Source organism: Lactuca sativa, chromosome 4, assembly GCF_002870075.4.
Source record: "Lactuca sativa cultivar Salinas chromosome 4, Lsat_Salinas_v11, whole genome shotgun sequence".
In the NCBI taxonomy this organism is placed as follows: Eukaryota; Viridiplantae; Streptophyta; class Magnoliopsida; order Asterales; family Asteraceae; genus Lactuca; species Lactuca sativa.
In genome coordinates this window covers 94,249,946-94,322,034 of record NC_056626.2, presented here as the reverse complement: position 1 = coordinate 94,322,034, position 72,089 = coordinate 94,249,946, and the positions used below count along the sequence as shown (strand labels likewise).

Genomic DNA, 72,089 nt, shown 5'->3' with positions numbered 1-72,089 from the left:
TATGGATACGTATGCTATATGTGGTAAGCTAAGTGTTTTGTGGATATGTATGCTGTATGTGGTAAGTTAAGTATTATATGTGCTATGTATGATATGTTATGGGCCGGAAGGCGATTATGTTATGGGCCGGAAGGCGTTGTACTGAGGACCAGAAGGTCAGGGCCTGGAAAGGCGTATGTGTGTAAGTGTATATTGGGGAACTCACTAAGCATTTATGCTTACAGTTGTGGTGTATGTATGTATTTCAGGTACTAGCGAGGACCGTGGGAAGGCGCCGGCATGATCGATACACACTGAAGATTGTTTTAGGATCTTGGGATTTGAATAAATGTATTGACTGAATAATTATACTTTTTATGCCTTGATTTTAATGGAAAATATTATGTTTTAAAAATCAAAAATTTGTTTGAAAAATTTGAGTTGTTACATCTTGACTGGAGGATATGAGGAATGAAGGAAAAATGAAGAATATATATATATATATATATATATATATATATATATATATATATATATATATACACACACACACAAACACACACACACACACACACATATATATATATATATATATATGTGCGAGGGTTTACGGTCGAGGAGTTTGCGGTTCGAAGTCGGCGATGCGTTTACGGCCGAAGCCTCGTTTACGGCCTACGAGGAGTTTACGGTCCAAAGGGTTTACATTCGTAAACTCTTTGCGGTCCGAAGTGTTTGCGGTCCAAGGCAAGGAATAGTATGCGAAGTTTCTCAGTTTTTCAAACATTTTCCTTCAAATTTCAACTATGGATATTATAAGGATTTTAGCAATTAAAGGTATTTCATAAGCTTAATTTAAAAACCCAAACAATAAAAAGGACTTTAGTTGACATGTGTTTGACTTTGGTTGACCAGTGTTGACTTTACAAACAGAAAATAACGGGATGTTACATAGAAGATAGCAAAAACGAGTCTGACCTTGATTGATTTGAATAATTGTACAAGATAGAAATTTCGGGTTGTCACATTCACAATGACGAAGGAAATTAGGTAGAGATGGATAAAGCGTATATTTATTTATACGATGGGAAATTGGTGGAAGAGAACGATTGGTTAATGAGTGGTTTGGACAACGTTTGTCTTTTGTTTAATAGGGGAGACTAACACATACTAAATCTGCAAATTGTAGAACTTTTGTGGGAAAAGTCTTAAAAGCAAATAATATACTATTCCTAACATTCTTGTGCTTTAGTGTGTGTGTGTGTGTGTATATATATATATATATATATATATATATATATATATATATATATATATATATATATATATATATATATATATATATAGGGTTGAGAACGCGAGAACAGTTGTAGACCAATCATTTTTAGAGGGCATAAATGGAATTTTACCATCTAATTAAATTATGATTTCCTAAATTTTAGTGATTATGATGACAATTACCCAAAATATATCATTTTTAGATCCTATTCTTTTAATGAACCAATAATTAATAAAATCATGATTTAATTTTTATCTAAAAAAACGTTTTTTTTTTTCATTTCATTTTTCATTTTTATGTTTCGTTTTTAGCAAATCAAATATCAAGAGAATGAATAATTTATCGGTTTACCTCATTTATTTTAAATATATATATATATATATATATATATATATATATATATATATATATATATATTCATAAATAATGATTTATACATTTCATTTTAAAATGATTAAAATTGTAAATTATAAATGAATTAACTCAGATGTATTTATGAATACACTTGTAAAATCATAAATGAATAAAACCCAAAAAAAAGATTATAAAATCAGCTAAAATGATACTCATATATAAATAAAACACATTTCTATTCATGTAAGAATATAATTATAATAGTAAATGAATAAGTTACAATATATATTTTTTTGATACGGAACCTAGTACTACAATTACAATCATAACTGAATAAAACATCTTTGGGCTCTTTCCGAAATCTATTGGTGTCGATATTTCATTTGGTAAATCTCCCACCTCCCACTATATGCATGTTTATTCATTGGATCTGCAAAAATGTTAAAGAAACAATTATGTATAATTAAATAGTCATTCACACATGAATATACTGGTATTCACAAATGAATACAGTCTATTCATAAATAAATACAAAATAAAAATAGTGTAAAAATTATCATTTCTTATTCTTCGTTCCCTGCCAAGAATAACCACCAGGATGGGGTTGTGTTTCTGGTGAAATCAAAAGGGGCAACCGCCTCTTGGCTTTTTTCCCCTCACCTGCATTGCCATGGCTGCTTTCCTTGCTCCTCTCGAACTAGCCTCATGGAGTATTCATTTATGATTAACTACAAATGAGACATCTGACATTGTATTCATATAAGATTACAACTAAAACATAAAGGGTCTGTGACTTGTAACAACTTACTGAGTGTAAAAGAAAAGTACATCGGGTCCAACAGTTATCAGATTAGCAAGAAGAACTGCTCATGACACCAATTGCAACTAAATATGTAAACAAGCTGCCAAAAAAGAAACAATCAGAATAACAGTATATGATTTACTTGGTACTTAATTACCATATCAACAACAGTTTGGCTAGATAAGAACTCAAATACGTCGTCACTTGCAAGAACAAAGAATTGATGATTATGAGTGAGTTGAGTTACAAAACCTTGATGGTCAGGTTTAACGGAGATCAGAGCTCTTAAATCGCCGACATTAGCCACGTAAAGCTTATCATTTATACCAAGGACAATAATCGCAGTTGTGCCACTCATGGAATCGTCAATGTTTGGATTGTCTTGGAGTTCGTTGTTAGTTGTGGAGAAAGCGGAGTTGTAAGCTTTTACGGGATTTTCCAACATAACAAAGCGGATTGTAAGAAGAATTTGAACAATTGAAACTAAAAACCTTAACAACGAAATTAAGGAGATGGAAAATAGGTATATGTTGAAGTCGATAGTACCTGATTCGATGATGTGAGTGTGCGACAAAAGGGGGAAGAAGGAATTGTGCTACGATCATAATGAAGCTAGATACGTAAGGAAGCTACAACTTGTGTGTGTGTGTATATGCGATAACAGGGGAAACACCAACTGGAATCAGCGATTGGATGCAAAGATCGGAAGCCTCAGTGAAGGGAAGTATCGATCGTGACTTAAGAAGGTATGGAGGAAAACGATTTTTGGCAGAATCGAAGATGGAAAGGGTGGGGGTGTGCGGCTGATATTTCAAAATAATTAGATTAGGGTTTTCTAGTTAAGTAGAGAGAGAGAGAGAGAGAGAGAGAGAGAGAGAGAAATTATAGGAATTTTTATTTAAATAAATTATATGGATTTCCTATTGTACCCTTCTTGCCATTTCAAAGTTACATATTTAGCATATCAGTTTTATAAATGTTCATAAATGGTCCAGTTAATAATAGCCATAGATCTAATTATTTACAAGGTTGTGATCTATTCTCGCGTTCTCAACCTTTTTGGTGTTCTCATTTGATCATACTCCTATATATATATATATATATATATATATATATATATATATATATATATATATATATATATATATATATATATATATATATATATAAGGATAAATTCAATATTGAACCATTATTAATTAAGAAACCAAGGAACCAGTCCAAAACGTTGAAATTTAAAGGGATCAACGACAAAAGGATTGGTTGTAGACTAATACAATGGACGTACATGCATCGGATTAGAACAAAACTCACTTTGTTTATTTTAGTTAAATATTTTATGCCATGTTTTATCGTAAAAAAACTGAATATACCGTTGATCATGATTTTTCGTCTTCTTTCCATAGAGATCCGTATTGATATATAAAAAATGATTTTTTTTCAAAAAAAGTCACTTCATTTTCTTGGTTTTTTGAAAAGTTAATGTGTTTTCCTATTGAAAAAAATAATAAATATATCAAAATTCATATTTTTTTTATGTACTCTTTAAACATAGATTCAATAATGATGTTTTAAAAAGAAATCAAATTTTACGTTTAGATTCACATTGCGAATCTGCTCAGATTTTTCTTAGATTCACATTGTAAATCTGCTCAGGTTCACATTGTGAAGCTGCTTTTATTCAATGTGTGAATAATAGTAAGTTAGATTCACATTGCGAATTCTGAAAACTAAATTATATACACTTTAGATTCACAATATAAATAAATTCATTTATTGATTTTAAAGGCTAATATACAAGTAATCAAAACATTAAAATATTATAAAACTACATGGACATATATTTCATTTTATATGTAAATTTCACTTAATTTACGAATGATCGAAGAGTTAAAATAGTAAGTCAGATTCACATTGTAAATGTTAAAATTAAAATATTTATAGTTTAGATTCATAGTATAAATCTAAACTTGGCGATTTTTTTTAATCAATGTTGAAGTTTATAAATAGAGGACAAAAAATTAAGATTTTTGTTATAATTAGTTTTTTTGGATAAAAATAAACTTAAATATTGAAAAAAAAAATAACAAAACGAAGTGAGCTTTTTTTCAATAAAAATGTTTGTTTTTTTATATATGAACATGAATATCTATAGAAAGAAAATGAAAAATCATGAACAATAATATATTTTTCGATAAAAAACGCGGCACGAAAAAATGAAAGGAAAAAAAGATGTGGGTTTTTTTTATAAGAGGTGGGTTTCATTATATAATTTGGTGTACGTGCGTCCAATGTACAAGTGTACATCCACTTCTTTAGTTGTTGATCTTTATGGTTTTCGATGCTCATTACTGGTTTCTTGGTTCCTTGTTAATAATGATTATATATTGAACATCACCATATATATATATATATATATATATATATATATATATATATATATATATATATATATATATATATATATATATATATATATATATATATATATATCATCCTATGCTAATAAAAGAGTACTTCTTTTGCCAAGTGTCATAATACTAGACCTCCTAATTAATATGATGTCACTTGTTATTCTATTAATTCTCTATTTTAAATTGATTAAACCTCCTAATTAATGTAATTATATTTGTTTAATATATATGGAAAATTAACTCCACATATTTATTTGAATCAATGATTATAATTTTACATAATTAATAAAAATATCTTTTAATTAATAACTTATTTAAAATTTTATATAAAATAAATGATTAATAATTTTGGATTTTTTACAAGTTTAATAATTTTGTAACCGTGGTTCCCACGGGTTATAAACTAGTATATATATATATATATATATATATATATATATATATATATATATATATATATATATATATATTGAAAAGAGAGAGAGAGAGAGAGAGAGAGAGAGAGAGAGAGAGAGAGAGAGAAAGTTCAAGAGAGAATCATTATTAATCAAGGAATCAAAGAATCAATTCAAAGCGTCGAAATTTAAAACGATCAACGGCAAAATAGAAAGAGTTGTAGACTTTTATAATGGATGCACATGCACCGGATTATAACAAAAAATACTTCCTTTTTTTAGCTTAATTTTTTTTGTCATGTTTTTTATCAAAAAAAACCGAATATATCATTGTTTGTGATTTTTCGTCTTCTTTCCATAGAGATCCATATTGATATATGAAAAATGAACTTTTTTTTTCAAAAAACACACTTCATTATCTTTGTTTGTTGAAAAGTTAAGATCTATTTTTTTGTAGAAAAAAATTAATAAATATGTAAAAATTCATAGTTTTTGATATTTTTTAAACATAGATTCATATTGATGTTAAAAAAAATCAAAAATTTAGTACAAATTCATATTGTGAACCTGTTCAGATTCACATTGCGAACCTGCTCAGATCCACAGTGTGAATAATAGTAATTCAAATTCATAATGTGAATAAATCTATTTGTTGATTTTACAAAGTAACTTATGAGTAATGAAAACGTTAAAATATTATAAAACTACGTAGAATATATTTCGATTCATATGTAAATTTCACTAAGTTGATTTGCGAATAATCAAAGAGTTCGAATAGTCAGTCAAATTTACATTGTGAGTGTTACATATTGAAATATTTACAGTTTAGATTGACAGTGTAAATCTGAACCGATCGAGTTCTTTCACATTGTGAATGTTACAAATTAAAATATTTACAGTTTAAATTCACAGTGTGAATTTGAAATGATCAAAATTTTGTTAATCGGTGTTGATGTTTATTAATAGAGTACAAAAAATTTATATTTTTGGTATAATTAGTTTTTCTTGGACAAAAATTAACTTAAATATTCAAAAAAATAAAAAAATGAGTTGAGTTTTTTTCGAAAAAAAATTCATTTTTTGTATATCAACATGGATTTCTATGAAAAGATGACGAAAATCGTGAACAACGACATATTCAATTTTTTTAGATAAAAAATATGGTTAAAAAAATTTTAAATGAAAAAAAGAGGTCAGTTTTTTGGTAAAGAGGTGAATTTTTTGGTATGATCTGGTGTATGAGCGTCCAATGTACAAGTATACATCTATTTTCTTGACCGTTGATCATTATAATTTCTGACGCTCACGATTGGTTCCTTATTAATTATGGTTTGTCTATTGAATCTCACCATATATATATATATATATATATATATATATATATATATATATATATATATATATATATATATATATATATATATATATATATATATATAGGGTTAGGTTCATGTGAAACGGCCTAATTTTGTGAAACCGTGAGACGCATTTTTTTTATTTTTTTTATTTTTTTTTTATTTCTTTAGTTAATTCAAGTTCCGAAAATAATATTTAAAAAAAGAATTTTTTGATTTTTCCATTTATTTTGCATTTTAAAATTATTTTTAGAATTTGTACAGTGTAATATTCTATTTAGAATATTACACGTATTTTTCAAAAAAAATAGATTTTTTTTTTATTTTTTTATTTTTTAGTTAATTCAAGTTCCGAAAATAATATCTAAAAAAAGAATTTTTAGATTTTTCCATTTATTTTGAATTTTAAAATTATTTTTTAGAATATGTTAGTGCAATATTCTATTTAGAATATTTCACGTATTTTAAAAAAAAATGGGATTTTTTTATTTTTTTTATTTTTTTTAGTTAATTCAATTTACGAAAATAATATTTAAAAAAAGAATTTTTGGATTTTTCCATTTATTTTGCATTTTAAAATTATTTTTAGATTTGGTCTCACGGTCTCATAAAATTAGAATGGTCTCAAATGAACCTGAACATATATATATATATATATATATATATATATATATATATATATATATATATATATATATATATATATATATATATATATATATATATATATATATATATATATATATATATATAGAGAGAGAGAGAGAGAGAAAAAAAAAAGAATTAAAACCCAACTTGTTGCCCAACTCTGTTGCATATGTTAATATATGATATTATCACTACAAGATAATAATTATGTTTTGGTAAATTTTGATTTGTTGTACAAATATACTAAAATAACCTTTGTGGTTATTATATATCTCCATGAGTGATGATCGTCGACCTTATTGTGGTAGCGATTTTTGGTAGGCACTTGATGTGTTTTTTCCTTTGCCATTGACGTTTAAAGAAATGTGCCTTGATTTTATAGCAAAAGATCCAAGTAGGGATGAATGGATGAATGTTATGTTTGTGTTATTGTAGTCATCGATGATTTATAACCAAACATTAATGATGAATCTTTAATGTCAACATCATGCTCGCTTCAATGAAGGATGATTACTTTATTTCAACTGATCTTAATTATAACTATAATATAGTAAATAAATGGGTAGAGCCCATGCTGTCAAGTTCGTCATTATCGTAAAAATATTTTTTTTAACTAATTAGTTTTATTGTTTCTAGAATAAAAATAAGCTGTTATATATAAGAAAACTATATGTAATACCCATGTATTACATATAGTTATTTAAAAGAAAAAATAAATATAAAATTTATTTGAGGACTTTGAATTTATGTAAAAAATAAAAAAAAATGAATTATTAAAATTAAGTGTTTTTTTTTTCTCTTTTATATTTAAATAAATAATTTAGATGAATTAATAAAGAAAACTAATAAGGTTTTAAGTTAGAAATTTAGAAATTAGAAGGAAAATCAATTAATGAAACTGATATGTATTTATTATTATATTTATTGTAATTATTATATTTAAATAATATATGTAATTTTAAAAAATAGAAAAAACCACAAAATATCATGTGAAAAAAATTTAATTTAAAATAACCACAAAATAACATGTGATCAAAACAATAAGAATGTGAAATGTGGCAAAAGATTTTTCATTTATTAGAGTAGATATAGAAAACAGAATGTTCGATAAGATCACAACATCACAATTCACAAGTATCAGTCAAAGCCCTTTGCCTTTTACTACGGTCTACATCTGCAAGAAATATGGTGATGTCACATCTTATAGCTAGAGATGGAAATGGGATTGGAGAATACCAGAGTTAAATCTCAATCTCCATCTTTGAATCGTCATTTCAATCATTATCGGCACCGAGACATGTAAATAAATCTTCAATTGCACCTCCAGAAAGGACCGTGGATCTTAGTTGTGAATCAGAGATATCTTTTACTATTTTAATATGAAAATTTTTACGTAAAAAAATATATAAATTTCAATATTACTAACATAAGTTTAAAAATTCTATAAAATATAAAAATAGTCATAGATTGCATAAAACATATAAATAATTTTTTATGGGAGTGATATTTTATATAACAATAGATAAACCAAAGAGGAAAAAAAATTTATACATGAGGTTAATATATATAAACGAAAAAAGAAAAATATAATTTTAACTAAGTAATTATTAATGAGTTAGGTTACTTGGATAAATTTTATATCTTATAAACTATAGTATAAATATATGCTTCGCATTATTTTTATATATCAACATCCATTCAGACCGAGTCTATGGTCGGACACTAGGGATATCCCATCCCCTCTTTTTTAGTTGGGGATTCACCATCCCCATCCGTATCAACAGTTAACCTAGGGATTCTTCGAGCAAACCGGGTACTGGTTTTGGGTTCCATATTGGTTATCCCTACTAATAGCTAGCAGCCTAGTGGTTTAAATGTAAAATTAACTTAAAAGATATTGAAAGTTCCAACCTGCTATGCATAATCCTCAGAGAACTTGCGATAACAACATATTTACTTTGTGCAAGGAGTGAGCATTAAGATCTTTCGACTAGGCCAGACCAGAAATCGGACATGGGTGGAGACCAGACCTACCTGGACCGATTTATCAGATTAGGAACACTTTTTGGTTCTTTGATTCATGTGAAAAAAAAGTTCGAGTAGAAAATCAAGTCACCCCATTCAAGTCCGGGTACAAAACCGGATAGACCAGAACTTTTAAAAGAAGTATTATTTACTATAAAGCAATATTAGCTTTTCAACTTTTTGTATTTTGTATTTTATGAAGATTTTGAAACATATATCTCTCATTCATTTAAAATCGGATTGGAATGCAGTTTTTCCAACGTGTAGTTTAGAGTTTTTACATGATTTTAAACTTTAATTTTGTCGTTTTTGGTTTTAGATTCAATGATTTATAGTTCACTGAAGTCAGAATATCAAAGATAGAATTGTTCAGTTCTTTAGCTATTTGTTTTTGTATTTTGTATTCTATGAAAGTTGTAAAACATACATATCTCATTCGTTTGAATTCGTTTTCGCATGAGGTATAAGTAATAATAAATTATATTTTTATCTAAAACGAACAATTAAACAAAAATTATGTTTTTAATAAAAAATGAATAGGCAAACCCAAAAACATATTCGTTTTAAGCCTCGTAATAGGGGGTGAACATTTAGACCCCCATACTAGACTAAACCTGGAACCAAACATTGGTCAGGGTGGGACCTGGACCGGTTTATTAGATTAGGATCGGTTCTCGATTCTTTGTGTCATGTGGAAATGGCCAGGGTATAAAACCGGTTTGGAGTGCGTATTTTCAGCATGTAGCTTAGAAGTTTACATGATTTCATACTATGATTTTGTCGTTTTGGTTTTATATTCAATAACTTACAACTTACAGTCCCCCAAATTTTGGATATGAAAGCTGGTATTTTTCAGTTTTTCAACCCTTTTTCTATTTTCTGTTCTCTGAAAAATCTAAAATATGTTTATCTTATTCGTTTGAAGTCGCTTTGACATGCTGGTTTCTCCATTATGTAACTTAGAGTTTGTACATGATTTTAAACTATAATTTATCATTTTTTGTTTTTTATACAAAGAGTAAAATCCCCAGAAGTCGGTATATCTCATTTGTTTGAAATTGTTTTGGCATACAATTTATTTCAGCATGTAGTTTAGAGTTTTTACATAATTTCAGACTATAATCTGTCGTTTTTTTGTTTAATATTCAATGAAATACTGTCTGCTAAAGTCGGGATATCAAAGACAGTTTTTTTTTTGCTTTTCAGCTGTTAGTTTTTGTATTTTGTATTTTGTATTTTGTATTTTGTATTTTAAGAAAATTTTAAAACATGCATACATGTATTTAAACTTTTTAATTTCAACCCAAAACCATAAAGTGTTTACAAAATAGTTTTCAAAACATTTCCGACATCAGAGTTTCCCAAAATTCATAGATCTTAAACAAATGATATGTACGGTCACGCCTTTACCTTCCCGCGGTCATCCGAAGTACCTAAAACATAGCCCAAAACTGTAAGCCAACATTTAGTGAGTTTCCCCAAAATACCAACACAGAACCAGATAACATATACAATAACAACATCGAATGGGTCCACAACTAAAAGACTGGATTACCCCTGAGCCCACAACATAAGTTTGGCTTGGCCTCGGGCCCACAACGTATGTCTGGCTTGCTCCCTGACCAGATCAGTCATCAGAATGAAATACTGTCAAGCCCTCAATATGAGTCTGGCATATTGCCCGATCCTCAGCTCGTATCCGGAATGCTCATGAGCCCTTAGTGTGAGTCTCGAATGCCCTATACGGATCAATACAACCTCAACCCAACACAATATGTTGACATAAACCAAATAATAACATATACAGATAATCATGCAAACAGAATCATGGGTAGTTTTACAGACCTACTAGACTAACATATCAACAACTAACGTAATTATGCATATCTATTCCATACTCAACATATCAGTGAATATCAAACCAATGGGTCGGCCTTGGTTCTTTCGACACGCAAGTACAATGAGGAAAACTCACCTCACAAACTGGACAAAAGCTAATCAGGTCTGGGCTCTGAATCCCAACTCTCTAACCAACACCTATTCCCACCAAATGACCAATTTCCATCAAAATCCCAAAATACCCAAAATATCCTCAAAGTCAAACTTGGTCAAACTTTGTCAAAGTCAACCCTCATTACATCGTGGCTAGGCATTGGTCACGTTGTGACAGCGAACCCGATCCGATTCCCAATCGACCTGACCCGAACTGGTCAACTTAGTCAAAGAAATCACGTGAGCTGGTATCACAACGTGAGCACCGTTCTCACGTTGTGAGCTTCAAGGGTTCAGCAGAAATGGGACCGCTCTAATTCTCACCTTGTGGGATCTAACACCTCACGTCGTGAGCGCCGTCTGTGGCTAAGGTCACCATTTTAAGTTATTATTCCATTAAGTCTACAAGTCCACTTTGTCCATAAGCTAAAGGGGACCCCTAAGGTCTATAAAAATGTTTCCTTTGTGACCAGGCATACACCAAACATGACCACCCATTTTCTAGGTCAAAAGGGATAAAATGAGCTTCAAACTTGCATGCACGTCTCAAATCTATACCAACTTCCATATCCAAACACTATAATGCTCTTGGGACTCTTAGAACCGATAAAGTTGGCAAATTGATGGATCTAGTCCACTCACTCATGCAATAACATCAATAAAATGGACAAAAATCAAGATCTAGCCATGATAAGCATTAAAGCTGGAGCCTTTCATACTTATAAGGTTGCAAAAGCAGGAAAAGATAATGATGATGATGTTGATTCTTTGACCATACCAACACTAGAGCACTTCCTTCTTCTTCTTTTCTTCTTCCTACAAGCTAGAAATGCACCCAAATGAAAAATGATATTGAAGAGGAAGGAGATTAGGGTTTCTGGAAGGTGAGAAACCCTAGCCCTCTCATTCCCTTAAATACCGAAAACTTAGGGTTTTTGTTCACCAACCGCCATCACGTCGTGAGCATAATACTGCTCACGTAGTGAACCTTTAAATGATGCATATGTTTAGATCATTGTTCATGACGTGAGAAGGGATTCCTCACATTGTGGAAGGGTAGAAAGGGAAATTTTTAACTTTACAATATAAAAGATAATATGCACCTGATCCGGGTGTTACAATTCTCCCCCACTTGAATCAGACATCATCCTTGAAGTCAACTGTTGTGAACAACTCCGGGTAATGCTCTCACATCTCAGTCTCTAGTTGTCAGTTCCACTCAGAGTATCTCCGATGTTGCCACTACACCTTTACCAAAGGTATCTCCTTGTTGCGAAGGACCTTCGTCTTCCATTCTAGAATAGCTACCAGCCTCACAACATAGTTCAGGCGCTCATCGACCTAAATATCATTCAACGGAACCACTACCTCGCTGTCCTTCACACACTTCTGCAACTAAGAGACATGGAAAGTGTTGTGAATCTGACTAAGCTCACTTGGCAAATCCAATATGTATGCCACCTTGCCAACCCTGACAATCACCCGAAAAGGTCAAATGAACTAGTGACCCAATTTACCCATTTTCCTGAAGCGTATCACACCCTTCCAGGGTGAGACCTCAGAAGCACCATATCGCGGACCTGAAACTCCAACTCCAATCGAAGTCGGTCGGCATAGCTCTTCTACTGACTCTGAGCGGTCTGCAGTCTCTGCTTGATTTGTTGGATAAGCTTCATGGTCAGAAGGACTACTTCGGTCCTTCCCATAAGCATGTGACCAATCTTTCCCCAACAAACCGAGGTGCGACACCTCCGACCATACAAGAGCTCAAAAGGCGGAGCACCAATGCTGGAGTGATAACTGTTGCTGTAGGAGAAGTCTGCAAGAGGTAGGTAGGAATCCTAACTCCCAACAAAATCAATAACATAGGACCGCAACAAATCCTCAAGGGTCTGTATAGTTCACTCACTCTGGTCATCGTTCTGAAGTGGATATGCAGTGTTGAAATGCAATCTCATGCCCAGTTCCTCGTGGAACTTCTTCCAGAAACGGGAGGTGAACCGAACATCTCGGTTAGAAACAGTGGAAATCAAAACCTCATGGCGAGCGATAATCTATCGGGTATAAAAAACGGCCAACTTTTCGGCCGAAGAGCTCTCCCAGATAGCCAAAAAGTGGGCACTCTTGGTTAATCGATCCACGATGACCCATATATAATCAAAACCCTTTGTCTTCTTCAACAACTTTGTGATAAAATCCATGTAGATCTGCTCCCATTTCCACATGGAGCCTCCAGAGGCTACAACTTTCCATGCGGCCTCTAATGCTCAACCTTGACCATCCTACATGTAAAGTATCTCTCGACATACCAGTCAATCTCCCTCTTCATGTCGGACACCAATAGCTCAATCTCAAATCCCGATACATCTTGGTGACCCCGGGGTGAATAGAAAAACAAGACTTATAAGCCTCCTCCAACACAATATGCCTGACCCCACTAGAAACTGGAACCCAAACCCGTCCACTCCGGGTCAACAACCCTCGACTATACGTGATAAATGTGTTTATCTCACCCCTAATCCTTTCCTCCTTCCAGTTCTCTTTCTGAACTCCCTCAACTTGAGCCTTTGTGATCAATCCTAAAAGCGAAGAATGATTAGATATCCTCATACACATCTCCCCGACTGAAGGCCCAACTGAATTGCGACTCAAAGGATCTGCTACCACATTCGCTTTACCCGGATGGTAAAGGATCTCGCAACCACATTTAACCACCTACGCTATCTCATGTTTAGGTTTCGTTGATCCATAAGATGTCTCAAACTATTAGGATCTGTGTAAACCATACAACAGAATCCATAAAGATAATGTTTCCAAATCTTGAGGGAAAAACCATTGCCCCTAACTCTAGGTCATAAGTGGGATAACACTTCTCATGCGACACCAGCTGTCGTGAAGCATAAGTAATAACTCGTCCTCTCTGCATGAGAACCGTCCCCAAACCGGTGATGGATGCATCAAAGAATACCACAAAATCCTCGACTCCCTACGGGAGGGCCAATACTGGGGCCTCCGTAACCTCTTCCGAAGAGTCTCAAACGTTGACTGCTGCTTAAGGCCCCATTGGAAATCCACTCCCTTTATCGTCAGACGAGTGAGGGGTACCACAATCTTGGAGAAGTCCCGAATAAATCTCTGATAGTACCTTGCCAAACCCAAGAAACTCCTGATCTCTAGGGATATTTCAGAATCTCCCAATGCATCACAACCTTAGTCTTGGCCGGATTGATGAAAATCCCATCTTGATTAATGAGCTGCCCCAGGAACTGGACCTCTACTTACCAAAACTCATAGTTCGAGAACTTTGCATAAAGCTGCTCCTGCCTCAAAACCCCAGAAGCTCTCGAAGGTCCTGCTCATGTTGCCCTCTAGTCTTGGAATACACCAAGATATCATCAATGAATACGATAACAAATCGGTCGAGCGTCGGCCTGAATACGCGATTCATGAGATCCATAATTACAGCAGGCACATTGGTGAGCCCAAAGGGCATCACCATGAACTCTAAATTCCCTTAACGAGTCTGGAATGCGGTCATCTCCACATCCTCCTCTCTTTCTCTCTCACCTAATGATACCCAGACCTCATATCAATCTTGGAGAACCAAGATGCACCCTACAACTAATGAAAAGAGGTGATCAATCCATCAAAGGGGATAACGATTCTTCACCGTTAACTTGTTCAATTTTCAGTAATCAATGCACATCTGGTGTGGACCATCCTTATTCTTGACGAACAATATTGGCGCTCCTCATGAAGAACTGCTCGGTCTGATGAACTGCTTGCCTAGAAAGTCTTGAAGCTGAGATGACAACTCATGTATCTCGGGTGGGGCCAAGCGGTACAACGCCTTGGAAATGGGGGTCGCACCTGGCACAAGATCTATCTGGAACTCAACCTGCCTCTTAGGAGGCATACCGAGTAACTCCTCCGGGAATGCATCAGCAAACTCCCTGACAACTGGAACCTCTGAAACTGAAATTTGATCCCCAACCCGAGTAGCAACCACATAAGCCATGTAACCTGTACACCTGTTCTGAATATACAGACGAGCCCTGGCTACCGAACAAAACCTTGAACCATGCCTGGTGCCCTCCCCATAGATAACCAGTTATCCCCTACTAAGGGTTCGAACTACCACTCGCTGTCCCTCACAATCAATCATGACACCAAATCTGCTCAACTAGTCCATATCCACTATCACACATACATCCCCATAGGGATAGGGATCAAATCAATCGAATAAGGAACCCTGAAGATCTCCAATATACATCCCTGATACAATTCGGATGCAGAACCCCCCGTGTTCGTTGGCGATGGAAACTCGCAAAAGACACTATAACTCCCCAATAGGGTGAAATATCGAGATACAAAGGACCGACTCGCACTTGAGTCAAATAACACAAGAGTAGACAAAGAGTTCACTAAGAACATACTTATTGGGAGCATATACATGAGCATAACATAAAACATAATCAACAAAGTAATAGATAGAAACATATCGGTCACGACATCTCGTGTTGACCTGGCATCCTCTGCCGTGAGATGGAAAGCGCGACCTCGAGCCCTCAGGGTCTCTGCCCTGCCCTGACTCCTATCCGTGATCCTTAGAGTAGCCGGCGTTGGTGCATGTGCTGGCCTAGCAGAAAGCGAGGGACAGTTGGCCTTCACATGGCCAACCTGGTCGCATTGGTATCAAATCCTGGAACTGAGTGCTGGTGCCTGTTGGTGGCAATCCCTCGCCATATGGCCCTGTCGGCCAAAATTATGGCACCCAGAAGAAGATCGAAGAGCACCCTCGTGAACCTTGCCACACTTCCCACAAGTGCGACCCTTCCGACCCCCAGGTCTGACGTCAGTGACCTTGAACGACTTCGGCGCAGGCTGCGACTGCGCCGTGGCCGGTCTCTGCTCCCTCGACTGTAGCTCCATCTCATTCTCAGGCCGACTGGAGGCCTCCTGCAACTCCAACCATGAAGCATAATGTTGAGTGGATACAAACTCCCTGATGTCCGTCTTAAGCATGCTCATGTAACGGGTCATCTGAGCTTGCTTAGAAGCAACAAACTCAGGACAAAACATTGCCCTCTACGAGAACATCTTGGTGATCTCTATCACCGACTACGTCCCCTATCTCAAGTCCAAGTACTCCTGAGCCAACCTCTCACGTTCCACCAACGAGATATGTCTAGAACGAAACATCTCCGAGAACTGCTCCCAAGTCACTGTAGTCCTCTGCTTAGGAGAATACGAGCTGGTAACAAGTCTCCACCAATCCTTTGCTCTGGACCTCAGAAGGTTCAGAGCGCACCTGACCTTCTTGTCAGCTGGAAAGAGCAAGTGAAAAATCACCCCTCAATGTCAGACATCCACCTCATGGCTCTCCTAAGATCCTGAACTCCATTGAAATTCGGGGGCTTCATATTGTCGAAGTCCCGATGCTGGAAGACCGTCCCAATACCAACCCCAACAGTGACAACAGCTGCGGTGGTTGTAGCAGCAACAGCCTTAGAGAGGGAAGTGTATCGCTTATCAAAGTACTCCACGATGTCGGTCTTAACATACCCAAACATCTATGACAACTATACCCGAAAGTGCGCAACAACCTCCTCCTGTTCTTGGACACAACCGACCCATTTTGGCCACATGTCCTTGATCCCGATCCGGATCCTGCCTCGAAACTTCGTGTCATCACCATACTGAAAATAAAACAGGGTCAGATAACATGCAAATCATACCAAAGGAACCAACTCCCCAACAAAGCCCTAAGGGTTGTGACTTCCCTGTTACGCGTACAGGTCCTATGCTTCCAGTAGTACAGGCTCATACTACCTTCCACACCTACACGTATTTGTCTCAAGGATCATCACAACAATCCTAACAATGCACACTAGAAAATGCATGTACTCAATCCTCACTCCCTAGAGGAAGTCTAAACATCATGAAACTAGCCGGCTGACCCCACATAACTGATCATACATAACATTGTACCATATGGACAGTCGAATATCTAATCCTACCCTAAGCCCTTCATCAAACAAGAATAGGAAAATAGGCCAAACCAAACATTCTCATGATATAGAATCTTAGTTATGTATAACTATGATGCATACATTAAGAAACTATAGTCATGATGTCAATTTCATATAAGGAAGAACCCTAGGCTATTAGGCATCATATAATCAGACAATTCTATAATGGAATTCCTTAAGATCCCTAGCCTATCACTAGCATCATGTTCTAACATATTACAGTATCAAACAACAGTGTGGTAATTTAGGGTCTACCTACTGGCTCCTGTTGATCCTACACATTGCATCCTCTTTGATTATTTTGAAAACAATTAGAAAATTGTTATTTTAAAAAAAATTCCTTAGTTTGAGACTGGATTCACATGAGTATTTTGATGAATTTTGAGCATAACAAACAATCCCTATGCATGCATGCAACCCTAATCTACTTGGATCTATGTTTTCTCTAATTGAACATACAAGTATTGAACATCAAAAGGAAAACCCTAGGAGGTATCTACTATTTTCAAAAATCATAATAAAATATAGTAAACATACCTTTAATTATTATGTAGTAATAACAATTTAAATCCTTAGAGTTGTTGAACCTTCGAGAGCAAGCACCACAAATGACGTGTCTCTAATGGTTCACACCCAAACTAAGCAAGAGGATGAGAGAGGAGAGAGGAGGAAAAGACCTAAGAATTTTCACTATCCTTCTTAGGGTTAGAGTGTATGGACGAAATCACAAAGTGGTATAGCCCTTTATATAGTTGTTGGTAGCTTAGGGCCAAAGCCAGGGTTTTAAGGAGGAAATCCTAATTCCTTAGCTTAAGGCCTAAGCTGATGGGTTTTGAGCACTATAACATACCTATGGTGCACATACAACCCTAATGCCTTGGATCTATATTTTCTCAAGTTATACATGCAATAAAATTATCCAAAGAATGAAACCTACAACTTGCATACAACTTTGATATTTGAAACATAAAAACTAGTTAGATGAATACCTCTTTGTTGTAGCTTGTCGAACTTGACCTTTCAAGAGCTTAGCACCTCAAATTTGATACCTCAAATTAGTCACAAACACCAAAATAAAATGGAGGAATATGAGAGAGAGGCTAGAAAGCACCCAAAAAATGGATAGGGTTTCTTCTTTGAAGTCTTAGGGCCTTTTTGGTGATGCTAGGGGCTACATTTATAGTGCAGAATTCCTAAGGTTTCACTTCTAAGCCCTAATTCACTTCCTTGGGCCTTTAATGAAATAATCCATATGATAAGCCATTTGGATTAATTCTTCATGGATTCCCACATAAAATTAGGACATCCTAATCAACATGGATCATTAGCCCAAACTATATGTATTACTGATTTATTTAATCAAACCCCATTAATTTAATCAGTCTCTTTTGATCACTAAATTCATTCCAAAATAATTCTTGACCAATACCAATTAAATAATATGATTTCTCAATTAATATATTATTCTTATAATATATTAATAAGTCACAAATAGCCCCTTTCTCAAATATCTATCCTATCAAATTGTTTCGGTGAAGGCAACCCAAAAGGACCATGCTACTATCGGGTCAAGTACATACCAATTATAGTTATGGGCTTAGACATTTAATCGAACAGTCTTCCACTTGGATAAGTCTAATAAATATTATTAAAAGTATGGCTTCAGAATCCGATTAGCAATCGTAGCTCTCAAAAGCCGTTGTTGAACTCTGATCTTATCAGTAATGCATCCTTTAGATAAGGGATCATACAGTCCTCCATTCTATAAGATATCATATAGACATGAGACATGGATTATAATCATTATCTCTTTCCATGTGTTGTTTCCCGATTTCCGATTTATAATGACCAACAATAGACTACAATTAAGCACGTCAACTTAGTCCAGGCTTGGCCAAGCGCTTAGAGTATCATCACTAAATCATCGAGGGGCCCATAAATATCGCTTCTATCCCTTTTAGGGTAAAAGGAACGAATAAAATTTCTCTCATATGCTTGCTAAATTTACTCATCAAATCACACACAACAATACGTTTTATAACACTAAGTTACTGGTGTGTTTACTTATCATCAATGTGCAAGTAACTTGTAAAATACAACTCATATGTCTCCATTTCAAGAATATAAGATATTCTTGTCTTACAATCACTCGTGATAAAATCCATGAAGTGATTCAAATGAGCGTGGGTTTAACCAAATACTCAAATATTATTTCAGGAGCACTCATCAACACTGCAACAAACTTTTGTATGTCTAAACACTTAGACAGTCTACAATCGGATTCATGGCAGTCTTGCCTCATTACTTACTTCCAAAGTATGATCGACTGTAGATGTTTGAATAATATTATTATTCAGGAAGTAAAACATGCAAAGTGAAACACAAGAATAAAACAATCTAATATGGTTTCAAAACTTTTGAATATAAATAAAACACTTATTATTTCATCACCATATTGATTAGAACATATTCATTGTATAATGTTTCGAACAATCAACTTAATACTTGAATTAAACAATAGTTATCCCATTCTCCAAGTATGCATACTATGCTCATCTATGGTCATTTCCTTATTAAATGGATCAATTAAACACATTTCCAATGATGCCCATTTCAAAATTTCCTAATCCTTATCACAAGTGTAAGAATATCAGATTCTTGCCACTACTAGAATTTGTTCGAGTCTAAACTTACATGCAATGATCCTTTTGTAATGTATAGGAACAAAAGTCACAGAGACATGGCCAAGGATATTACAAAGTATTCCATTTGAGAATGTTACAAGACAATTCCTTGGAATTATAGTCTCATATTTAAAGAGCATTCCTTGAACATCCTTCCCGCATTGAAGTTTCTAACTCAAACAAAGATTCTTAATATCCAACTCCCATTATGGAAATGTTTCCATAATTGCCATATGACTATCTTTTCTAAAAAGAATCCTATCTATTCATAATTATATCAATATGGTCCATCCATTACTATACTTCCAACTGCCCACAAGCAACCAATCATCAACGAACCTTAGATCGTCCTTGACAGTTGTTTAACTTACTTTAGTCATATCTGTTCTAGTCCCTTTTCCCTCTTAATGCCTTAGGCATTTGGAAAAGTAGAACACGTGAATATGATAGCATATGCAATCGATCCTATACCCGAAGCATATGGATACGATTCATAATGTCTTACATAAAGACATGATACTTGACCAGTCTCTTGCTAGAATTTCCTATGTCGAAACATTTCAACATGAAATTCATATATGCTTATGACTAAGTTCTATTAAAATTTCAATGTAAGCTTTTAGATTCGAAATGAAGAATTAATTCCCTCTCCCTTAAACCTTACTATAGAGAAACAAATTTTCAAACTTTGCAACTTTGCAAATTAAAACTTTGTTTCCTATATATATATATATATATATATATATATATATATATATATATATATATATATATATATATATATATATATATATATATATATATAGCATTGCTAACTTGCAACACTCAGCGTAGTAATTATGCTCCCACTAGCATAATGATTACATACTTACAAGCATAAAACTTATGCTCCCACTAGCTTTGACATGTACCTAGAAATCAGCTGGACTTCTAGAAATCAATACTTATTGACTTTCTTACCAAAGTTCTGATTTCTGATACGAGATGCTTCGATAAGCCTTTATCTATGCTTCTCAAGTTCATACACCATTCATTAGACAGCTCACGTGTGCGTCTAAACCTTTCCAGAACTTATAGCAATAAGTCCCAAATGTTCAAACCTTTTTCCATTTCTCACAATTCGAACTATGAAGAGGGATGTCGTAATCATAATCAAATTTGAGAATGCAATTAACACTACTGCTATCTCCTCAAAATCTTCTTAGTGAAAGTGTTTCCTCACAATCATTTTCATGAAGTGGAGAGAGACCTTATGTCACTTAGCTTTTATGGTGTATGTGTTCTTATTCAAACTCATATGGAATAAACTTGTTCAATCTTGATTTTCTACCACTTGGCAGCACAAGGACCTACCATGTCTTCCAAGTTGTTGAGCAGTTCACCATTACAGATCAATGAACTTTCCTTGATCAAGGTGCTTTGCCTTATGCAAACAATTGAGAACTCATAGAACTCATATGCATAGTTAACTTTAAATGGAATGAGCACATAAACAAGAATATGTCAACACGATATATTACGAACCTCATGTCGTGCGCTAGTGATTTACAATAGGTTTACTCTTGATTAGTTTTTGAAACTTTTCAAGATCTTTAAGACTCCCACTAACCTCTTGACATTTAAGATTCTCTTTTCAAGAAATATTTCTTGATAAAAAAATATTCAAGAGTTAGTGCAGAATCTTATCAAGAACTTCATATAATTGGTCTCACTTGGTCTTTGTCTTATCCAAAACATCACAACTACCAATTACAAATGTGCATGAGCCAGAAAAATTTTCTACTCCACATTTCATGATCTGTTATAAACCTACTTAGGATATGTCACTCAAGACATAATCTTGGAGTATAAATCTAAGACTTGATTTTGGAACGAAGTATGACTCACCTTCTTGATTTAACCATTTCAACAATTCACGAGTCCTCCTTTTAGCCATAAAAATGCACTAAGATGTCCTTATATGATCAATTGTGACAAGGTACCATGATCATAAAACACGATACTCAAGTACTCACCTTTCTTTCAGAGTGAATAAACTTTTAGCTTTCTGCCTAATTGATTCTTTTTATTTGTTCTGCTATCCTTTGAAACTTTTCAAGGTATTAGAATTATGCTTAACCTTGTAAGCATAACCATATTTACTGAAATTTCAATAAATCATGACAAATAGACTTTATCGTCCTTTGTGGTGGATCTGACCAGTGCACATCAATGTGTACTAGATCCTTTATTCCTTCACTCGACTCACATACATATGTGAACAAGAAATTAGTCCCAATTTTATCAAGTACCAATACCTTCATACATCATATAATTCAAATCACATGATTCGAAGTTTCTGTCCAATTGACACTTGGGCGATGAGAATCTTTCCTTACTTAGAAAATTACGACAGTACCACAATCGATATGACTAAGAATCAAACCATTTTCAACATTGCTATTAATAGAAACATACAAACAACAATTTTCACAATATATAATGCTAATTTTTCACCTTTCAGTGCATAAGATCCATTGTAGTGATTGGTTAGCAATAAAGAGTCAATAAATACATGAAGATCCTTCATTTTAAGATCCTTGGCCAATTGTGGTCCCTTATGAGTGCTTCGTATTCTGCTTCGTTTTTGGTAGCGTTGAATTCACAACTAACTGCATGGGGTACGATGTCCCCCTGTGGTGAGTTTAGTATGATCCCAAGGCCTGTTCCTTTTTTATTTGAAGCTCCATCTGTGAACAACGCCCATCTTCCTAGGTGTTCATCTTCTAGGAGTTGCTTAACTTCCATGTCTACTTCGTTTTGTAGATCATCACTAAAGTCAGCCACAAAGTTCGCTAATGCTTGTGATTTTATGGCGGATCTTGGTTTGTATCTGATGTCAAATGTGCTTAATTTCACCGACCATTTTTCCATCCTTCTTGACATTTCTAGTTTTCTTATGACATTCTTTATATGATAGTTAGTTTTTACATGTATAGTGTGTGTTTCAAAGTAATGTCTTAATTTGGTAGAAGCAGTTACTAAGGTAAGAATTAATTTTTCGAGATGAGAGTACCTGGTTTCAGGATCCAGGAGACTTTTACTTACGTAGTAGATAGCATGTTGCTCCCTGTTAAGATCCTTAACCAGAATGGCACTTACTGCATTTGAGGATACTAAGAGGTGGAGGATAAGTGGTTCTCCATCTATAGGTTTCATTAGTAATGGAGCAGAGTTTAGATATTTTTTGAGTTCCTGAACGCTTTCTCGTGTTCCTCCTTCCACTCAAATTTCTTGTTCTTTTTCAAGATATCGTAAGAGGGCTTGCACCTTTCTGAGGATCTTGAAATGAACTTGTTGAGTGCTGCTACTCTTCTGGTTAGCCTCTGGATGTCCTTTGTTGAAGATGGGGATCTTAGTTCCATGATTGCTTTTATTTGTTCTAGACTTGCTTCTATCCCTCTTTTGGTCACCATGTATCCAAGGAACTTGCCTGACTTCATTCCAAAGTGACATTTGAGTGGATTCAACTTCATATTATACTCACCCAGGATGTCAAACGCTTCCTTGAGGTCTCTAAGGTGATCTACGGATTTTATCAACTTCACTACCATGTCGTCATTATAAACTTCCATGGTGTCCCCCATTTTGACTTTGAACATCTGATTCACCAATATTTGATATGTCGCACCTACATTTTTAAGACCAAAAGGCATTACGGTGTAACAATATATACCCGTTGGTGTTATAAACGCAGTATCTTCTTGGTCTGATGGTTCCATGTGGATTTGTTGGAATCGTGCTGAAGCATCCATGAAGGCAGGAGCTCATCCCCAGCCGTCACATCTATCATAGAGTCAATATGTGGTAGGGGAAAACATCCTTAAGACAAGCCTTGTTGATATTCGTGTAATCTACACATACTCTCCATTTTCCGTTTTTCTTTTGTACGACAACCACGTTAGCTAGCCATCTTGGGAACTTCACTTCCTTCATCATTCATATTTTGAGGAGCTTCTCAACTTCCTCTTGGATGATTTGATTCCTTTCGGGTGCAAATTTCCTTCTTTTTTGGTGTATTGGTCTGAAAGAAGGGTCAATATCAAGTTTATGAGTAATAATACTCTTGTTTATACATGTCATATCTTCATGTTTCCATGTGAATGTCTTGCTTCTGGTTCTTATGAAATTCAGTATATCCTGCTTGATTTGCTCAGGCATTGAGGATCCTATGAGGACTTTTGCTTCAGGATCCCCGATTCCCAGGGGCACCTCCTTTAGGTCTTGTTCCTTTGTCTCTAGAACATGTCGTGCCCCTTGCCTTAATTGCTATGCTTGTTGGGGTTTGGTTGTAGATTTCATAGAGATTTTGTAGCATTCTTTCGATTCTTGTTGGTCTCCCATGATCTTCATTGTGCCCCATGGAGTGGGGATCTTCACACACTGATGGTATGTTGATGGAACCACTTTCATCTCGTGGATCCATGGTCTACCTAGTATCACATTATAAGAAGACGGGGTGTCATTAACAAAGAAATTTTTTATGGAGTTTACTCCTTCTATGTATATTGGTAGCTTTATTTCTCCAACTGTGAGTTTTGTTTCCCCGCTAAATCCTATGAGGAGTGAGGATCTTCTGACTATCTCTGATTCTGGGATGTTCATTCTTTTCAGCGCGCCTAGGAGTATGATATTGACTGAGGATCCTCCCTCAACGAGGATCCTTCTAACGAAATGGTTGGCCATGTACAATGTTATCACGAGTCCATCATGATGAGGATCCTCAATTCCTTCCCTGTCAGTTTCATCAAATGTAATTTCTTTTTCACTACTATAAGCATGGTATTCTTTCGTGGTCGATCCTCCTTTTCTGTTTTGGAGACTTTGGCATGTCTTTTAGCCTGAGAATAAGAGGTACCACAAATGTTAGATCCGCCTGAGATAACATTAATTATCTTAGTGTCAGAGGGTAGAGATCCTGGTTTCTCCAAGATCCTATGACCATCGTGGCTGTTTTCCTTGGATTTTCTCTCTTTCTCCCGAGGATCTCTTTAAGGTGTCCTTTGCTAAGGAGGTAGCTTATTTCTTTTCGTAGAGCTATACAGGCCTCCGTGATGTGGCCAAGGTCTTCATTGTAAGCACACCATTTGGACTTGTCTTTCCAAGCGGTGGACTTCTTATCTCTCTTTGTCCATCTTGTTTTGTCTCTAAGATCCTGCATAGCATGAATTACACCTGAAACATCCACAGAAAGACAATATTCAATGATTTTAGGAAGCTCTTCCTCTTCTCCTCCATCTTCAAGGGCATTAACCCTGTGATGATCCAATTTGGAATAGGGCTTCAATTTGTAGGATCTTTGAGTTGAAGATTCAACCTTCCTGTTGGGGTTCTCATACTGATTCAAAGTGTTGCTTCTCTTCTGGATCTCTTTATCCTCTTCGAGCCTATTGAACCTCAATGCCCGGCACCTGACTTCATCCAATCCTTTGCATGAGGTCATCACAAGGTCTTCGTAGAAGGGTGAATCCTTTCTTAATCCCATTTTGAAAACTTCCACAATGGTGGCCATGTCAATGTTGGGGATGCTTAGAGCTTCCCTACCAAACCTTTTAACAAAGTCCCTAAGTTTTTCCTTAGGACCCTGAACCACTCGGTAGAGATCACTAGTGATCTTCTCAAAGGTTCTGCTGCAAGAAAATTGGTTATTAAAGATATTGACTAAGTGTGCAAATGAAGTAATAGAGTGTGGGGGACCGTTTTGTAGCCATTTGAGGGTCGATCCTGTAAGAGTCGAACTAAAGCCTTTGCACAGGCAAGCTTCCTTCAAATGCCCTGGCATGGGAATGATCTCCATCCTTTCTCTTTATTGGGCTATATGCTCTTCGGGATCTGTAGTCCCATCGTATAGCTTCATGCTGGGAGTTTGGAAGTGCTTAGGAACTTCAGTATCGGCTATCGTAGGAGTAAATCTTGAGATCATGTGGCTTGTAGGGGATGCTTCTGGTATTGGTTGGACCACTCCGGGTACACTGGAGATCATTTTTTTTAATTGTTGAAGTTCCCTAGCCATGTTCGAGTTTATTCCTGCATTAACATTGGTGTAGTTAGTATTAATAGTATTGTTGTTCAACAAGCTACTAGAGTCAAGGTTTCTAGGAGTGTTGAAAGTCTCATTGAGATCATTGATCATGGATGCTCGGTTGTCCATAGTTGCCCCCCAGGGTGACGCCACAGTGGTAGGAATTGTGTCACTCTGGCGATTTTCTGAGGATCCTGCATTATTGAAGTCCAGGATCCTTGGTTGCACAACTATGGGCGTAGTTTCCTGGGATTTCTAAAATTTCTCCTTCATCCTCTCCACTTCTTTGAGTAGTGTTATATTCTCCTCCTGCTGTTGGGTCACCTATTGCGTTATTCAATGTTTTTTCATTCTCCTATGTGGATAATTCTTTTAAGAGACAAAGGCTTATAAGTAATGTTCCAACATATATATTGTTTTGGTCAAAAATTACACAAGTACTAATCAACCAAATTGAATGAGAGGCTGTGATATTCAGATTGTGTAAAAGCAAGTGGTAAAAGAAAGTGACACAATTGTTTACAAGGAAATCCCTTGATCCTTACTAGGATCTCTGGAATAAAACTTTGGGAGGTGATAATGAACACCTGCCTTGATGATTTTATTAATATAAAAATGAAGATTACATTGAATTCTTAGTAAGAATAAGTAGAGAATTTCGTAGATTAAACTTAAGCTAAAGAACAGTGTGTCGTGTGCATATTACAAGTCTCAATTTATAGTCTACTTTGGCAAACAAGATGTCCGATATTCCCTGGATCCTCTATGACAAGCTTCACAAATGTTATTTGACCAAGCGTTATGGGTCTTTAACATAGTTGAGATGATTCTTCGTTGAGAACTAGTCTTCCCTTAACTTCTTCTGCACACGTGTTAGTTATAGACAAAATATGACTATTATAAATATTGATAAAAATCATAATGGTAATTAACTGGGATCCTGATATTGCTGAGGATTCTGGATAGTTGACGATCCTGGATATAGTAAGGACCCTAGTCCCAACACACACACACACACACACACACACACACACACATATATATATATATATATATATATATATATATATATATATATATATATATATATATATATATGTATGTATATGCGAATGTTCAAATGAGAGAAAATATAAAATAGAGAACGCAAGAACAAACGTACGCCAATCATTTCTTTTAAATATAAAGAATAAAAATAAATAACTTAATTAAACTAAAAAGGGCAAATTAGTAATTACGATTATTAACTAAATCATACAAATAAAATTTGACTTCCTAAAATAACATTTATAACTATTTAGGTTATCATCAAAACCATCAATCATCAATAATCACTTATCTTCAACATCATCATATACAATCGATCATTACATAAAAAATCTCTTAGTCCAACATCACCAGATCTAGAATAGTTTCGATACATTCTGTTTCAATTATTCATACCTTCATCATCATCGATCGATTCTACCTCAACATAATCATATCTCCATCATCGATCATCGATCATCAAAAAAATATTGTGTTTATATCAATCCTTCAACTTTGATCATCCTATTTGAACCTTTTGATTTCAAGAAAATATCGAAATTAAGGTTAGAAAAACATCAAATCTACTTTTTCTTAATCTCAGTCTACTAGTTTATCATCAATTTTGATTTTATTTGGTTTGATTTGTATATTTTGTGTTTATTTCTTTAAGTTTTTCCAATGTTATTGAACTTTAAGTTTATACACTACAACTTTTTGATGAAATGCTCCAGATAGTTTTCATAATTTTTTTTTATCTCAAATATAGTGGTTTCTAACCAATTTTGATATAATTTTGTTTGATTTGTACTTTTTTTGCTCAATTATTCATGTTTTTAATAATTATTGAGCTTAAATTTTATGCACATCAATTGTTTGATGAAGTGCTCCATAGAGTGATGTCAATATAGTTTTATATATTATTCACATGTGACTAGTACATAACATTTCATATTTATTTTCTCATTTTAATAAAGATATATTGATTCACATGTGAATGTATTAACTTTTTATATTGTATATTACATTAGAATATTATATCATATTTTTATGGTATATTCACGTATAGAGGTATATTCACATGTGAATACTTTATAAAACTTATATTTATAAATATAACATGAAATATTCACATATGAATAAACCATTTAATATTATTCACATATAAATATACATATAATATTCGTATGTGAACATAACAGTAATATCCACATGTGGATATACAAGTAACATATATTGATAAAAGTTATATTTACTTTTTAATCTTAATAAGTAAATATTGATTCGTATACGAATGTATATTTTATTTATATGACATAATCATATATGAATATTACATGATATCTTTTGTCACCACGGTATAATCACATATGAATATTATATAATATATTCGTTTTATGTTGTATATTCACGTGTACAATTGTATTCACATGTAATATTTATCATGTAACATTCACATATAAATAAACATGTGAATGTTACATGGTTTATTCATATGTGAATATTACATGTACTTTTTCGAATATGAACAAATAATTATTATTATGAACTAACAATATATGTGTATTAACATTTTCATCAATGATTGGTTCATGTCACAAGGGCGATGGTTGGCTGGTCCAAAAGTGAAGTCATTATTAGGTGAATACAATATAATTATCTTCACATGTGAATGTTGTATAAATTTATATACTTGTCAACGTTTATCATGTTATATTCACATGTGAATGGCTTTCATAAACCAATTTATGTAGTCTATCCAGTATAATGTTGAATTTACATGTAACATACTATATTTACACAATATAAAAATAATTGACAAACCAATGTGTCTTCTTCTCATGTTTAATATGTAAATACATATAAAACTTATTAATAATCATAATTTAATCATATATGAATGTAATTTTTAATCATATATGAATTGATTCACATGTGAAGGCATATTCACATGTAAATATCATATAATATATTCATATGTGGTAATTATATTATGTATTCACATGTGAATATTATATGTTATATTCACATGTGATAATATACCTTATATGTTATCCACGTGTAAATATTATAGGTTGATAATTAAAAGTTTTTTTACATTAACATGTATATATTGATATATATATATATTCACATGTAATTATATGTTTATAATATACCAAATTTGAGGTATTCACATGTTAATCTCATATAAAAATTAAGTTTACACTTTGATTCATAAATGCAAATTTAATGTATTTTACTATAATACTCACATGTTATTGATATGTTCTTCACACTTCAATTCAAATGTAGTTGTGAAATAAAATATATATTTAAACTTATATTCACAACGACAAATTTCATATACTTACAATTATATTTACTTGTGATTATCAACTTTTTTACAATTATATTCACATGTTATTCATATATGAATACCAAATTGTATTCATATATGAATATTATACTTCGTTTCTTAATTGTTGAAAAATATAATGCATTTTTATAAAGATACTAAAAGAATCAGATAAACATGTAAAATGAATCGTCACAAGTGAATGAAAATTAAACTTTAGGATAAATACATATTATTCACAAATAAATAGGTTGTAAAAAATCTATATATCCTTTTATGTCTCTCACAAAATCTAGACAATATTTGAAATCAAATAATGTTTCATCAACTAATTTGGTAATATCAACATCTCTTTCATCAAAGTGATCTCTACTAAGATGGTAATTTGAATATATTGCGTCGTTTCTCCATCACCTTAAAGTATATTGTTAAGGCATTTACTTGAAATCTTTTCTCATAAATATTCTAAAAGCATGTATGTATAATATACAAATATGATTAAACTGTTCACAACTGTATTTGATGTATTTTTCAAGAAGATTATTTTAACTTGTTACAATACAAAATCACAAATAAATAAGTAGTAGTAATGCTTAATTACATGTGAATATCTCTAACACATATCAACATTTACCTATAATCATATTGAACATTCATATTAACATATAAACATTAAAAGGTTTGTGTACAATCACAGGTGATTATAACACTTGAATATATACATGTGAATATGTATATATTGATAGGTAAAGATTCATATGTTTGTGTATAATCAGATGTGAAAATATACATTCACATTGAATATGCATTGACATGTTGTTATAATCACATATTATATATATAAACATACCAATATTCACATATGTATATTTAACATCGTAGCATATATATTCACATGAAATAATTATTTTATGTTTCATTTACATTTGAATAAAAAATCAATGACATATAGATAAATATTTATATTTATATTCATATATGATTTGAATAGTATGTGAATATACATAATACATACATATATGAATATTGAAATTTTTTATATATTCATATACGATTATGACAACATATGAACATATATAAACACATACACATATCAATATGAATTCATCACCTGAACATGTATATTCACATGAAAATAGTCATCGAATTTCATATATTAGATAACAAAAGTTATGGTTTATTCAAAGTAAATTAATATATATTTACTTATGTGAATATAATAAAATATTGATTTCTTACTATTCATATATGAATAAAAAATATTAAAATATTATTTACTAGAAATACTATAATTTCGGTTATGATGATTTGAAATTTCATCATCTTCATCATAATCTTAAAATGTAGAAGCAAAAAAATAGTATCATCTTGAATATGTAAATCAATTCACATTATCCCTTACAAACGGAATTATCAAACAATAAAACCTACGATTAACAATTAAAAAACAAAGAAAATACACAACATTGTTATTTACATCTGAATAACATTCAAACAAATTATACTTTATAATATTCACATTTGAATATACCTTCTCACATGAATCAATATACGCTTACTAAGAGAATAAAGAAAATATACAATGGTATATGTTATTCACGTATGAATAATACATAAAACTTGTAATCCTAACTCTTGGAGTATTTAAGTGCATAAAAGTTAACCTACATAAACATAATAAGCAAAAAAACAAACAAAACTAAACCAAAACACAAATATAATAAGCAAAAAAACAACAAACCCAAACCAAAAGGTAATTCTTGAGAAAAAAACTCTATGAAATATTTCATAAAACAGTTGAAGTGCAAAAAAGTTGCCTTATATAAATATGAAAAATCTTCACATGATATACCAAATCAAAAGCAAAAGATTGACAATTATTAGACAATCGTGATAAAAACTTTGGATCAAAAGAATTTCAATGATAAAAACATGAATTTAATTAAAAATCAAAAAATTGAAGATTAAATCGATAAATTTACAATACCTGATGAGTTTTCACTGAGTTTTTGATGTTCTTGATTATGCACAACTATATAAAGTTGTGATCGAAATTCATTGCTTAAAATCGAATCAAACAATCTCGATTTATTTAATCAAAAGAATCAACTATTTATAAAAGATATTCCATCAAAATCTCAACAAAGTAGCTCTAGTTCAATAATTATTTCTTCCTTAACGAATCGATGAACAAAAGTTGAACCACAATCAGGTGTTCGAAGAGATTGAGTATAATTTGAAAGAGTTTGAAAAAAAAATCTTTAATATCGATTACAACCAGGCCGACAATCTTTCTTATCTGGATGATTGGATTCAGATGAGTGTTTGCAAAAAAAAAATTTGTTCCAATTTTACAAAAATACCCTTAAGTACTAAAACAATGACGTGTTTTTTTTTTCTTATTAGAATTAGTGGCTGAGATTTGTTCTTGTGTTCTCAATTTGATAATTGTTCTTATTTGAACTTAAGTGTGTATATATATATATATATATATATATATATATATATATATATATATATATATATATATATATATATATATATATTATAAAACATATTAGCATGTTGAACTTTTCTTAAAATTTAAGAGGTACTGTTTGATAATTTAATGTACAAATTTTTTATGCACAAATCACTTATCTTTTTATGAACAAAAGTAATTATGGTAAAGAATAATCAACGAAAATATTTAAGGAATGAAACATCAATTAAATTTTGTTTCTGTTTAATATGGATATAATATTATATTAAAAAGTCAACCATCAAAATCCTAGAAGTGGACTAAAAAATTAAAAAAAGCTCATATATGTTATCGTTTCACATTCTTGTCACCTGATTCACCACACTTTACGATTCCACGTTCTTTTAACATATTTCAGCTTCGGTTTAATCTTTTAGTTTATTTTTTTTCTTTATTCATCGTTGAAGTCGAAACTTCATAGGAAGGATTTCTTGTAGATTTCGAAGGGTGTCTTTTGTTTTAGCGGCAACATTATCACATAATGGTGGGTCTCTATATCCTTGATTTTCTATTAATTGTTTCTATCATGACTGGACATTCTTTTTATTCATTTTTTCCATATATCTATGTATATTTCAAGGTTTTAACATAAAAAATTGTGCGTTTGTATTCTTGAATTTCTATATATTCGTGTATATATTAAATTTGTATATGGTGGGCATATTCTTTTCTCTTGAGTAAATTTTATAGAAAAGTTGAAGTGAATTTTTAAAAAATTGCATCTGGATTAAAACCATGGATATTATCTATTATCTTCTCTAAAGTATTATTGGAGAGCTATTAAGTGTCGTTCATCCATCCAACTTTTTGATGGGTTGGTCAGTTCAAGCTCCTCAAGAACAAGGATCTTTTTTTCTTGCTTTTATCTCTTTTTCTTCATTTGAAAATAATTATTCTTGGTTGTTACATTTAAGTCTATGTATTTTTTTGAAAGCTTTTTTTTGAGGTTGCTCAATATCAATAATATGTGTCCCATGAAACTTATTCCAATTTATATATTTTTATTAATAAGAAAAATTACTTTTCGTTATCACTGTAATTCCACAAAACTTGGTTCGGTTCAGGTTCTCACGGTTCTTTTTTAGGTATATGATGAATGAAGAAAATGACATGTTTTGAGTTTTGATTTCTTTGTTTTGGTATTTTTGGTCGAGACTACAAGAATTGCTTGTGATTTTACCACATATCAAGAGGTAATAAACTATAGTCTGTTTCCAACCCTAATTTTTAATCTTCTTTGTTGGTTTTATTTACGACTCGCATGTTGTATTAATTTCAAATAATTTAACCATTTGTGTACGAAAACATCTATGTCAAACTTAGCTTTAAAATTTCACAACCTAATTTTTAAAATCTATATTTGATTGAATGTTAATTTGAAAGTCTCATATAGATTGTGTATGGTGCAAAATTAAGTTGTTTAGCTACTAAATCCATTCATATTTCCAAATATGGTTAATTATTAGCTTACATTGATCATCTTTGTCATACAACATTACATAAAGCATTTTCTATATCCTAGGCAAAAACCTAAAATAGATAAATATGTTTTTTTTTATTTTTTTATTTTAATTTTTATCTGTGTTGGTATTGTTGTTGAAAGCGTAAATACAATATAAAAAACTACATATTTCATAATAAAATTCATAAGATAGAAAATAAAGAATCTATGTATAAGAAAAATTGCGCCCCGATTTAAAATGGTTCAGACTTGATGGAAATCAATTTCCAAACCATCTCGAGTAGCTTCTTCTTCTAGATAACAAATTTACTTATGACCAGTTTGTTAAGCAGTACACAATGTTTTAAAAACCGGGTTTTTAGTTGAACCGGTATGGTGACCGGTTCCCAGTTCAACCAGTTTAACCGGTTCGACCGTCGGGTGAACCAGTTTCTATATTTTTCATGTTTTTATTTTCTATTTTCCTACACATACATACATATAGAAATTATGAATTTGATGTTTACAAGTTCAAACATTAAAAATACACATAAAAATAACTTGTGGGTTGATCCAAATATATTAAAATAACACATAACCATAAGTTTTAGTGTTTTACATCAATCCATATACGTCAAAAAGAAAATAACGTATAATATCGAAACGAAATATAGTTTTTGATGAATACAAACACATCAAAAAAATTTATAACTTAAATATATGTTTTTATTTAGAGAAAAATAAATAGATTTGAAAAAATTCACCAAAGTTATTATGTAAACTAGACGAATTCACGCGCGTTGCGCAACGAAGATCAAAAATATATTGTTAAAATATTGAAAAAGATATGTTTAAAATGATTATGTTATTAACATTAACTTTGAGATAACATTTTTACACTAATATATATATATATATATATATATATATATATATATATATATATATATATATATATATATATATATAATCTCTATTATTTTGAACAATAATATTCGTTGACATCAACCCACATTCCCCATTAATAGAATTAAATATAATTATCTATTTAGTATTATTTTTAACAATTATTATTATTGATTAATTATATTTTTATTTATGTGATCATTTTCTAATTTCAATAATTATGTTCATTTAAAATACAATTTATTTATAGTTAAATATAATTTATAATTTGATGTTATTATCATTTAAAATTGTTATTTATTAATTTTAAACCACTTATTATTAATAATAAGTTAAAGAAGAGTTTTAAGAAACACTTAATATTATTATTAAAATGTGAAACATACACTAAATAATAAAGTGATAAGATAGACAATTCGTATTTCAAAAGAAACTTACATGGATAATATGACATATCCATGTAATTTGATTTTATTCTTTATAATTACTGCTTATTAATTTTAAACCACTCGTTATTATTAATAAGTGAAAGAAACTTTTAAAAAACACTTATTATTATAATTAAAATGTTAAACATATACTAAAATATAAAGTGATAAGATAGACAATTTGCATTTAAAAAAAAGACTTACATGGATAATATGGATAATATGACATATCCATGATTTTTAATTAATTATTTTTTTGAAGCAACATGAACATACAAACATGTATACAATAGTTAATTAAATATTATATATATCACCTTCCATAACATATGATCGATAACATGAATCTAATCTAATTTACATTAAAATTTCAACCACAACATACAATGATATTCTTAAAAGAATACATAAATCAAGAAAATACAAAAAAGAATTAGTATATAACAAACTACAAATTAAAAACTTGAACATAATAACATGGCTCGAAAAATTGTTCAAAGCCTTTAAACCAACACAAATAACTTTAAACTTGTTTTCTTTGTAAATTTTATATGTGATTTGTATTTGTGTATCTACTCAAAAAGATTGACCTTTTTATAATAGAGTATCCATTAATTATTTATTATGTATATTATATACGTTATAAAACCTTTGAATTGTTAATCATTATTAAAAGACTTTTGAGTGGTATTTATTAAAATAAGAGGTTTCAAATTAATGATTATTTGCATATTTTTATGGGGGTTTCAAATGCATGAGGTTCAAGGAAAATTGCTAGCTTTATAAGTATGGATGATGATTCTTTTTCATGTATTTTTATTCATTTTGACCGGTTCAAACGGTTTTTTCTACAAACCGGCCGGTTCAATCCGGTTCATAAATCAATGTAAAACCGGTGATAGTTGAACCGCTCCCTTTCCCGATTCCCGGTCCAACCGGTTCAATCGGCCGGTTCAAACCGGTTTTTAAAACATTGGCAGTACACGACAAAACAAGATGTGGTATGCTTAGTGTGTGTTTGACTAATGGTAATTGGACAAAAATAGATTTTCTTTTGTTCCGCTCTTTTCTTTCTATCTCTCATCGTTCCAAGAGATGCAAGTTCCCTTCTCATCCGTACTATTGAAAATAGTCCAAGATAAATTGTCAAAGATGAAACTTTCGAAACATTCTTTGAAAAAACTTCGATTTTAGATTTTTATTTTATAATTAATTTCAATCATTCTTAAGACTCGACATGGAGAAGCGGTTGACATTATCTCAACTTGGGCATGATGTTTTTCCAAATGTTAGGCACGAAATTTTCCTAACATACTAGTCAAAAAATTTGTAGCGATTGAAAAAGCCGTATAACATTTTTTGAAAAAAAAAATCATTTGTCAAAACAGTAATAATTGTCGACGCCGTTTTGCGTGGGTGCACATAATATATATATATATATATATATATATATATATATATATATATATATATATATATATATATATATATATATATATATATATATATATATATATATATATATATATATATATATATATGCCATGGGTTGCTTCTATAGATTAGGTCAAAGAGTGGACTTTTTCTATGTCACGAAGTGCAACCGATCATAGATGGGTCTCATATGGTTTTGATTTCTCTACAAATTAAGTCTGAAACCTTAAATTTCCTGAAGACCAAATACATACACACATAGAGATGCCTGCTGTTTGGTTTGCGTTACGGAAGTCGTTGCACTGCCAATCAGGACCTGCAGATGTTCATGATCCAAATTTTCAGGGGAAGAATCTCAGCAAAATAGTAACGAAAACAAAAAAATCATCAACATCAACAGGAGGGAAATCAGGGTGTTCAAGATCTTTAGCAAATCTTAAGGATGTCATCCATGGAAGCAAGAGGCACATGGAAGAAAAACCAACAACAATGGCAACCACAACAACAAATGCTAGTCCTAGGTCCATTGGAAGTTCAGAACTTTTAAACCCAATTGCCCATGAAGTTGTTTTGTCGAATTCAAACTGTGAACTGAAGATCACCGGCTTTGGTTCTTTGCAAGATGGAAACGGTGTTGGTGGTGATGGTGAGGGGGTGTCCTCACGATTTGAGGGTACCCTAAAACCTGGGACGCCTGGCCCTCACCATTATCATCATCATCACAAGCTAACAAGCTCACCGATGACTAATCGAAGAAACTCTAATGGATTTTCAAGGGCTAGTAGAGGTTTAGGCTCTGGTTTTGGTGCTATTAATGCTTCAAAGGCTCGAGCTTCTTTTGAAGGTGAAGGCCATGGGATTTTTAACTTGGCTTGTCATAAATGTGGTGAGCAATTTGTGAAATGGGAAGCTCTTGAAAATCATCATCTCTCTAAACATGCTGGTAAGCAAAGATTCTTGCTTCTTTGTTTCTTTTTTTCTTATAAATTATTTATTTATTTATTTTTTAAAAATCAATCTATATTAGATTAAATATAGTAAGTCCATCTCTAGGTTATATTTACATTAATATATATAAGCACGCATTCCATACTACCGAGAATCCAGGATATATATATGTCTAACATCACTCTTTGATATTAATTCTTCTTTGTTGAGTTTTAGGTGTCAGAGCTTCATAGTTTTACCAAATAGTTGTTGTTTTTAATTTTTTTACCATCTTGTACTTTATAATTTGTGAGAAATTAAATTGCTTCTTATTTTTTATGCCTACAAATGTTCCTACCCAGTAAAATTATGACACGTGTCATCATTCCATATTTTTTTAACTAATTCATTAAGGTTATATTAGGAACGTATAAAATACAATTAAATTGAATGGTGATTTGTCATAATTTTAATGGGTAGAAATAATTATAGACATAAAAGGTAGGAGGTAATTTAATTTCTCTTATAATTTACTTATTTAGAAAAAAAGATTTTTTATTAAAAAAAATTAATTTACTTTCTTCCCCGAATGATGTGATCGCCTTCAGCCGCCCTCCTTTCGTCTTCTGGTTCCGTGTTGTTACCCTCGTCAACTACATGAAACCTTCTGTCACCATTATTGAACCAATCATAAGTAGTATCCTCCTGCACTCGTATATTCTACAATCTCATTTGGTTTGAATGACAACTCCAAGTGACCCAGATGCTCCTTCACTTTCATTTTTTTGATGGTCATATTGGGATTTAAGTCGTGGACGAACTGTAAACGAGATCAAATGTGGAGGGAATGGTAGCAAAGGGCACCATAAACACCGCAGAATGAGAGTTGTGGTTGCTGCAATTGGCATCGGTGGCAGGAAAACAGTGTAACTTAAAGAGTGTCAATTGTGGACGATTTAATCACCGAGGTGGGTCACTTGGTGTAACCATGGATGATGATGTTTAAGTCATCGCCATTTAGCTTATACAAACTTTATCACCATAAACAACCCATGTCAATTGTCACGTCCGACTTAACATGTCCTCTTGCAAATTCATTAATACTTAAGAATAATAAATTATCCAAAACACTTAATTTATGCTGTCAATGATCATGCGATGCTTTAGATTCCAAAAAGGGTGGTATCAAGAGTGGGACAGAAAGGTATTTGGGAAAATTATCCACGCGTTTTTATTTTGGCAATAACACTTAAAAAAGAAATCTGCCTAGACTGGAGGGTTATGTCTTCGAGGTTCTTGTTTGAGATAATAGTAGTGAAATCAATTAAGATTTGTAGTTTGTAGTTTTTATAATTATTTACCAAACCCTGACAACTATGATCGAACCCTAAATTTATTTATGAAAGATACTTCACCGTCTAAATGTGCTCCCCCTTGGAATCTAAATTTATATATGTTTGGCATGTTATATGAAAATCTAACTTTTAGTTATAAGCTAATTTATATGCTATTTTCATGGTCTCGTCGGCGCATTAATATTCAACATCTTTTACTTTCTTACGAAGGAAGTAATGTTTAGTATAAATATTTATTTTAGTTTTGAGTATTAATGAATAATCAAGATGATCCGTTAAGCGGTGACGTTGACTGTTTATGGTGACAATGTTTTTATTTTAATGAACTTAAAAAATACTAAAAAAATCTAGAGTCCATATATCATTTTTATATCGTTGTGCAACTTTACGTATCTTGGAGGATATTTGAGTAGGGTGATGGTGGAAATCCGAATTCTTTATGGATCATGTATGTTCACTTTCCGACCATATATTTATATCTTATGTCTCGGTTGTAGAAAATCCAGTCTAAGATAATCCAAATGACACTTGTGTATCTAGGCAGAGAAACACAACCCAAATCGTAGAGAATTATGAGATCGTTTAAAAAAGAAAAGAGCTGAGAAAAAGGTTTTGTTTACGGCTTAAAAGAGGAGTCGTATAAATACATGACAAATTAGGGTTAATCTTCTAAATGAGTTATGGATATCTTGAAATTAATACCATAATCAATGCTTACCAAAACTGACAAGATTTAACAATCTTACCATAATCACCTATTAGAATTCGGAATTTCCATAAATAAAACTAATTCAATCTTACCATAATCACCACCAAGGGATCTGCCCCTTGGACCTCGCCAAGGGCGATGCCCCTATGACACTGCAAGGGGGCGCTAACCCCTTGACCCTCGTCATTATGTCGTACTGGCTTATAATTTGATCTTATATATGCATGCGTTCTGCATTCACCAAACATATAACATAGATTGCAAACGATAAGAGTTTAGCACACATGTCAGTACTAATTACAGAAAGTATCAGGTGACACTAAAATCACCAACAATTATCCACCATTTTAGTGTTAACCCGTGAATTAACATAAAACTATCTAAACAAACCAACCCAATACATAAATGAAAATGTCGAAACGCTTGAATTCCCATTTTAGTATCAAACAATTCAACTACTCGAGAAACATGGTATTTTAAGAATTGAACCCTTCAAACTAACTGATACATGAAAGTAAAACATATACTAGTTTATTGAACTTTCTAGCGAAATACAACTTGACAGTATGATAAAGTCTTGTGTAATGTCTGCAAAATTCGGGCTAGTCAATTTAGAGATAGTAAACGTCAAAAATGACTTTTTGTTAGAAAACTATTTAGGATAAATAATCTTAATCAAAGTTATTGTATATGTCACAAGAATTTTGTACATATAAACAACCTTGAAATCTGACTTATAACGAAGAAGTTATGACCCGTTAAAGTTTCGCAATTAAGCCGACACGACTCTGCGTAACGTAAAAAGTAAAATTTAGATAAATTATTTTTTAGTCTTAGTAATCTAATCAGAATTCATAGTATTCATTAAACCGAGAGTGTGCATATAGAGAACGTCCAAATCTGACTTCACTAAAGGTAGTTATGAATTTTACATGGTCATTCAGCACATCAGTGCATGCATAGAAATTGAATTTTAAGTCGGTTGATTTTTCTTTCCAAAATGATATAAACGAGAATTAAATATCTTATTAGTAAGAGTCTAAGTATAAAAAGATAGTCGAAAACGGAGTCCGTATGTAGAAGTTATAAATTTTACATGGTCATTCGTAGTGTAATCTTCTCAGACTGTTAAATTTAAGATCGGTCGAGCATTAGCCGATGGGATCAAAAGAAAGTTGTAGTATTCAGAAATACCTGTGTGTGGATATAAAGAATGTCATAAACGAAGCTTGTATGCGAAAATTATGAATTTTTAAAGATTTGCAGTTTTACCTGCGTCCGGTGCCGCGTGTCAGCACCAGAGGCGAAGCCTTTGTGCCTACGCAATCTCACGACGTGATTGGCATGTATCACGACGTGAGAGGACCCTGAACAGCCTATAAATAGATGATTTTACCTCATTTCTTCATCACACATCACTACCAAACATCCCTCTCTCTATAGATCCCATTTTCTGAAGTTTTGGGGGTTTTGGAATATCTTAGCAAGGCTCTAAGGCATCGAAGAGACCGACAAATAGAAGCTCTCGAGTCGGAATTCTGCCAGTACAAATCCCAACTTTTCACTAGAAATCTCTGTAAGTTAAGCTACGGTTATATTACTTTAAGTGTAACTTATGTTTAAGTTCATTACCGTTACTATGAACCTATAAAAAAATTATTAGTGATTCCAAGTTGTTATACTGATTGATATACTTACAGGGATGATTTTTAGGCTGGATTTAGTGAGGTGTTTAAAGTCGGATTTCCAAACAGTATATATCAGTAGACTTTGAAGTAATGATGAATCTAGACCAATAATTTGTCGCAATAAATATCAGACTAAGACTTAGTGAAAATGATACTAGGTTACATCAAAGGAAACACAGTTGCTACAAGCGAAGTGTTGTCCGAGTTTCGAGTCATCACTTTAACAAGTGTGTGCATAGTCTTTATCATGAAAATGATTTTAATACAATTAATTATTGTAGTATTAAATATATGTTAAAGAGTTATGTGTGAGATATTTTCTATTGCCTGGAATACATGTTAAGAATATATATGATAATATATGATGATTTAGGACATAAAGAATATACCTAAAGTAATTAACATGAATATCGGGTAGTATCTCCTTAAGAGTACGGGTGAGATATACACGGAGGGTAGAACTATAACATTTGTCTTCGATTCGTGAGCATGGATTAGACATAGTCATTCGTCCTTACTCGAAGAGTATGAATTGAGCATAGTCATTTGTCAATAATCCGAGAGCATGGATTAGACATAGTCATTTTCCCTAGTCTGAGAGTATGGAGTGGGCATAGTTATTTGTCATTAATTTGAGAGTATGGATTATACATAGTCGTTAATACCTGATCCGGGAGTATGGATTAGGTAAATTTGTTATTTTTAGATCCGAAAGTATGGATGTGTGTCATTGTGGGGATCAACGGGGTGAGGTAAATTGCTTATATCAGGTGAAATTGTATCTTGCAAGTTCTAAAATATATATGTTATCACATTATGGGATTGAAATCCCTATGTGATCACCAGGTTTCCCAACCTAACCCACTTAATTTATTGTATCACATGTAGTGATATCAAAGATACATTTTGCTGAGAGATTCAATGAGTATTAGGCCACTAGTTTAATTACTGTAAGGATGGTAATATTTTGTTATGCTTATGTTTCTGTATTGACGATGACATCCTAATGTTTTAGGATAAATAAAATACATTTCCTCAGAATTTCTTTGATAATATCATTATCATGTTTTTGGGGAAAAAAATTCTACAATACTATTATTCAAAAAGGATATTCGGATTTTTAAATAAGCATAAACAAATCGGTCTTTTCTGGCCGTGAAAATGGGGATGTCACATCGTGTGTCATAATCGTCTCATGATTGTATCAAGGCCAAGTCCTCAACCTCTTGAAATGCGGCTACACTTCACAATCATGTAGGTAATTCTTTTACTTCATGTATCAGCATATACTTTTATCAAAGAAATTATTAAGAAGTTATACTTCAACCTGGTCAACTTGCAAACCCGACCACGTACCTAGGATGTATACTTCATTTGTTCCTCTTATTTGTGGCACCAGACCCGAAATGAGGTCACTAAACTTTAATCCCATCCCTATAACAGATTTGTGCAATAAGCCTCTTGGTAGATCTTTAGTCAAGTGATCTACCAAATTTTGTTGCGATTTTACAAACTCCACCGAAATCACACTATTAATGATTAGTTCTATAATCATACTATGTCTAACACCTAGGTGTCTATACTTTCCATTATAAACCTGACTGTAAGCCTTAGCCAAAGCAGATGCATTATCATAAATGAAAGATATATGTGCTATCAGCCGTGACCACAAAGGAATCTCATAGACTATATTTTTTAGCCATTCTAGTTCTTTTCCAGCAACAGCTAACACAACACACTCAGACTCCATTATCGAGTTTGTAATGCAAGATAGCTTCTTGGAAGCCTAGGAAATGGCACATCCCCCATGCAAGAACACCCAACCAGTTGTTGAGGAATAGAATTCCATGCTGGTTATCCAACTTGCATCCACTAGGGGCGCTCCCCCTAGGACCCTACAAAAGAGCGCGACCTCCTTGACCCTAGTCATTCTGTTGTACTGGCTTATAATTCGATCTTATATATATATATATATATATATATATATATATATATATATATATATATATATATATATATATATACACACACTCCGCAATCACCAAACATATAATATAGAGTACAAAAGATAAACCCTTAGCTCATATGTCTGTTTCAATTACACAATATGTCATATGACGCTAAAATCACAAACAACGTATATAATAATAGAACTAAAAAACAATACGGATTTAATATCGAATATTGGAATTAAAAAAAAAAAAAAAAAAAAAAAAAAAAAAAAAAAAAAAAGATGTTAGTCCAATTAATAGAGCTTTAAATGTTAACTATAATAAGGGAGTCAAGTAATTGAACATATTATTGAACAAAATGGGTTAATTGTACTAAACATTAAACTCAAAAAAACTATTTAGTAAAATAAAAGTGGTTTATATCATTGACAAAAAAAAAAAAAAAAAAAAAAAAAAAAAAAAAAAAATCACTCCGATAGTAAAAGAAAATGTTTTTGGTTAATTATTAATATTGAATCGTGTCAAAAAAATAAAATAAACCTTGTTATTATAAAGTACAAGATTTGGTAAATATAATTTTTAATACTATTACTATTTAGTAAAAACCTCTAAAATAAAGATTCTTGTACCCATGGATTAATTTTCAAGGATGTAATTCGTTGATTTTTTTTTGATTTGACAGTTACTGAGCTCATTGAAGGAGATTCATCCAGGAAAATCGTAGAATTAATCTACAAAACCAGTTGGTCAAAATGCCACACCAATTCTGGAGGAATAGAAAGGATCTTGAAGGTCCACAACATGCAAAAAACACTATCTGAATTTGAAGAACATCGAGAAACTGTAAAAGTCAAAGCTAGCAAGCTCCAAAAGAAACACCCTCGATGTCTTGCCGATGGCAATGAGTTACTAAGGTTTCACGGAACCCTAGTTGAATGCAATCTCGGCCTCAACGGCTCGTCCAGTCTTTGCCAATCAAATAACTGCAAAGTTTGTCAAATTCTACGACATGGGTTTATAATTAAGAAAAATGGGAACAACAAAAATATAGTTGGAGGTGTTTTCACAACTTCAACAAGTCAAAGGGCATTTGAAGCTATTGATGTCAACAATGGTTCGTGTTTGAGGAAAGCTCTGATAGTTTGTAGAGTGATTGCTGGGAGAGTTCATAAGCCATTGGAGAACATTCAAGAACTTGCTAACCAATCTGGATTTGATTCATTGGCTGGAAAAGTAGGTATTTATTCAAATATTGAAGAACTTTATTTGCTCAATCCTAGAGCACTTCTCCCTTGCTTTGTAATAATTTGCAAGCCACAAACGTAACTAAATTGTATACAATTAGTATAGTCTTGTTTGTTTTTATCTTTCTTTGAGAAAAATATATTTATTTGTCAAATATTTCTTTTTAATATAAATATAGACATATTTTACGATCAGTTTTTATTACCTTAATATTTAGAGATTTTAGCTGAATATGTTTCAAGTCTACAAAGCATTCGACATGTACACTGGGTCAAAAACAACTTGTATTTAAGAGGTTAAGTTGTAAATGAACTAATGTTATATTCCTAAAACAATTTTTTTATATTATTAGCATCTTCGACTTTGGGAACAGTAACTTCATACTTGAAGTACCCTAGATTTGAGGCTAACAGTTTTATTCCTTAAATGTATAACTCATAAATATAAATTAAGTTTTAGATGAAAGCAATTTTGATTAAAATTTCAAATTTTGTTTATTTAAAATAATTAAATAATTTTTTATATAATAGTGAAGTAGGAATTAAAGTAAAAAATTAATAATAATAAAAAAATAAAACTTTAAGATTGGAATTTGACTTTCCAACCATGAGAATTAAGGTATGACTTTTGACCTAACCAAATTAAATAGGTTTTGCGGTTACATTGGAAAAATATATAATTGAGGGGTTAATCTTGACAAATGTTTAAAGATTGGATCAAAGAGCTCCCACTCTCCCCGTATCCTACATCTTAACGATTGAAGAATGGAATTGACGGTGAAACTGATTTTTAAGTGGGAATTTGAAATTGAAGTTTAATTAAAGTTCTAACACTAACGGCGTGTTCGGTAAAATTAGCTGTTAGCGGGTAGCGGGTGGCTTGTAGCTTATAGCGTTTTGTTAAAGGCTACATCAAGTAGCATTTGAATTTATAGCGTTTTGTTTAGACTAAACGCTACAAGCTTGTAGTGTCAAAAAAAACTTTTTGTTTAAAACAGAACGCTTTGTCAAACGCTAGAAGCTAGAAACTTTCAAACGCTCCCAAACGCTCCGTGCCGAACACGCCCTAAATCATGACGGTAAAGTTTGTAACATACTTAATTCATCTGACTCTTAGTCATTTAAAATTCTAACAAGTCTGAATCATTTCATGATTACTTTAAATATATTGTTGAATTCTAAGTTTGGAGTCGTTAGTCGCCGCCATTGATCAGGATCAGAAAACAGAAAGCATTTGTTTGTATGCATTATATGTATATTATGGTATGTGATATTTTAGACAATTCACTAACCTTTATGCTTATAATTATCGATTAAATGTTGTTCAACTACTTTTGTTCTTAAATTGAAGAGCTCGACTTGATTGTACCGCAATAACATCACTGTTAATCAGACTTTCGTTGTTTTTATAATGATTCTAATACTTTTATAATTTGGGTTGATGATGTCATAACAACTCATTAAATGTTTTAGAAATTTTACTTAAGCCTAATAAAATTTTTTGTTTAAATTTTGCGACGTTACACCAATTGCATTTATTTGTCTACTTGTTGACTAATTTTGGGACGTTACACTAATCATATTTTTTTTTGTTTAAATCTTGTCACAATGATTTTAAATATCTGGCTATCAAATGCATAAAAATATTAGTTTATATATATATATATATATATATATATATATATATATATATATATATATATATATATATATATATATATATATATATATATATATATATATATATATACTAGTCGTTTACCCGCGCAAAGCAGCGGACGACGAATAGTTGCGTATCCGACCGATGCAGCCGCTAAGAATAATTTTTCCGATGAGTTATTTTTTCGTATCCACGAATATGTTCTTTTCGGCACATTGTTTTGTTTCGGAGATTACGTTCTTTTCTCTGATTATGTTCTTTTGGTGCATTGTTTTGTCTTAACAATAATTAATGAAATGTTATTTTACTACATTGGTCCATATAGATTTGACATGATTTTGAATTTAAATGTACCCAAATATTTCAACGACCATAAATTAATCATTCTCTATAACCCCAGGACTCATTGAAAGTCCAGATTGTCCCCTCCCAACTACATACACAAAAGGCATCAGCAGTAAAATAAAATAAAATAAAAACAATCTAGTAGAAAGAAAAAATGGAAAAAATATATAACTTTGAGTCGACATAGCAAACATTTGTAAGACTCTAATTGTGCTTCCTTGGGAAAAAATTAATAAATTTTTAAAAAATGTCAGAATCCAGATATAGATGAAAACTAATAATATTTAAGTGAAATCAATAAGAATTAAAGCAAATTGAAAACTGTTGTGACCAGAAAGCTTGCAAAGACAAATGGAATATCAGGAAGCCACCGTAGTTCCAATAAATGGTCTGAAGTTTTCCTAACTGCAGCTAGAGGTGCACAAACCGGGTTTTTTTTTTCCAAACCGGTTCGGGTCAGGTCAACAAAGTTAACACCCGTTCAAGCCTAACCGGTTCGTCAATAAAAATATGTGAATTTTGCAAACCGGTTCCATTAGGTTCCAAACCGGTTCATATGACACCGATCAAAAAAAAACCACTTGTATGAAATATGGTTTGAAGCAGGAAGAGTTTGACAGTAAGCAATAAGTTGTGTCTCCATGCATTTCACGTAAAAAAAAACTCCATCTCTTCTTTTACTGTTAAGCTAAATTCTAACACAATTGCAATACCAACATTGTAAGAACACAACATCATATTATGAGATACCAAAAAAAGAGAAGGCAATGTTTCTTTTTGAAACAATTGCTCCTTTCTTGTTGGTTCAGGTGCACCAAAGAAGGAGATAAAATTGTGCAGGGGTAAAATGGTCAACTATGGTTTGTGCAGGAATTTCACATGGAAAGTATAAAGTTGTCCCCTTCTTTAAGCATGTTTTGCCTTCTAGAAACAATTGCTTCATCCTTTAAGCATGCTTTGCTTTTGTTTCCTCGTTAATCCTTTTGTTTGTTTCAATTAACTTTTGTTAAAATATATATATTTAGGTAACTTCGAAAAACCGATTCTACACCGGTTCTAAACAGGTTCTGCAAACTGGTTCTCATTAAAGCGGTTCTAAACCGGTGCCAACATATATATTTCTAAACCTATACAAACTGGCGGTTTGGTTTTGCATCGGATTGGTTCTAGCTTGGGCCGGGGGTGAACCGGTTTTCAGTTCGGAAACCGGTTCGGATCGTGAATTGGTTTTTTTGTGCACCTCTAGCAGCAGCTGAAACTTTTTTCTTTAAAAATGTAGAAGCTTCATCTGCAATAAAAAAAAAAATAAGAAATCCAAATCAAGACTTGTACATAAACAGAGGTCAATGTACTAACAAATACATACGGTATCCTCACTAACAAAATGAGGAAAAGAGTGTGGTTATATTTTCAACAAAACCCTAAACTAACAAAACAATAAGAAAAAAACTCCAAGACACATTCAAACAGAAGAATCAATTGCAAATTTCCAATAAAAATAAGTGAAACAATTATTAAACTATTAAAAAGTATATCAGGTTTAGTTGTGCTTGATATGATTTTTAATTTCTTACTTAATCGTTGATAAAACCATATAGTTGATCAAAACTGGTCATCATGTTCATATCCAACCCAGTCACTGATAGACATGGAACCAAAAAATAGGATACAAAAATCGATATAAGGAGACATGGACTACAAGGCTATGGGTTGGTTTCTTAAAACAAAAAAAGATGGGAGTGACAAACCTGCTCCATAATCCTTTGTACATCATGAGCAAGGCCTTTTTCCCTTAAGAAAAACACAAAAACGAAAAACAGACAACCATACCCATTAAAACAGAGAATTATACAAAACACAAAAAATAAAAAATTTCCTACTTTTACTGCATCAACGGTTGTTCCTCCTCCTTCTACAACTTACTCCTAATTCTGTTGTTCATCGAAATGGCCATGCCTAAGTTGTCCAAACCATACCTGTAAATCCAAATAAAAACTAAATCAAATAGGGATAAAATTGATGTTTCTAGTGTCCAGATTTAGATCCAAATCCATAAATCGATACACATACATAGTTAAAAATAGATGTTTAGATAGTGAAGGTTCAGAGAGAGGCCTTGGTGGTATTCATTTTGATTTTTTAGATTGAAGATGTTTTGGGGTTTACAGATCGATAAAGATATCATTTTAGGGAAAAATTCTTCCTAGAACTTCTCACCAAATTCAAAATACTCAATCAGGCCTCTACTTAAACTTTCTATCTTTTTTCTCCTTTCGAGTTTGATCCACCTTGCTGCATATGTGTTTGTACAGACATATTGGAAGCTACTTTTGGACCCAAATTGATTTGGAAGCAAATCTAGGGTGACCTTCAGTTCACGTTGTAAGCTACAAAGTATATACCACCAAATGTTAACTAATAAGTGTACATATGATGAAAAAATATGTTGACGTAATGCAGATATCAGGGCAAGCAACCCAAGCGATAAACTCTTAAATACTCTAGCAGCGAGATTTTGAGGATTTATAGATGGGGGATTGGTGGTGACGATGGGTATGGCGAACCCTAGGACATCAGTGATAGTGGCTGATGTTTGGATGATGGTTAATGTTGTAAAGGTCGATTGATCGATTCAATTGGACGAAGATGAAGAGCAGGTCAATATATGCAGAATTTAAGATATTTAAGATATTTGTTGGAGCGTATTTGGATGAAAAAGTTTTCAAATTTTGAATGAACCCTGAATTAAGGGAAGAGTATTAGATTTATAAGTATTAAAATAACGTGGTTAAAATTTAATATTATTTTATTAATGCTTACTTGTAGAATTAGCTTAATGGTTTGGGCGTCTTAAAAAAATATTATTATTATATTTAATTTATTTTTAGAAATAGTTAGATTTGTTTTATAAGATAGTTAATATATATATATATATATATATATATATATATATATATATATATATATATATATATATATATATATATATATATATATATATATATATATATAAAAGTTCAAAGTTAGGAATAATGAACATGTATGTTTTTTGTCAATTTTGTCCCTTATTTTTTAGTCATTTTGACACTTTTAGTCATTGCAATCAAAATTTTTACATTTTTTAAGAACCGTTTAATATTCAAAGGTTGGCCACAAAACTTTAAGGAATTGACAACTTTGATCACTTTTTTAAAACTTGCTAATTTCAACCCCTTTATTTTTTAGCCATTTTGACACTTTTAGTCCTTACAGTCTAAACCTTTGTATTTTTTCATAAAAAACACAAAAAACGGCATGGGGCAAAGTCCGGGTTTGTCCTCATATTTAATTTTTTTTGTTTTTTCTCGTCCCTTTCACTTTCTGTCGTCTGTCATTTTCTTCTTTTGGTATATTTTTTATATATTGGTCCGCATATTTATTTATTTTTGTTTTTTTTTGTTTTTATCTATCCGTCTCCGTCTGTGAAAATTAGGGTCGAATTATCTCACCTGCATCTTTAAACAAAAACGACACTTAAATCAGTCGCACACGGCCCATGCGGAGCATGGGCAACATATCTAGTTTATATAGAAATGTTAGGTAAATAACATATCTAACTTAAAGATTACAGATATGCATGATCACCAAACACACATATCACATAAAACTCTTAGGAAGTTCTAACATCCCAAAAATCATAAAATAATAATAATAATAATAATAATAATAATAATAATAATAATAATAATAATAATAATAATAATAATTTTTAATTCAACAAAAAAACATTAAATATTAATATCAAACCATCCAGAAGTATGTCAAAGTAAAATATTTATCATAGTACAATCTCAAAATCATAAAAATACGGAAACATGAGTGGATGTGTTGCGATCAAGCTGGGCCCTTCCCATTTGAACTGAAAGTATCTGAAACATAAACATAAATCGTAAGCATAAAGCTTAGTGAGTTTTACCCAAATACCACATACCATACATACAATGAGCCTCGCCCAACATTAGGGCCCACCCAGTACAGATCTGTCTGTAACATGCGATGGGCCCCGCCAACACACTCATCAGACCTCACCTGGCATTAGGCCCCGCCCAGTATACAAATAAACACATATGATACATGCAAGAGTCACATAGACGGCTATCATTCTAATAACAATAATCAATGGGCCGACGTTGGTGCCTTCGAACCGCCAAAACATTGGGAGAATGATAGGTCATAATTTAGTGGTTTGGGCTAGGCATCCATCTTGTATAAGTCTTGGTAGGTTTTTGGGCATTATTTTGGTGTATGTAATTTTTGTAAGTTGTGTACAACCGTGGTCGTGTGTACGACCGTACTCCTGTGTACGGCCATACACAGGTGTTTGGCTGGTGGTCCTATGAATAGAGCTTGTCAGTGTCAGTCATAGAGTGATGTATGAGTGTGTTTCTAAGGTATACCTGACGTTTTTGTGATATTAATGTGTGCATGCTTGGCTTAATCTTTCCTCTACTCCATTCTTATTCTGATTGATTGCTATTTGTTTGATCATTGGTTTGGATCATTGAAATCGAGACTTACAATTGGTATCAGAGCCAAACCGGTGTCAATTTGGATCTTCGTGTGTACGGTAAGACTTATTTCATCATTATTGAGGATAATTCGAGATTACTAATTGGATATTTGCTTTTGATCAACATTCAAAGCCATTGGATCAGATTTTAATTGGAATTCAAGTGCTTTTGGTGTGTACGGTTGAAATTTGTTGAAGAGTGTACAGTCGGACTCCCGTGTATAGCCGTAAACCATTCAAGATCATTGTCGGTAAAAACCTTGACTGTGTACGGTTGAAGTGTACGGTTGTAGTCCTTTGTACGACCGTAATCCCCTATACGACCGTAATCCTTGTGTGACCATGAACTCCTTTAGTTGCTTGAGCTTTTAATTTTAAGTACTTTTCTTAGTAGACTTTCGATTTGATAATTTCTGAAAAAAAAAATGGATTTACAAACATCATCATCAGCTCATCATGAACTTGACTTCGTTATTGGCACAACTACACGCATCCCGCGCCTGCTATCTGCTGAGGGGTTCCCAAAATGGAAATACCGCATGGAAAAATATATCAAGATGAAAGATTTCAAAATCTGGAGAAGTATTTTGAGAGGACCAATCTAAATTATCACAACACTCAAAGATGAAACGGTTGTTGAGAAACCGATTGAGCATTACACCGATGAAGACTTTGAGAAGATTGAAGAGCAAGAAAGAGTACTGGCTACCCTCACATTGGAATTATCCCCAGAGATTGCACAAGGCTTTAGAAGATACACTTCAGCAAAGAATCTGTAGGAAGCTTTGATTGAAGTATATGAAGGGAATGAGGATATGAAACAAAGCTGTCAAGACATGCTGAGACAGAAATTCAATATGTTTAATCACATTCTTGGAGAAACTTTAGACGTTCAATTGCAACACTTTATTACACTCACCACCAAAATGAGTTCCACTGGGGTTTCATTGCCAAGATCAGAGGTCAACAAGAAGTTGCTTAATTCTCTCCCAAAGACATGGGATGTGAATATTGTTATCATCAAGAAAACCAAGAATCTTAATCTACTTAGTTTGGTTGAACTCATGGCCATCATTAAAGCTTGTGATCTTGATGACAAACAAAAAGACATCAACCATGTTAACTCATATTCTTCTACCAATCTCGAGATTCAATCAAATAATGCTTTCTTATCCTTTACTAATCCTCAAGTTCTACCTTTTGCTACTACGCAGTCATCATTTGTCACTCCTCAGTCATCCTTTGCTGCTCAATCATCATTTGTTGCTTGCCAACCTTATCCCCAAGTTGCTTCATCTTCAAATACAAGTGTTCCAGTTTCTGCTCAAATTCCTGTTTCCAAAGAAAATGAAGAGAACTTGGCTATTGCAACTGGTTTGGTTAACTGTTATAATGCTTTTGTGGCGGGTGAATTGCCACCACAGTTGTCATTTGCTGATTTGGATCAAATTCGTCCTGAAGATGTGGAGGAAATGGATATAACCTGGCAAATTGCTATAGCTGTATTCCGTGCTAAACAGTTCTCTAAAAGGACAGGAAAAAAATAACTGGGGGATGAATGCAGAAAGGAAAGTTGGGTTCGACAAAGGCAAACTTCGCTACTTCAATTGCCATGAACCAGGTAATTTTGCTAAAGAATGTCTTATCCATGATAGGAGAGAGAACAATGAAAGAACAATGGTGCCAGTAAATAACAACAGGGGAGCCACCATCAACAATCAGACCGCAAATCTTGCGGTGGTGGCTCAATCATTTTACTGGGAGGATCAGATTCAAGCTCTGAAAATTTCAGGACCTGAAAATGCTCATCTCGCCCAAATCAATGATGTTGCTGAAAGAGAAGCTGAAACAGACCCAGAAGCAGAAATGATGGAACTCCAATTTGCATTCATGGCTCAAACCACACCGGAGCTTGCAAAACCAGTGGTTAGTGAAACTGCTTGTTCCTAATCTTGTATTAAGATTGTCAATTTTTTACGTGATCAAATCGAGTTAATTAAACAAGAAAATGAGGATCTAAAATATGAGAGATATACTATTAGGAAAGAACAAAAACCAAAATAAGAAAAATTAGAGGCCAAGACTAAGGACTTCAGGAAATTGCAAGAAGATTACAACAACAAGTGTGTAAACTATGATCACAATAAAAGTAAACTTGCTGCTGTAACTGCAGAACTTGATACATTGAAAACTCGTTTTCAAAATGCTGATTTTAACTTCAAAAAATTCGATGTGTCAAGTGAGAGGGTTGCAACTATATTAAAAAAAATGAAATGGAAGGACCAGAAACAAGTAGGTATAGGATATGGGAGTGCCCTCTTCCATTTAATCACAACTATATTTCTACTCCTTTGACACAAGAAGAGATATATAGAGAACCATACATGATTTATGGTAAATTAGCTGCTGAACAGGCAATAGGACCTAGTGCTAGGGTTTTGGATACTAACATTTCTACTTCAAATGCAGATGTGTCAGTAAACCAGTAAAAGCAATGGGATGAGAAGTTTGAGTCAAATAATTTGGTGTCTAAGTTTGGTGTTCCTATTTGTGATGAGTCTGTGTCTAGTGTTAAGACTGATGTTTTTACTTGTGATGATGTGATTGATGGGTTTTAGCCATAAGAACTTTCCTATGTGCGCATCCAAAACCCTAATGCTTGGATCTAGGATTTCTAATTAAACATGCTTTGAATCCAAGACTTCTAACAACTAATTATGTATAAAACAATACAAAATCAGATCTAGAAGTTTACCTTTCAATCTCTTGTTTTGATCTTGTTGTCTTGGAGCTCTAGAGTCACAATTGTCACTCCTCTAATGGCTTACAAACACCAAATAGCAAGGAAGATGATTTGAGAGAGAGGAGAGGGAAGAAATTCGGCCAGGGTTTTCTTACTTGAGAAGAGATGCCGATTTCCCTTAGCCATGGGGTCTATTTATACTTGTAGACTCCTTAAGGGTTTCACCTTAAACCCTAGTTGGATAATCTTCTCTTAAAGCAATCCAAATCCTTACCATAGATAAGCCTTGGACGATTTTGAGCTATCTCAAGCTCTAGAATCCGTCTAATCCCTATCTCTTAAGGATTTACAGTCTAAAGTGTAACTATCAAACAATTGACAGTTTATACCCTCTTATTTAATTAATCTCTTTAAGTCACCAAATTAATTCTAATTAATTTATGACTTATATTAATCAAATAACAATAATATTATTCCTTATATTATTCTCATATTATATTAATAATATTTTTTCTCTCATAATAAATCATCCTATCAAGTTGCTATGGTGAAGGCAACCCAAAAGGACCATGCACAATCGGGTCAAATACTTGCCTAATATAGTTGCAGCCTTAGACACTATTCCAACAGTCTCCCACTTGGATAAGTCTAGCAATTATATGCACAAGTACAATTCGATTTGCAATCGTAGCTCTCAAAGACGCTGTCAAACTCTGATCTAATCAATCTTGTCCTTTAGATAAGGGATCGTACAGTCCTCTGTTAGATATCATGCTGACAATTTCTATGGAATGATTAGTCAAGCATTTGGTTTCTCGATCTCCGATTTATTTGACATAGAACTTAATCGAACACATCAATTCAGTTCTGACCAGGCCCGACACATAAGTCAAATCAAATCATCGAGCGGTCGAGATATCGCTTTTACCTTCTTAGGATAAAAGTTACAGATAAACTTCGACTTATATGCATTTACTTATTTATTAAGAAACTATACACAACAATGCGCTTTATAACACCGAGTTACTGATGCATTTTCGCATTATCAATGTACAATCAATTAACAAATAACAAACCATATATCTAGGTTTTAAGACTATATGATATTATCATCTTGCGATCACCCTTTTATATCATATTCCATAAGGTGATTCCAACAAGCTGGGTTTGTTGTAATGCTAAAAACTAGTTCATAAGCACTCATGAACGTCGCAGCAACCCTTTGCTATGTCTAATACAATTTAGACAATCTACGCCCCATTTCACGACAATCTTCATTCATATCTACTTCCAACATATGAACGATTGTGGACAATTTGAATAATTCGATTATTCTTAATAAATTCAATTATTTTGGAAGTCAAAACATGAAAAATGAAACAATAGTTAAACAATTAACATAAGACAGTAACATTACTCATAAATAAAACTCCTTTATTTAATCATCAAATGTTAATTACATTTATCTATTACACGTTTCTACTACTATCTAATCTATGCTAATATCATCCTTCAGCCCAATACTCCTAGAATGTTGCAAGTGCTTAACCCTACTCAGTCCCTTCGTAAGCGGATCTGCTGGGTTATCCTCTGATGATATCCTCTTCACTACGAGTTGTCCTTCTTCTACACGATGTCTAATAAAGTGATATTTTCTGTCGATATGTCTAGATCTACCATGATCCCTCGGTTCCTTGGTCAAGGCAACCGTTCCTTCATTATCACAGAAAATCTCCATGGGCTCCTTTATGGCAGGTACGACTCCAAGATCACTGATGAAGTTCTTTAACCATATTGCCTCCTTCGACGCTTCGCTCGCTGCAATGTACTCTGATTCGCACGTTGAATCAGCTACGGTTTCTTGTTTGGAACTTTTCCATGTCACTGCTCCTCCATTCAGGGTAAAGACCCAACCCGACTGCGAACGGTAGTTGTCCCTGTCGGTCTGAAAACTGGTGTCGCTATACCCTCGCACCTTCAAGTCATCACTCCCTCCGAGGACTAAGAACCATTCCTTCGTCCTCCGAAGGTACTTAAGGATATTCTTCGCCACAATCCAATGGGCTCTGCCAGGGTTCCCTTGATATCTGCTAACCATGCTCACAGCAAAGGCTACATCAGGGAGAGTACAAGTCATAGCGTACATGATTGAGCTAACTACGGAAGCGTATGGTACTCGGCTCATTTATGCTATTTCAGCTTCGGTACTCGGACTTTGAGTCTTACTCAACTTGGCATTACTTTGTATAGGTAATTCTCCCTTCTTTGAGTTTTCCATACTAAAACGTTTTAGTACCTTCTCTAAGTAAGTGTTCTGACTAAGTCCTATTAGTCTCTTACTTCTCTCCCTTACTATCCTTATTCCCAAAATGTAAGAAGCCTCTCCGAGGTCCTTCATAGCGAAGCACCTCCCGAGCCAGGACTTAACCTCCTGCAGAGTCGGGATGTCGTTTCCTATGAGTAATATGTCATCGACATATAGAACAAGGAAGCTTACTATACTCCCACTGGCTTTGACATATACACACGATTCATCTTCGCTTTGTACAAATCCAAACTCTTTGACTTTCTCATCGAAGCAAAGATTCCATCTACGAGATGCTTGCTTAAGTCCATAAATGGACTTGTCAAGCTTACACACTCTATTTGGATGCTTCGGATCCACAAACCCCTCTAGTTGAGCCATGTAAACATCCTCAGCCAACTTCCCATTAAGGAAAGCGGTCTTGACATCCATTTGCCAAATCTCATAATCATGAAATACGGCAATCGCTAGCATCACTCTAATAGATTTTATCTTCACAACTGGTGAGAAGGTCTCATCATAATCAACTCCGGGAGTTTGAGTAAAGCCCTTCGCAACCAATCGAGCTTTATATGTGTGTATGTTTCCATCCACGTCGGTCTTCTTCTTGAAGATCCATTTGCACCCAATGGTCTTACGTCCGGGCACATAATCAACCAAATTCCAAACTTGGTTATCATACATGGATTGGATCTCGTTATCCATTGCCTTTTTCCATTTCACAGACTCCGGGCCTGCTATGGCTTCCTTATAGCTATTAGGTTCATCAGGGTTTATTAGTGTACCATCACTAATATACGTGTCCCCTTCGGTAGTAATATGAAAACCATAAAATTGGGGTTGAACTCTAACTCTTTCGGAACGTCTAAGAGGTAAGGACTCGTCAATTGGTTCAACCGGAGTTTCCTCCTCGGGTTGAGTGCCAGCGGTAGAGGTTCCTTCATCTATCGACTCTTGAATCTCTTCAAGTTCGATTTGCCTCCCACTGTCTCCTTGGCTTATGAGTTCTCACTCTCAGAAAACCCCTCTCCTCGCAACAAAGACATCATTGTCCTTCGGTCTATAGAAGAGATATCCAAAGGATTTCTGCGGGTAGCCGATGAAAATACATCGCTCACTTCGAGGTTCGAGCTTGTCATGAGTATCTCGTCTTACGAAAGCCTCGCAACCCCAAACCTTGATATGTGATAACGGGGGAGCTTTCCCTGTCCACATCTCGTGAGGTGTTTTGGCAACCTTCTTAGTAGGGACTCGGTTAAGGATATGGGCGGCAGTCTCTAAGGCATACCCCCAAAAAGAGATTGGTAGTGAAGCACGACTCATCATATAGAGAACCATATCCAATAAGGTTCGATTACGCCTTTCTACCACACCATTCAATTGTGGTGTCCTAGGTGGCGTCAATTGTGAAACTATTCCACACTCCTTGAGATAATCGTGGAATTCAAGACTTAGGTACTCTCCTCCTCAATCGGATCGAAGCATCTTGATTTTCCTGCCCAATTGATTCTCCACTTCATTCTTGAACTCTTTGAACTTTTCAAAAGTTTCTGGCTTTTGCTTGATTAAATAGATATACCCATATCTACTATAGTCATCGGTAAAAGTCATGTAGAAGCGGTTCCCATCCTTCGTGGTTGATCTAAACGGTCCACATACATCGGTATGTATTAGGTCCAATAAACCCTCACCCCTTTCACACGTACTTGTGAAGGGCGACTTAGTCATCTTTCCAAGTAAACAAGACTCGCATGTGTCATCTTCCCTAAGGTTGAATGACTCCAACACTCCATCCTTTTGAAGTTGGGCTATGCGCTTCTTGTTGACATGTCCAAGACGACAATGCCACAAGGATGCTCTATCCATACTATTGGAAGAATCTATGTTCAAAACATCATTTCCTAAGTTATCAACAATCATAACAGTTTCATATATTCCATTACATGGTATAGCTTCAAAATAAAAGACACCATTTAGATAAGCTAAAATAGAACCATTTGCATTATTAAAAGAAAATCTAAAACCTTGTTTAAACAAACCATGAAATGAAATGATGTTTCTAGCCATTTCTGGCGAATAGCAACAATTGTTCAAATCTAAACATAAACTATTCCTAAGCACTAAAGAATACACTCCAATCTTGGTCACAGGCGACGATCTTCTGTTCCCCATGATTAGATTGATCCTTCCTTGCTCCACATCCCTATTTCTTCTTAGTCCCTGCACATTAGAACAAATGTGGTAACCACAACCGGTATCAAGAACCCAAGAAATAGCATGATTAGAATCGTTAGATTTAATTGTGTATGTACCTGCGAAAGATGGCTTGATCTTTCCTTCCTTGATGGCTTGCAGGTACTCTGGGCAGCTTCTCTTCCAATGTCCTATCTTGTGGCAGTGGTGGCACTCTGCCTCCTTCGGGTTAGGGCAGGGTTTAGCAGGATCAACTTTGGTCCCACTAGAAGAGGCACCATCTCGGGCTTTAACCTTATGATAGTTCTTAGATGAAGCCTTCCTCTTCTTTCCCTTTCCTTGTCCAATTGCCAAGACAGGAGCAGCGGGCGGATTGGGAGTTGGTGCAACAGACTTGTCCTTGAAGTTGCTCTCAGCAACCCTCAAGAGACCTTAGAGTTTGCTTAGGGTGACCTCCTCCTTGTTCATGTGGTAGGTCATCCTAAATTGATTGTAGCACGGAGGCAAAGAGTGAAGCACCATGTCGATCGCCAAGTCTTCCCCAAAATCAACATTTAACTTGCGAAGGCGGTCGACATACCTTTGCATCTTTTGCAGGTGCACGGTAAGAGACTCTCCATGACCCATCTTAGCGGAAATCATGTTAGTGAAAATCTCATAACGCTCTTGTCTCGCGTTTTGGTGGTATCTCTCCAATAAGTCTTGATGCATCTCGTACGGGTACATGTCCTCATAGGAATTTTGGAATTCGGAGTTCATGGTGGCTATCATGCTGCAATGTACCTTCGTTGCATCGCGCTCATGAGTTTCAAAAGCGGTCATTTCAGCCGGAATAGCGATTTCAGAGTTGATTTTCTCGAGCTTCTCATTGAGGACATACTCCTTATCCTCATAGCGAGCAATGGTGCGAATGTATCTTATCCATTCGCTAAAGTTCGTCCCATCGAAATTGACCTTTTGACAAAGGCTCATCAATGTGAAAGAACTAGCAGCAACGTTGTTTGCGTTCGACATCTACAAATAGAAAGGACAAAGATAGATTAGAATATGAATCCCTAATTATCACCCAATAAGAAAAATTAGGGCTAGGATCCAACAACAATATTTACATATTAGAAAAGGGATGCTGTAATCTAACATGCAAATAATATTAAGGTAAGTGAATGACGATTCATTAATTCTCCACCATAAAAACATAACTTTAAGTCCTAAATGTATTGAGAATTCCTAGGTTCGGATGAGATTCATTGATACTATTCAATGGCATGTTTAAATCTTGATATGCCCCTCTTGTTTGTGACTGGGATACCGAGGATCACAAAGCGGGTGTGAATTACCATGCAAATTCACATGGTGCCTTCATTGTAACGATCACCTATTCAATTTGCCGGTAAACCATACACGCTCCATCGAACTATGATAAACAATGAATCACCCTTTGCCACCTTTGCTTAGAACCAATTAGTGTGCCGGTAAACCACACACGCTCCACTAACTTCTTAGCAAGGGTGCAAAGTGTAATTTCATGGGATTGCATCAATTCACTTTTCCTAAAGTAACTAAGATTGGGAAATTTTTTTAAAAAAATGTGTAGTTACTTTGTATTTCATATTATACTTTTAATGAGAGGATGAGGTTGCCCTATTCTACCCGTTCGGCTAACGACCCTCCAACGATCAAGCAAGCGGTGGGTGTGAGTGTACACCCATTAAGCGCCATTTTATAGGCCGCAACCTTATACCCACCTTATAGATCGGCTTCGTGAATGAGGCCTACTAACGGTAAGACTAGCATTTTAGTTATACATACATATATATATATATATATATATATATATATATATATATATATATATATATATATATATATATATATATATATATATATATATATATTAATCTTGTAATATTATATTAGTATAGGATTGTATTTTAAACTTTTAAAAATCTAGGGTTTGTAATTTAAATTGTCTAAATTAAAACTTTTAATCACAAAACATAAATTTCAAAACTTGAGGACAAGTTTTAAACATTTAAAACATGGAGGATTAAATAACAAATAATCTCAATTAACAATTAATTCCATAATTATCCATATTTGATTTATTTAATTATTTCTTGCAAGATAATTACCAATTTAATAAAAATAATTAATTAATTATCATATAAGGAAATTAAATATTTTATTCGTTGATAAACATCTTTAATTAGATCAAGATTATAGTCATATATATCAGAAAATCGGATTAGGGTTGATCTAATATGATAAAGGTAAGTTTCCATAAGATAAATATGAAAAAATCCTGAATCTGGCCCTACCTGACGCTCGAACTCGTCGAGTTCCCAACTGGACTCGTCGAGTCAGGCGAACTCGTCGAGTCCACCATGGGACTCGTCGAGTTCATGACACAGAAACACAAAATTCGAATTTTGCACACAAGTTTCAAACAAACAAGCAACAATTTAATAGAAACCAATCTAGGCTCTGATACCACTGATGGGTTTTAGCCATAAGAACTTTCCTATGTGCGCATGCAAAACCCTAATGCTTGGATCTAGGCTTTCTAATTAAACATGCTTTGAATCCAAGACTTCTAACAACTAATTAGGTATAAAACAATACAAAATCAGATCTAGAAGTTTACCTTTGAATCTCTTGTTTTGATCTTGTTGTCTTGGAGCTCTAGAGTCACAATTGTCACTCCTCTAATGACTTACAAACACCAAATAGCAAGGAAGATGATTTGAGAGAGAGGAGAGGGAAGAAATTCGGCCAGGGTTTTCTTACTTTGAGAAGAGATGCCGATTTCCCTTAGCCATGGGGTCTATTTATACTTGTAGACTCCTTAAGGGTTTCACCTTAAACCCTAGTTGGATAATCTTCTCTTAAAGCAATCCAAATCCTTACCATAGATAATCCTTGGACGATTTTGAGCTATCTCAAGCTCTAGAACCCGTCCAATCTCCATCCCTTAAGGATTTACAGTCTAAAGTGTAACTATCAAACAATTGACAGTTTATACCCTCTTATTTAATTAATCTCTTTAAGTCACCAAATTAATTCTAATTAATTTATGACTTATATTAATCAAATAACAATAATATTATTCCTTATATTATTCTCATAATATATTAATAATATTTATTCTCTCATAATAAATCATCCTATCAAGTTGCTATGGTGAAGGCAACCCAAAATGACCATGCACAATCGGGTCAAATACTTGCCTAATATAGTTGCAGCCTTAGAAACTATTCCAACAGTGATGTCAAACTTAAATGTTTTTGTTGTTGTTTTTGAGAAACCTGCCAAATCTGACACTTGCACATCTACACCTTTAACATATGTCACACAATCTAACTCCTGCACGTGCAAATGTGGGAAAGTTAGAAAAATAGATAAGAGCATGAAATCTGATAAGGGCGGTATCAGGTCTAGTGATAATAAGCAAATTTGTTTCAACTGTGGTACTGCTGGTCACATCACTCGAAATTGTCCCAATAGGGCATTTGTGCATTTTTCCTCACCAAGGAGAGAGAACGAGTCTCGAGAAAGGTCTTTAACTAGAAAGTCCTCGAGATCTCATCCTCAATCTCAATATGATGATTGGAAGGTTAATCATAATAAAATAAGGACCGTTTTTAAATCAAATAAACAGGTTTTCACTGAATTAGCTGTAGCTGCTTTGCCGAAATCGAATGCGACTAAGTCAAAATTGATTTCGTCAAAGGGTGCGTCTGGATCTTCAACTAATTTTAGCCGGAAATCTAAATGCTCAAAGCTTAAAAAACCATTTCCAAATCAGCTGTGAAATTTTCAAAACCTAAATACTAGTGGGTGCCCAAATCTACTTCAGGCCAATCATCATCTATCACACCCCAAAACCAGAATGGCGGAAATGTTCTGGGGTGGAGGACGTCATGTATAGCATCACAACCAATGTATAATAGCAATCATAGCAACGCAAACATTACATTGAATACTTAGATAAAAATGTTTACATCAATTTGGAAATTGTCTGAAACTTGTTTGGATTTCATCATACATAATATATATAGAATATAAACATTAAACTCTTATTGCTCCAACTCCTCAAAAACCCAGCAGGTACCTGTCTACTGATTTCCTGAGAATACAAGCAGTTTAAAAATATCAGCATAAAGCTGGTGAGTTCATAAGCAGTAGTTTGTAATGAAACTTGTTGATGAGCTAGCAGAAATGTTTGTATAGTTTTAAGAAAATCCGATATTTTCTTTAATGAAAATATATTGTTATCAGTTCTATAGTAAACCATGAATATCTGTGTGTTTTCAAGAAAATCCAATATTTTCTTTAGTGAAAATCTAGCGTTATCGATTCCGTATAAAACCATGACTGTTCGTTACTGAAAAAACTGTAGTGATATGCGAAAATACTACCTCATGTGACTAGCTAAAGCTAATCATGAAGTATAAGTATTTTGTATGTGAAGCCATTGCATAATTGGTTCTGTTTGAAAACCCTGGCTTTGGCCAGTATAGGTAGTGAGTTTTAGTTCTATTTAGTATAAATGACATTTGTCACCCTGGGCATGCCTACCCAACTGTAGCTAGCAGTTCGGGTGTGGGATTGTCAGTCCCGAATAAATCTATTCACAAATATCACGCTCTCCCTCCAGGAGACTCTGGTTATACTATGATAGGATTTATCCCTGTACACCTAAGGGTACAGTAATGAAGTAGCGCCTCACAGTATCGTACAATCTAGTTTACATGTATTGTAGTAGCGTTCTACCGTAGTGAAAATCCGAATGTATACTGTTCGTAGAGATAATTACAGTTATGAAAATGTGATAGAGTAGTGGTGCAAACTGTAAACTATTCCTGTTCTTAGTGCATACGCTTAGTAGTGAAAGTTTCTATACTTGTTATGTTTAGAAAAATCCCAAACTATACCGATGATAGTTTGCATGAGTAACGTAGTGAATAGTGAATCTGAAAAACTATGAAATTTCAGTGAAAAACGACCCTTATGCTCAACACAGTACAAAAGGGTTAACGTATGAGAATTTCATGAGATTTGAAAATATTTAGGTTTAGCTTGTATCCCCCCCCCCTGAAAACATTAAAAATACGGAAAAATGTAGGGGTATGAACTCACCTCGGGTGATTTGAATGAATGATCGATACGGAATGCGGGATGTTCAAGTGAAGCCTTGAACACGATTTGATCCTAATCAACAAGTAATGAAACATAAAGGAGTCAAATGATGGTATTTCACCACTAGATGTGACGAAGAACCATTCTAAGAACTTGGGACTACTTTCACTAAGTGTTAGGACCTCAAAGGATTACATGAGTGAGGTGTATGGCCACTTTAAAGGTGTGTACGACCATGGGTGTGTGGCCGTACCCTCATGATGGAAGGTACCTTTGAGGTTTTTTCAAGGTCCATACTTGCATCCATGAAGTGTCCTAGGCCCATACTTGGTTGTAGTACAAGTTTAGGGTCTTAGAAATGGGTTTGTGGTCCTATGGTGTGTGTATGGCCGCACAAATGTGTGTGCTGCCGTACATATGAGTGTGTTGCCGCACACTGGAGTGTGCTACCGCACACAGGAGTGTGCTGCCGCACACATGAGTGTGTGGTCGCACTCCTTCAACGAGATGAAGAACATGACGGGACTTTCATGATTGAAGGCCTAGATCAAGAGGTTATTCATGCACAACAAGTTAAGGGATGGATTACTCATGCTTTTTGAAGCTTTGGAAGGTTCAAAGTTGGAGAAACTTGAGAAGAAATGATGTTGTGTGCTGCCAAGGTACTAAAGGAATGAAAGGAAGGGCTGCCCTTTATATAAAGGTAAAGGTGCTGCCCAAAAGTGAGTGTGCTGCCAAGGGAGTGGGTGTGCGGCCGCACACCTATGTGTATGGCCGTATACTCCTCCAAGAGGTGTTTATGGCCCAATTTTTCGCTATTCAACACTCCGACTCATTCCTAAACTCAACCTTGGTTATATATACAAGCTTAGAACACTTAAATGACCCCTTGAATAACACTAGAAATCGACAAAACAAGTTGAATATTGATTGAATTGATTAAATGTACAAGATTGAAATTCTGGGTTGTCACATCATCCCCTCGTTAGAGGGAATTTTGTCCCGAAATTCAAGAATAAGAATATAATTCATGGTCATGGAAAAATATGTAGGTACTTTAAGGTTCATGGGACTCTCGCGCTCCCAAGTGAATCCAAGTTCTTGTTTGACATTCTAGTGGAGCCTCACTATCGGAATGTGACGTTATTTCGTTCGCTTGACTTCTCGGTCCATGAGCTCGGATGATTCTCCCACAAAGTGTAGACTCTCGTCTAACTTGAGGCTGTCGAGGGGAAATCGTAAGTGTCTCATCGTCCAGACACTCATTTTGATTTGGAACGAGGAAGAGGAGATGAGAGTTGCTAAGCGCTTGAGGTAACTAGAGTTTGTGCGCTATGGACCGATCTTAGCAAAGATCTCGAGGACTTGACTCTTGTCTATTTGTGTGTCGCCCGACTAAGCCCAGCATAGATGGGGTCTGTACTTATGGCTGCAGAGGGCTTTGAACGGCGCAACCTTGCTACTGGAAAGGTTTACGTTGTTGCAATAAGGTTCAATTAAGGATAGATGTGTGTCCCATGACACATCTTCAATTGTCCGAATGGTTCTCTTACATTGTCCTTCTCTTTGCGGATGATATTCTTCATATGAATACTTTCAAATTTCGAAGAGAGATGAATTCTTTGATGTTCGCATCTGGTTGTCGTCACGAGCGACGGGAGTTTCGCGATCGAATGATTTAAGACAAAAGGGTTTGGTATAACATAGACTTAGTCGAGCTAGACCGAATGGTGTCGTAGAATTGTGTGTCAAGTTAGTTTGGGAGGATCGTTTTGCTAGCACATTGGCATCCCTAAATGAACGTCTCGGGTATTTTCTACGTTTGATTTGGACTTGGTGGGTACTACTAACGTGAGGGTCTAGATGTTTTGAAACTATAGGCTCTCAATGGAATGGTTCGCACTGGATTTTCCTATGATTACTTGGCGTATACAAGTCATGTTTAATCACAACTGAATCTAATATATACACTAGACTACCATAATTTACCCATTAGGGCATCCACTTTTAAAAGTAAGTCGTGATTTAATTTGGACAGGAAAGAAATCACGATTATGAATTAGTCATTGGGTTTTTTGAAAACGTACCAAAACAAGGCAGGGTCCTTCGATGCTTCCTTCTTCACTAAGGTCAGACTCCTCCGGTTTCCTCATTGTTCTTTTCTGTATGGCGGTCTATTATGAAGTGTCCCATTTCGCCACATGCACCACACACTTGAACTATGCTAGCGTCGGTAGTGGAAGTGATGTGTTGAGTCGGGGTTTTCGCGAAGCGAGCTTTCTAACCATCCTTATCCCGTGGACAATTTCTTTTGAAATTTCCGGGTTCGCCACAATTGTAGCAAACCTGACCCACCTTTTCCCTAGAAATCAAAGCGTTTGACGGTGCTAGTGCTTTACAGTAACGAGCGGTGTGTCCTTTCCTATTGCAGTTCTTACATTTCGATTCACAGCATTTTCCTACATGGTGGAAGTTTCATTCCTCACAATTTGGAAGTTTTCCAGCATATCGTTGCACTGATGTTGGCACCGGCCTGACGGATATTGTGGTTTTAGGAGTTATCACGGGTTGTTGTCTCTTGGCAAGTTTCTGAGATAACTTGCGCTCCTTCTTGTTCCAAAATTTTCGTTTGGTGCTCTTAGGTTTGGGAGTTGAAGTGTCCTCCTAGATAAGCCCTTGTTGGTTTCCTGATGTGTTGCCACAGTTCGAGATGTGGAAACTGTTCCTATTCCAACTTGGGTTGTTAGCGTTAAGAACAGCTAGGGTGGCTGCTACGGCTGTTGTGACAGTAGCTTGGAACGTAGCTGAATCCATCTAAAGGATTGGTGTCTTACCGGTGGGTTGATTATGTTTCTTTGGAGGCATGATCTGCTACATGTTAAGAAAAGAAGTTTGTGAGCAACAATGGTTGCCTCTGGATGTATCCTAAATGTTCATCTATGCATTGGGATTTTCTGCATTGCTATCTGACTCTCATTGATTCAACCCACATCCCCATGATATGGTCTTAGCAAGAATAGAAAACGATCTGAACACAACAGAGTTCGCAAAAAATAAGTTTACGAACTCCTGGTTGCTCAGCTCCTTGCATTGGCTGGATAACTCTCATATTTTCGTCAGCTTTAGACGATATGGAGATTTAGCTATAAGGATAGTTCCTGGGATCGAGTCGATATGGGATTTAACTAGACACTCGGAAGAAATCCTTTGAATGTCTTTGGGGAAGACATCAGGAAAGTTGCAGACTTCGGAGATGCTCCTAGGCTTGACGCAGGAAATGATACGAAGGTTCGAAAAATCTTGTCACTGAGATCACTGAAGATTTCGTCGAAGGGAAGATTGAGAAGAATTGATTTCTCGAAGCAAAGGATATCAGCACGATTTGAGGCTTAACCATTCCGTGCCGATTAGGATATCGAAGCTGATACGAAAATGATGGGGGATAAGGAATAATCATCTGAATATATCTTATGATTCACGTTTTGAGGACAAAACAATGATGGGACCTTGATAAAGTTGCTTACTTTTATGCTATCGGTCTAAGGTATACTTTTGACAATGAAAATCTTCAACTGAAATATGATAGTTGCCACCATTGTCGATATCAAGATTACACAGAGTTTGGAAAAATTTGACCTAGGAGTAGGTCTACCACATACCAACAGAGGACCAATTTGACAACATAAGGAACTAGTGACTCGGTACTTGCAAGACAAGAATGCCTACAGAGAATGGAACAACTTAGAACATAAATAGGAAAGCTATCCTTTAAACCAAAAGGAAGGACAAGCAGATTATTTCCTACTGGCGATGGGCACTTCTCGGGCGGAACCTTAGGTTAGTCAACTGGCGCTCCATTTCAAGTAGGCGACTCTCGTATACTGATTAGTGTGCTCGGAGCTCTACGACCTCAGCTCGATTTGCAACTAGCCCTCGCTGTTGGGCTTCATGGTCTCTCAAAATCCTCCCATGAGAAATCTCGAGCCTGCGAATAAGGTTTGTGTTGGCATTCGAGTCTGCCTCGAGTTCCATAGTTCGGTGAATGGCCGCCACGTTCATTTTGACGTTGCGGGCCACTCGACGGACTATGATTGGAAGGGCTCTATCTGCGGATCCTCCTCCGTCCATATTGTAGAAGCGACGATCCCCATTGTACGGGCGGGGTTGGCCTTGTTCGTGACTCCACCTATCCAGGCTTCTTACCCACATAGGTGTTGGGCCCTCGAGTACAAGCTGAGGGTTGGGATTTGGTATTGGGGCCACTGGGGGTAAGTTCTCGACTTCTGGTTCCGAGTAAGTCTCTCCAGGAAATGGTTCGGCCATGCCATCGCTAAAAGGGATTTCATGGTTTCCTTCTGGCTCTGGTTCAATCCATCCATCATCTCCTTGGTTAGGAAAGTACGGGTCGCCAGGAAGATGGAATCCATCCATGTTATCTACGCGAGGCGAGGGTAAAGGAATAGTTAATAGGCATCGAATCTATAATACTTCTAATGTATTATAGTTACATGATTGATTCTGCTGGGTAAAACTCCGGTTCGGTTGTTATAGCATCCTAAAATACACCTATAGTATTTTAATCCATATGTTTGGTTCTAGAACTCTTCTGGTATCTAGGAAAGTTTTAGGCTTGCTGCAACACCTCAGTCACTCCCAAGCACATGTTGGCGATTTAGCGAATGAATATAGTTGATCAGGCTATATTGACCCTACACATGATTACATAACTTCCCAGGTTTAACCGCGATGTCTAACATCCAAATACTTTTGTTTTGTTCTACTTATGACACTGGTTCGGGTACTTAGGTATACTTGTATACTTTTTATAAAAATACTTGTATTTTCGAAAGTATACTTTTTAGTTTAGCGCACTTAAGCCTCTTAGTATTTATAGCTGTATACCATGTAAGGTTCGGTATACTTAGTTCGCTATAAACAAGGGCTCTGATACCAATCTGTCACACCCTAAAACCAGAGTGGCGGAAACGTTCTGGGGTGGAGGACGTCATGTATAGCATCACAACCAATGTATAATAGATATCGTAGCAATGCAACCATTGCATTAAATACTTAAATAAAAATGTTTACATCAATTTGGAAATTGTCTGAAACTTGTTTGGATTTCATCATACAAAATATATATAGAATATAAACATTAAAATCCTATTGCTCCAACTCAAAATCCCAGCACGTACCTGTCTACTGATTTCCTGAGAATACAAGCAGTTTAAAAATATCAGCATAAAGTTGGTGAGTTCATAAGCAGTAGTTTGTAATGAAACTTGTTGATGAGCTAGCAGAAATGTTTGTATAGTTTTAAAAAAATCCGATTTTTCTTTAATGAAAATATATTGTTATCAGTTCTGTAGTAAACCATGAATATCTGTGTGTTTTCAAGAAAATCCAATATTTTCTTTAGTGAAAATCTAGCATTATCGATTCCGTATAAAACCATGACTGTTCGTTACTGAAAAAACTGTAGTGATATGCAAAAATACTACCTCATGTGACTAGCTAAAGCTAATCATGAAGTATAAGTATTTTGTATGTGAAGCCATTGCATAATTGGTTCTGTTTTGAAAACCCTGGCATTGGCCAGTATACGTAGTGAGTTTTAGTTCTATTTAGTATAAATAAAACCATTGAAGAGTGTCAGATTGTAAACTAAAGGTGATTTATACATAATGTGAGTCGTATAACCATACTTGATATGACTAGAGACCTTTCCAACGTTCTTCAGTCGTCGAGTTAAATGACATTTCTCACCCTGGGCATGCCTGCCCAACTGTAGCTAGCAGTTTGGGTGTGGGATTGTCAGTCCCGAATAGATCTATTCACAAATCTCACGCTCTCCCTCCAGGAGACTCTGATTATACTATGATAGGATTTATCCCTGTACACCTAAGGGTACAGTAGTGAAGTAGCACCTCACAGTAAAATACAATCTAGCTTACATGTAGTGTAGTAGCGTTCTACCGTAGTGAAAAATCCGAATGTATACCGTTCATAGAGATAATTACAATTATGAAAACGTGATAGAGTAGTGGTGCAAACTGAAAACTATTCCTCTTCTTAGTGCGTACGTTTAGTAGTGAAATTTTCTATACTTGTTATGTTTAGAAAAATCCCAAACTATATCGATTATAGTTTGCATGAATAACGTAGTGAATAGCGAATCTGGAAAATTATGAAATTTCAGTGAAAAACGACCCTTATGCTCAACACAGTACAAAAGGGTTAAAGTATGAGAATTTCATGAGTTTTGAAAATATTTAGGTTTAGCTTGTATCCCCCCTGAAAACATTAAAAATACGGAAAAATGTAGGGGTATGAACTCACCTCGAGTGATTTGAATGAAGGATCGATACGGAATGCGGGATGTTCAAGCCTTGAACACGATTTGATCCTAATCAACAAGTAATGACACATAAACGAGTCAAATCATGGTATTTCACCACTAGATGTGATGAAGAACCATTCTAAGAAGTTGGGACTACTTGCACTAAGTGTTAGGACCTCAAAGGATTGCATGAGTGAGGTGTATGGCCACTTTAAAGGTGTGTACGGCCATGGGTGTGCGGCCCAAAGGGTGTGCGGCCATATACTCATGATGGAAGTTACCTTTGAGGTGTTTTCAAGGTCCATACTTGCATCCATGAAGTGTCCTAGGCCCATACTTGGTTGTAGTACAAGTTTAGGGTCTTAGAAATGGGTTTCTGGTCCTATGGTGTGTGTATGGTCGCACAAATGTGTGTGCTGCCGCACACATGAGTGTGTGGCCACACACAGGAGTGTGCTGCCACACACATGAGTGTGTGGTCACACTCCTTCAACGAGATGAAGAACATGACGTGACTTTCATGATTCAAGGCATAGATCAAGAGGTTCTTCATGCACAACAAGTTAAGGGATGGATTAATCACGTTTTTTTGAAGCTTTGGAAGGTTCAAAGTTGGAGAAACTTGATAGGAAATGATGTTGTGTGCTGCCATGGTGTTAAAGGAATGAAAGGAAGGGGCTACCCTTTATATAGGGTTAAAGGTGCTGCCCAAAAGTGAGTGTGCTGCCAAGGGAGTGGGTGTGCGGCCGCACACCCGTGTGTATGGCTGCACACCCGTGTGTACGGCCGTACACTCCTCCAATAGGTGTGTATGGCCCAATTTTTCACTATTCAACACTCCGACTCATTCCTAAACTCAACCTTGGTTATATATACAAGCTTAGAACACTTAAATGACCCCTTGAATATCACTAGAAATTGACAAAACAAGTTGAATATTGCGTGAATTTATTAAATGTACAAGATTGAAATTACAGGTTGTCACATCATCCCCTTTGAAAGTGTTCCAATAATGGTACAAAATAAAAAAGTAAAAAGGATAAATCTGTGACTGTTAAGGGTCAAACCAAGGTTGTAATGACCTGGGTCTCCAGATCTAGATAATCCCACTCATAGTGCAGGGATAGTTGCGGAGGAATGTTGTCAGACCATTGTATGTCGACAATGGCTGTTCCCGGCACATGACAGGAAACATCTCCCAGCTAAACGACATTCAAACTTTTAATGGGGGATATGTTTCCTTTGCGGGTGGAGAAGGTGGAAAGATCACTCAAAAAGGAACTGTATCAAATGGAGTGCTGAGTTTCGAGAATGTCAACTATGCTCCCGAGTTAAAGCACAACCTATTGAGCATTTCTCAAATTTGTGACAAGGGTTATTCTACTCATTTCACCGATAAGGAGTGTCTGATTCTGAAGCCAGTCATTGTTATCCGAGAAGACTAGATTCTTGTGAAATCAAAGCGGGATGGAAATGCATACATCATTGATATGAACAGTAATATTCCTGAACAAGCCACTTGCATCTTTCAAAAGTCTCTGAACAAATTGATATGCTATGGCACCGAAGACTCGGACATGCTAACGCAAAGAACCTGAATCGTCTTGCAAAGAATGACATGGTGCATGAACTTCCTACCAGAGACTTCATCACATTTGAAAAGTGTGTATCATGTGCCTAAGGAAAGCATCATAGAAAATCACACCTGCCAAAACAAGTCAATTAAATCAATCAGGTGCTCCAGTTGTTGCATATGGACTTATTTGGTCCGGTGAATGTCCTTAGCATCAACAGAAATTCATATTGTCTGGTTGTGATCGATGACTTCTCGCGTTTTACGTGGGTCTTCTTCTTGTCCTACAAAGTTGGGGTTGCTGATTTGATTAAGAAGTTCATTGTGATGATAGAGAACCAAACCAATCACTAGGTGAAGGCGCTTCGAACTGACAATAGGACAAAATTTAAGAATGTTGTTCTTGATCATTTTTGCGCAGAAAAGGGGATCGTGCGTCAATATAGTTCCGTTCGCACCCCTCAACAAAACGGTGTTGCTGAACGAAGAAATCGAACATTGCAAGACGCTGAAAGGACAATGCTATGTGACTCCAAGCTACCAGTTTTCTTTTGGGCTGAGGCGATCAACACAACTTGTTATGTTCAAAATTGTGTTTTTATCAACAAAGCCCAGATGAAGACTCCATACGAAATTCTCTACGGTCACAAGCCATCTGTCAGTTACTTCCGCATTTTTGGCTGTCCTTGCACCATTCTTCACCTAGAATCCAACCCAAAATTCAATGCCAAAGCTGATGACTGTTACTTTGTATGGTATGTTGCTCGCACCGCGTATACGGTCTACAATAAGAAGACAAAGCAAATCGTAGAATCATTCGACGTGTGCCGGTTGGAGGACAACGAGACGGATGTTAGAGTAGGTCCTGACTGGCTGTTTGATTACACATCTTTATTCAAATCTTTCAATGTGTTTTTCAATAGTTTCTCTGGTTCTACTTCTGGTTCGAAGAATGTGATTGAAGATGAAGACAAAAAGGTTGTTTACAGACCACCGGTAGTGTATTCTACGATTCCTACGATGGATTCATCTGTTCCAATTACTTTTCCAGAATCTCCAAGTCAACAAAACAATCCAGATGCTGATGCCATTCCTCTTACTCCCGATGAAAGAGAGTTTATGTCCAGTGATGCTTCCGCTGCTACTCACACTTTTATGGAACTTCTCTTTCCTGAAACGATTGCTAATGAGTTTATGGCAAATCCTTCTGACGGGTCAGGATCATCTGAAGAGGTTCATTCAGTAGATGATGGATT

General features: G+C 34.4%; 2 protein-coding genes and 1 long non-coding RNA gene across 6 annotated transcripts; 1 reads left to right on the top strand and 2 right to left on the bottom strand.

Annotated features, from left to right (window-relative positions):
* Positions 1–24,886: 24,886 nt before the first annotated feature.
* LOC111897110 (uncharacterized) lies at positions 24,887–25,792 on the bottom strand. Its single transcript, XM_023893076.1, has one exon. It carries the CDS (start codon positions 25,790–25,792, stop codon positions 24,887–24,889), a length of 906 nt encoding a protein of 301 aa, XP_023748844.1.
* A 10,439-nt stretch (positions 25,793–36,231) lies between these two features.
* Positions 36,232–44,181, top strand: LOC111897123 (uncharacterized). Its single transcript, XM_023893088.2, has 2 exons — positions 36,232–37,054; positions 43,425–44,181. Exons 1-2 carry the CDS (start codon positions 36,376–36,378, stop codon positions 44,066–44,068), a joined length of 1,323 nt encoding a protein of 440 aa, XP_023748856.1. The 5' UTR covers positions 36,232–36,375; the 3' UTR covers positions 44,069–44,181.
* A 2,766-nt stretch (positions 44,182–46,947) lies between these two features.
* Positions 46,948–48,717, bottom strand: LOC111897146 (uncharacterized). 4 transcript variants are annotated; one of them, XR_006190543.2, is made up of 4 exons: positions 48,062–48,717; positions 47,872–47,967; positions 47,740–47,782; positions 46,948–47,279 (listed from the first exon to the last, which is right to left on the bottom strand). It is a non-coding gene; the product is annotated as an uncharacterized LOC111897146 (long non-coding RNA). The 4 variants fall into 4 exon arrangements; XR_002852101.3 differs by having other exon boundaries at positions 47,872–48,717; XR_008231646.1 differs by having other exon boundaries at positions 47,740–47,967.
* Between the last annotated feature and the right edge of the window lie 23,372 nt (positions 48,718–72,089).

Coding starts and splice junctions, on each gene's coding strand:
- LOC111897110 (XM_023893076.1), bottom strand. CDS start 25,792: ATGGAGATCATTCCCATGCCAGGGCATTTGAAGGAAGCTTGCCTGTGC.
- LOC111897123 (XM_023893088.2), top strand. CDS start 36,376: ATGCCTGCTGTTTGGTTTGCGTTACGGAAGTCGTTGCACTGCCAATCA. Junction 37,055..43,424: donor TCATCTCTCTAAACATGCTG/GTAAGCAAAGAT, acceptor TTGATTTGACAG/TTACTGAGCTCATTGAAGGA.